This window comes from Papaver somniferum, chromosome 1 (genome assembly GCF_003573695.1).
Source record: "Papaver somniferum cultivar HN1 chromosome 1, ASM357369v1, whole genome shotgun sequence".
Lineage (NCBI taxonomy): Eukaryota > Viridiplantae > Streptophyta > Magnoliopsida > Ranunculales > Papaveraceae > Papaver > Papaver somniferum.
Window position 1 is genome coordinate 224673177 of NC_039358.1, and position 72089 is coordinate 224745265.

Below are 72089 nucleotides of genomic sequence, written 5' to 3' on the forward strand. Positions count from 1 at the left end.
AACGAGGAAACCGCAAATGCATAAAAACCCGGGGACCTAGTCCAGATTGAACACACACTGTATTAAGACGCTACAGACACTAGCCTACTCAAAATTAACTTTGGTCTGGACTGTAGTTGAACCCCAATCAATCTCACACTGATCCAAGGTACAGTGATGATCTTACGCCTCTGATCCCAGCAGGTTACTACGCACTTGATTCCGCTAGCTGATCTCACCCACAACTAAGATTTTCTACGACCCAAAGTCGAAGACTTCAATAAAAAAATTTGTATCACACAGAAAAGTCTACGATAATAGATAAATTCGTCTCCCACGAATATACCTACGAGTTTTGTTCCGTCTTTTGATAAATCAAGGTGAACATGAACCAACCAATAATACGAGACTTATATTCCCGAATAACAACTTACTATTATCAATCACCTCACAATAATCTTAATCGACGCAGCTAAAAAAGATATTGTGGAATCACAAACGATGAGACAAAGTTTGTTTGTGATTACTTTTCTATCTTTCCTATCGGAGATATAAAATCTCAAGCCAATTATTTTAATTGTACTCGTATGATAGAAGATACAAGATCAGATCACACGACTACAAGAAAAGTAGTATCGGTCTGGCTTCACAATCCCAATGAAGTCTTTAAGTCATTAACCTGGTTTAGAAGAAGAAACCAAAGGTTAAAGGAGCATCGACTCTAGATTAGCACAACTAGTATCACACAGAATGTGTGGGGATTACGTTTCCCAGTTGCCAGAGTTCTCTTTTATATACACTTTCAAATCAGGTTTGGAATCAATGTTAGCTTGGTAACAAAGCATTCAATATTCACAATTAGATGAAAATCTTATTATATTTAAGCTAATATTTCTCAACCGTTAGATCGAAAAATTAGCTTGTTACACACAAATGAAATGTCCAATTTTGGGTTTATGAACCGTACCCAAATATTAACATTTGTTGGTTCAACAAGTCAACCAAATGGTTAGCCATATGATTACTCTCATATCAACCTTATTCTTCTTCACCGTAACTAGTTCAAATGACTCAAATGAACTAGTTAAAGAGTTGTTCAATTGCAAGGAAATCTTATGTAACTACACAAGACACAATTGAAGCAAAATCGGTTTGATTCACTCGAATCGGTTCATGAACTTTATAGCCACGGTTTGCAAAAGCATTCCTTAGTTTATTTAAACATTAGTTCAAGAAAAACCGACTTTAGGTATAACCTTCTCAAGTTCGCAGACTGGGTTCGCGGACTTAAGCTCATGGAAGGAGTACACGAACTCCAGCAGAAAATCTCGGGCCGAGAAGTTCCGCAATTTCACGGACTTAGTTCGCGGACTTGGCTCACGCCACTTCCAACTTCTCTTGATCAACAAAGTTAGCAAACTTTGGTTCAAGGAATAGGACTTATGCATATATGTGTTTCCACAACAATGCTTATATCCACCAATGTTTATGTAATCTAAACTCTCATTTCAATCATTGAAACATTCTCAAAGAACGTTATATATCCCTTATTCACAGACCATTTTTCGTCAGAGCAATTTTCAAAATGATTGAAACATAACATGACTTTTGTCACTTGGTAAAGATGAATTCGGCTAAAGCGAAATCTTACCAACACGTATTTCTAGAAATAGATAGGCGAGATAAACTCGGCTCGAAATAGCAAACGTGTATAATGAAAGTCTATATATCAAAACGACTTTTGTCTCAAGAGTAGGAGATAGAGTAAATATACTTTTGAGTGACAGATAAGTTCAAGTCTTCCACATACCTTTTAGTCAATGAAGATCCACCAGTTCCTTCAGTAGTCCTTCGTCTTATATGATGATTTCCATGGAGTCTTGATCTCAACTACACTTTTTATCCTAATCCAAGACCTTAGCTCTAATAGGCTAGTAATCAAGACTTATAGTTTTGATCATTAATATTGACAAACATGCTTGAGATAGCAACGCATGCGAGTTCTACCGAGCAACGCTCTAACACATTTCCATAGGTATGAAATTTTAGGATATCTAAAGATTATAATAATGTGGCCATGCAATATTATATTGTGATTAATGCTATAAAAAGCTATAATGAGGATGCATTTATGATGCAGAGCTATTTTATGAGAAAGATTTAAGTTGTATACGTATACCACAAGGGTGTTGATGTAAGTTAATTTGTCCTTCAAGGTTGCTAGTAGTTATATAGATGTCCAATTGCCTCTGCTCCTCCAATTCCTCATTTCCTTTTGGTTTAAAACCTGAGAGGTAATCCTTTGCTTTTTTTTCTCTGATAAGGAGAGAAATCCATACTTTTTATTGCTTGAATCTTTCTTTTCACAAATTCATAAATTTCTAGCCGTTCATAAATTCCTAGCCGTTAGGTAATTCACAAATTGAAAATTGAATTCTAATGTGATCAAATCTAACCTATCTAATCAAACAAAAACAACAAAAAATATTGGGTTTTTCGATTCTTACCTAATATAGTGGTTGTAAGATTATATTGTTGTTTAGCGACTTATTAGTTTGTCAATTCATCATTTTCTTCTTAAAATTCATCATCTTCATCGTTTGGTGGTGAATTACGGAGGAGCAGACAAAGAAAATAGTAATACATTTAGGTGTATCTATTTATGGATAGTTATTAGATTTTAGGTTTAATTATGGAGGAATGTTAATTATGCCATCTGCTACATATTTGGAAGCCTCCTATCCACATTCTTAACATTAAAATCAATTTGTGTCCCTCAAGGAAAAAAAATTAGCTGAAAAACAACTTTTAAGGCCGCTTCATATGCTTACGGTATATAGCATAGTTTGTTGTACCCACTATATGGGCATAGAAATTTGGCAAACATATCTTAATGTGTGGTACATATATATACGATTTATCCATCTGCGATAGAGACTCCATTCATCGGTGGTATTTATATTGCTCGTTAGTTATTCCAGCGCTATCGATAGTTTCATAAAAAAAATTAATAGGAAAATAAAGATATAAATCATAAGTTTAAGATTCATACGTACCTTTGGTTGGTAACCTAGAAACAAGCTGGGCTCCATCACCTTTTTATTTAATTTAAATCATATTTACTTATTATTTATATATATATATATATATATATATATTCAGAAAACTAGAACTTATTCCAAATTTGTTGAATCCAACCGAAGAGAGTTTACTCGTGATCGATGAACGCTATGGACTCTATAATATTCATGTGCAAGGATTTAATTTTGATTAAGTGTTATGTAATGTGATTGCGTTTTATTGATTAAAGGTTAGTCTAATAAAAACTTAATGATATGTAAAACAAGTTTGGATTTGAATATTAATTTTAAGATAATTTTCATTAATAAAAACAGAATAATTAGATTAGAAAGATTGAAATTACATTACATCCATAAACTATCAATTTACCCGACCATTAAAGATCCAATTGATCAGGTTTTGTAGATCAAGATTGATGTTCAACATAGCAGAGATTTTACTGGTTTGAGACTCATTTGGTGGTTAAATTTCATCAGAATCTTCAAAACCTTGAAAAATAACCTGAGGGGATCATTCTTGCTGAGGGAACACGATATGAATCTGCCAATGGGTGATCTTGAAATGTTGATGTGGTTGAGGAAATTGGGATATATATATATATATAGAAGATTTCCTACTGCTTCAATGTCTAAATCACCACTGGGAGTCATAGGTCAGTTGTCAATTGGTTAAACTAACCTCCAGAAGTTGTTTCCATCTCAATGACTTCAACACCTGCTCGTACTTGATTATATAACACTACATTTAATGAGTATAACCATATACTATTACATTATGCATTAAACGACTTCGAAAACTTCTATGACTTCCACGACTTATAAAATTTCGTTGACTTCCACTACTAGTACTTGAACCTCTTGCACCACCGGGATTTGAATGTACACCACCATGACTGAAATATGTTGGAGTAGTGATGTCAAACAATATCATGCTTTACCTCATTTTTATGCATCTTTTCCAAGTGGAATTTCTGAAATCCATGTATTAGATGGATATAATCATTCAACTTCCTCTGATACTGCTCCGGTGTAGCTTTTATCCCCTAATACGGATAAGTACGTTATGTACCTTCATTACTAATTGAATAGTAATCACATTTGCTTCTGAAGATACAGTTTATATTTCCCAAGTAAATTGTAGCATACTTGACGATGAACCCGATTGACAACTGGTAGGGCGGAGCCAAAGGTTGACTAACCATATATGGCTCCAGCCCCCTAGAATGTTTATAATCATGCAAAAGACCTTTGTTTTATTCACAATTTTGTATTCAATCCACCTAATTTTTAGTATTTAGTCCACTAAAATCCTACATGTCTATAAAACCTATTTTTAGCCCCCCTAGTAACTAATATCTGGTTCCGCCACTAACTACTATGATATGAAGGAATGAAGATATTCACAACCAAGTAGCATCCTATCTAAAGTTGGAAAATCCATCCGACCTATGAAAGGTACTTAATGTCATAAGTAACCTGTTTGACCAAATCCTTTCCTTGTTCCTAATGTGGACCATCCCTTTTCAATTTCTCCCAGTCATCTTGAGAAATCTCTCCACTTGGATAAGGATTGATGGATTTCATCTTCTTCCCTACGACTGAAAAAGGTGTATTTCGTCATAATATCAAACACCCTTTTGAGAAATAGAAATGCATAACCCAATCTACTTAAGGCTTGGCTGTAACATATGCTGAGTTTCCACATCTTCGAACTCAAAGATTGATGAGGCATCGCAACAATGTTATTACTTGTTATAAACGACTGTTCTATCCTCTAAACAACGGAAGCATGTTGACCATCTTCAATATATTCGTTCGTACAATTATCGGTATCGTACTTATGTATGACTGAAAAAATAATGATGTTATTATAAAGATAAAGTTCACAAATACGGAAGCAAATATACCAACAATGCCGAAAATAATAACATTTTTGGGTTAGTATATTTACTGCTTCAAAATTCGTAATAATAACAAAGAAATGATGAGAAAAAAAAAAGAGTTCTTACCTCCAACGCTCCCCAAAAATCATTCAGGATTTCTTTCAAAGATGAGAATTGACCAAGGTCCAATTAAAGTTCAAATAGAATAGGAGACCCCCAGTTATATGTTGGTGCAAGCTATAAATCTTCTAACGACTCAATAAAACCAAGTAATGTCACTGAGCTAGCGTTTGGAAATACACATTCTGTTATCCACAACACAAAATATGTTCGAGATCCCCATAATGTTCATAAAATAAATAGGTTATTTTCTTTATCTTGTTTTCATTCATTTTCCTAGCATAATGTTATAAAAAACTTTTTAACCTACACACCTTTAATATATGTGTAATGACCCGTCCCTCCACCGATACTATCCCCACTAGCCACTCCGGTTATCCGGAAGTGTGGGGTTTTCAACGGGCATCGATGCGGTTATCCAGCAGCAATTCCCTGGGAGGTCACCCATCCGTGGATTATTCCCGCCCGAGCACGCTTAACTGCAGAGTTTCTTGCCAACTCTGGAGCCAATTGTGCTGAAAAGGCCTCGGTGTTAAGGAAGGACAAACCATTACCTATATTACATTCCTTCGGTGAACCACCGCAGAAATCGGGGTATTACAATACCACCACCCTAAATTGGAGACGTCCTCGGCTCCGGAATATATATACAAGCCCAGATCTCTGACGTTCCCCGCCCTTCATGAGAAGCACCTGGACCAACCCCGTCCATCATACCTTCCCGCCCTCGGAAGGTGGCCCATCGTCGTCTTTAATACCATTTGTAATGAACCGCCCCTCCACCGATATTGTCCCCACTTAGCCACTGCGGTAATCCAGCAGTGTGGGATTTTCAACGGGCATCGCTGCGGTTATCCAACAACAATTTCCTGGGAGGTCACCCATCCCTGATTACTCCCTCCCGAGAACTCTTAACTGCAGAGTTTCCTGCCAACTCTGGAGCCAATTGTGCTGATAAGGCCTCGGTATTAGGGAAGGATAAACCATTATCTATATTCCATTCCTTCGGTGAACCACTGCCGAAATCGGGGTATTAAAATACCACCACCTTAAATTGGAGCCATCCTCGGCTCTGAAATATATATACAAGCCCAGATCTCCGACATTCCCCCGCCCCTCATGAGAAGCACATGGACCAGCCCCGTCCAGCGTACCTTCCCACCCTCGGCAGGTGACCCGTTGTCGGCTCTGACACCATTTGTAATGACCAGTCCCTCCACCAATACTGTCCCCACTTAGCCACTACGGTTATCCGGCAGTGTGGGATTTTCAACGGTCATCGCTACGGTTATCCAGCAACAATTTCCTGGGAGGTCACCCATCCATGGATTACTCCCGCCCAAGCACGCTTAACTGCAGAGTTTCCTGCCAACTCTGGAGCCAATTGTGCTGAAAAGGCCTTGGTGTTAGGGAAGGACAACCCATTACATATATTCCATTCCTTCGGTGAACCACTGCCGAAATCGGGGTATTACAACACGGTCTTTTGGTTTTCGATGGATTGGATATCTTTCTGTGTCAGTTGAGTATAATTAAAGTCGGTATTTCCATCCTTCTTCCAACTTCCACTTTAATTTTCAAATGGAAGTACATTTCCCTCACATGTAATTCCCGTCAACATGTACAAATCTAATAGTGTAACTTCTATAAACTACATGTTCATAGTTAACCTCTGTCAAAATTCATAAAATACAAATTAAATTTAAAAATTTCAGATGCAAGAAACAAAAAAGTTACTACATTCGAAATCTTTGGAAATAAAACGTATTTGTAGTTTTTCACCATCGTTCTAATATAACCTAAACAATTTGGGTCCTACAGTTTCTAGGTTACGTAAAATATAACCGCCACCAATGATATCTTCAGATTTTATCTTGAACAACGGGAGGAATGTACTTGGTCATCGTATTGAACTCAGACCACCCACCTCTTAGAGTAACTAAATTAATTCTCTCTGGATGACCAGATTTGTACATGAGGAGTATGCCATTGCCAGCTAGTTGACTAAAATTTTGAAACACATTCTTCCTAGTAATTCGATCCAGTCGCTGGGGTGCTGGTTGATCCTTTTACTTTTTTGTTTTTGTTTGCTTTTGTTTTCAAACTCATATTTGGAGAGAAATAACTAGGGATCAAAGATTTTTGTATACGAAAAATTGGAGGAAAAAAAAGAAGGTGTTAAGGACAAATGGTAGTAGGTAGGTATTTATAGGCGAGGTAGAGTCGAACATTCGCGATATTACGTCGATCATTACATCGAACGAGATAGAAAAAATTGTTAATGGGAAAGACTATCGCAAAACTGGAGTTAAGATCACTCGATAACATCTTCGCTGCTAAACCATTTTCCCATAGTGGCGCGGCTAGTTTTCCAGGCCACCTGATTTAACAAATGGAAAATTATAGGGAAAAATACAGTTTAGTCCAAAACAGTCCAAAAGTACGGTTTAATCTAACCCGAGTCAACTAGGTACAAATCAGTATGGAAAAGTACACTAATAAAACCCTTATCATTTACAATTTAGTCCAAATATTTACAGTTTAGTCCATAATGACTTATGATGATGTCAGCAATTTTAATTAACAAAAAAATAATTAAAAAACAATTTATCTTTTGAACCGTTTGTCCAAAATTCGCAAACGTTATATATTCGGAAAGCTCTTTTCGAGCTCGAAAAAAAGAGTACCCATATGACCATATAATTTTTATATTTTAAATATCTTATTTTACACTGGTGTAAGACATATACATATCTACAAAATTCCAGAAAATCCAAAGACAAGACAAGGTGCACCGATTTGTACACCACATACAACTCCACCTAAGCACCACTAACAAGCATGATATCCAAATCTAACACAAGCCACTTTTTCTGCTAAGCAATATCCTTCCTCTCAATAACCTTGAATGTACCGTACACATGCAATGCAATCCCAACGGAGCCACTGCAAAATCATTACAAAAAGTATCCCCACTCAGATTAAGCACATGGCAGATTGTTTAAGATAAAGATAACTTAGTGAGACTAATGCAAATGTGCATTAAAAAGACCAAAGTAAGGCATGATCAGTTCAACAATCACAACAAGACTAGTAATTTGAGACCACTACATCAAAAATCCACATTGAGACTAATAATTTCCAGAATGTTTATGTATCAGGAAACTGTTTTAAATCAAGATCTTTCACTTTTCATGGGATATTTTTGATGTATGTTCAAATGGTTGTTGTAGTGATAGTGGTAAAAAGATTCGTTTCAGATTTATGAAGGAAATAATTTTTAGATTTAATAAAAATAAAGCAAATTAATTTTCAAAGAGTGATGTCAAGTTTTAAAATGGACGAAGGCTCCGGATTCACTATTACTTCAAGTTGATTGGTTACAAAAATATTTCATAATTATTATCTAGCTCTTTTTCCATTAAATCACTTATTAATCTATAAGGTGTCCAAATATTAAATTGTAATCCTTAAGCATGATTTATCAAAGAATTAATTCTAAGCATAAAACATCAAACTGATTCACAACTAATTAAGAAAACCATTTTTATCTCTTTTTTTATTGATCCAAGTGAATTAAATAAAATAAATAATTAAGAAATTATAAAAAGAATTTACCAATCAAACATGAGTGAATAGCTCCTCCGTCGCCTCAGTCACCAGGTATTTTATCCGCTCATCATGTTGGAAAACCTCTCAAAATATTTCATTGATGCTCACAAGTGTTTTACAAATGATGAAAAGGAAAATAATTGAGTAAATCGGGTGCTTGCAACACTTATAATTGTTGCAGAACACTGTTACAGAAACGATAGAAATAAACTGCTGCTGACGGTAATTCTAAGACCCTCACGTGTTAGTCGTTATCACTGTTGAAGAACGACTGCCCTTGTCTGTCCGTTCGTCGTGTTCTTCAATGGCAGCAGCAGCAGCAGAAAATTTCCTATAACTTGATTTTCTCGCTCTGTTAATGCTCTATACTTCTCCCAAACTCTCCATCCCCTCCATGCTAACCCAAGAGTTATATTTATACACCTTTGGACCAAGAATAACTTCTCATTAATCCAAAAAATCTTCCCAATGAATGAAAATATTCCCAAGATATTTTTTCTTTCCATGCACGCGTCTGCTGGATTGCTTTAACCTCTCCAAAATCTTCATAGGATGTACCCAAATCAAACAGAATATCTTCTTACCCATCTGGTCACGTAACTTCCATAATTGGAACCAAACAGGACCTGTAATAACTCATGGCTATGTTTTGCCGAGAACAAATTATCCAGCCCAATCTGCTTCGTGAAATCACTTGAACTAGCCATGTTTAGCTTAATCAAGTTCAGCCCAGCTGTTTCTAGCGATTGAATCTCTTCAAATCTGCTCCAAAATTCGAGTCCAAAATTATCCAGTGAATATGCATGAAATAACCAGTTTTCCCGCAAAAATTCTGTTTTGAATTTGGTAAGAAAACTGACCTCCCCCTAATCCAGTTACGGTGTCCCTTTAGCACATGCTCCTCATGGGGTGCCCCTTATCCAAAGTGAGAGTCCGAATAACACTTGTCCTCCTGGGAGCTTTTACCAACTTTTCGAGCCGAATTTTCCAAAAAATGTTTATTTTCCAAAGGTGCCTACAAACATATAAAACACCAAAATTAGTACAAACTCGAGTGCCAACAATATACGGTATTGAGATCAAATTAGACACAAAAATGTGTCTATCAAATACCCCCAAACTTATTATTTGCTAGTCCTCGAGCAAATCTAATCTAGAAAGTAAAATGACTACACTTAGCAAGTGCAGCAAGCCGTTAAACCACTAGGTGGCCCTAGTGGCGGAGTGTTGTCTCCGGAGGGTTTACCAGAGGTGTACCCACAAAACCTTTACTCCAGATCCTAGATATCTACAACGAACCTTGGAAGGCACTAAAGAATCTCTTTGGTTGGCGTACAATCATTGACTATAGGAGGAAGTATGATGCGAAATTCCAATTGTTGTACACGAGTTTACACTCAAGCATACTAAAATTCATATAAAGTGACAGAGCTCTACTCAGATAGTTGCACTATGGACATCATATTCGGAGTCAAACTAATCATATGGATAGAAAAAGGAGATGGAAATAGAAAAATGTAGATGGTTTTGATGTTAACCAAATGATCGATGTTTCACATATCTGTCTGAAGGCCACTGCCAGAATGAACCTATCCTAATGGACTGAGATACCGGTCTGACTAATATCAACACAACTTGAATATACAAGGGAACCAGTGGTCAATAACTTAAATCTAGATCAACAAACTGGCAAATACAAGGGAACCAGCAGTTGACTACACAGAACAATAACCATTTTTTTTTAACTTAACGACATGAATAGATCTTTTTGATCCAAGCGCATGCTTCTTGTCAACAGATTACACGATAGTTCCCACGGGTCCTACATTCCACGCTTGCTTAGGCGACGGAAACAGGGAGAACACACGCATATTGCTATCCAAGTGTTAATACTTATTCCGATTGGTCTAACTGGTCCAGTTTATCTTTTTTCTTTTTTTTTTTTTTTAGTAACTCAGTCACTCTAATTCACCCTAGCAGTGTTAACAACTTGAATCGTGTGCCCCACCTAATCACTTAGATAAACATAGTTTAAAATTAAAAAAAAAATTAAAAAAAAAAAGAAATGAAAATGACTCAACGAGATATGGTGCAAATATCATGTTATTTCTAACACATGTTCTCTGTGCTTTTATGAATAGACTCTATAGATGTTTCCATCTAATCAGATTTGTTCCTCAACTCCTACAACCAAGATGCTTCCATCCATTTAGATTAGTTAGTGTCATCCTGAATACGCATAAATCTCTAGGCTCTGGATCGTATTTATTTATTGTAACTAAAAGATTTTCCCATACCCCCAGACTTAAATCTAACATTGTCCTCAATGTTCTAAAGATGAAACTAAAAGCATGAACAAGGAGAAACTGTTACCATTTGAAGCGAAAGAGTTAAGGAAAGATATTACCGTGTTCCATGAGCATGGGATACCTCCCAAGAAGTGCTAAGTTTAAAGTCTTCAGCCAGACTTAGGAAAGGATTAGTCAACTCGAACCATAAAGTAACAGTCGAAATAACTGTGGGTCTTCAAAACTAAATAGAGCTGACCAAAGGAAACTGCAATGAACCAAGAAAGTGAACAAGACTAGCATTCCCTTACTTAGTTTCCTGATTAAGAAATTTATATCTAATTGTGGTTTAGGTTCAGGTTCTATGAAAGGGTCTAAATAGAAAATTTTCATTGGCTGCGTTTCTTCATAGGTGGGATCCGAATCATTAGGTCCTAGAGTCTGGAAAAACTCAAATATGATCTTTGAAGCGCACAATAATAACCTAAATAACTGAGGATACTCTAAGTCAATAATATTTGACTTACATAATTGACCACAATGAGAGTAGTGGTCATTCTTAAGCAAATGTGTCGATTCTAATTTCCTAAAGCATTTAGGTTTAGTCTCACAACTTAATATTCGATACATTTGGAATATAAACGTTCCCACAGTTGGAAGAAAACTATTTGGTGGGAAAACAAAGTCAATATGGGGATCATAACCTGGGCAAACCACATCAACCAGAGGATGGGTTTCTAACGACTGAACTTCTTCCTGGACATCATTAGGTTCGGGAAAACGAGTATGAAGGTAATCTTGTAAAATTGTCGAGGCAGAGATATCAAGTCCTAAGTGAAGGGAATTTCTGAGAGTTAAATGTAAGGCACTAGGAAGGTGATAATCACCCACAAACTTAGAGTTTCCAGTGTCTCTAGATAGACTAGTTACAATCTCCCTAATTTCTGGATCATTAGATTCTTGAAAATGGTCAATTGATTCTTATAATTTATTATCAGGTAGTGCATCTTTACTCATCTCTACGGGTATATGTTCTTCATATAATACTATTGTTTCTAAGTCGCTAGACTTTAAAAAAGCATTTTCGGAATAAACCCGTTCCTCTAAACCACTATCGGCTTCGTAATCAAAAGGAAAAACTACATCGTCTAAAACGGTGGTATCCCTAATCAAATCCTCGTCCTTTTGAATAGGTGAATAATCATAAAAATTATTTGGGTTTGAACTAGAAATAATATAATCATTATAAAGATCAATTGGATTAATAGATTCCTGATCACTATGCCTACATATTTCAGATTCTTCATTACTACTATCCTCATCATCATAATAGTACAAAGATGATTGAACCTTATCTAAATAAGTAGTGTCTTTTATTCTAGCCCGTCCTCTAAATTAGGCAAATATTCACTATTATCAAGGGTAGAATTAGAAACCCTATTTTGGAAATTTAGATTATTTCGAGCAGCATTAGCCAACTGTTCATTTTCTGCCTCTAGACGTGACTGAATTTCACTGAGCATAACACTTATACGTTCACCACTCTCGTTTATCATCTCAGAATATCGTGTACACTCTTCTTTTGAACTATTCATTGCAACTAAACGTTTATACGTCCTTTCAATCCGTTGTTGGGTCTCTTCTAGAGATGTAATAGGTTCAGAAATATCATAATCAGGACTAGTTTCCAAAAATGAGTAACATGTACTACAGTGTTCCTGATTTTCTTGCTCGTAAGACCAATTCGCGTGTGGATAGTAATTGGGATCACCATGGTATGAACCATAACCTTGAAAAGGTTGGCGTTCCCAACTACTATTCCCACCATGGTCATAAAAATGATGATGTACATATTCAAATTCAGATCGATACTCATTGTATTGGCTTCGGTCATACCAGTTTGACATTCTTAATTACAAGGTAATTCTATACAATCACAAACAAGGATGACTCGACCAAATCAAACCTATAGAATCTAGCAAACAAAAAGCATGATGGCTCCACTTAGATTGTTTTCTAGACCATCTTTTATTCCTTCGAAAAGGAATTCGTTACAATTTGAGCACACCCCTCTGGAATCAATCCGAGCTAATGTAAGTTGAATGGAGGCGAGGGAAGCTCAGTGGAGCTTTGATACCCAAAGCCTCACCGGTATTAAAAGGCGGCGCAGTCACGCATTCAACTTACAGAAACCATCAAGAACTTTGAAGTATGCTTAAAAGAGTAACCATTATTTTTCGAAAGATTTTCCTACCAAGATCGTTACCCTATCAGTCTCGTTCTAATCAAATTTTAATCTTGGGTTCGCGTTAGGTTTCGTTTACCTAAGGCGGGCAAGAAGGGAGCGGTGATGAAATCCGAACCCTTATCTTGTATTGGCCAGGCCTTGCCCTTTACTAGGAATTTAAAAACAGTCCAAATTCGTCCTCAATCAATGAATCACCTTAAGGAATACAGTAACTCGCTTACAGGAGATTCGCGAGTGTTTCGATGGACTTACCTTTCGTACCAGACGGGGGATGAACCATTGAAGTCGACTCGGCCACGACTCCTATGTCATGTACGAACCCGAGGGGCCGAGGCGATAATGTAATCGTCTTCCTTCCCTGCAAACAGTTTATATTTAATTTTTCTTTATATAACCCTTCCGTAGGGTTTAAAGTTAAAATAAATTGTCCAAAGTCCAGTCCAAAGAAAAGAAATACAAAAAATAATAATAATAATTACAAAAAAAAAAAATGGAAAGTCTCTTACAAAAAAATAAAAAATAATAATTCTCTCTCTTTTTTTCCTCTCTTTTTTCTTTATTTTTTTGCTTTGTCTTTTTTCTTGTCTTTTAGGTTTAAGCTTTGATTCCAAGGTCTTTAATATCATACTTCAAACCTGTAATAAAAAGACACAACCAAAGAGACGTAAAAAGAACAAATGGAATAATAAAAATAATAAAAACCTAAAAATTCTACCGCGCCAAAAATTTGATGTATTTTCAAATGGTTGTTGTAGTGATAGTGGTAAAAAGATTCGTTTCAGATTTATGAAGGAAATAATTTTTATATTTAATAAAAATAAAGCAAATTAATTTTCAAAGAGTGATGTCAAGATTTAAAATGGACTAAGGCTCCGGAATCACTATTACTTCAAGTTGATTGGTTACAAAAATATTTCGTAATTATTATCTAGCTCTTTTTCCATTAAATCACTTATTAATCTATAAGGTGTCCAAATATTAAATTGTAATCCTTAAGCATGATTTATCAAAGAATTAATTTTAAGCATAAAACATCAAACTGATTCACAACTAATTAAGAAAATCATTTTTATCTCTTTTTTTTATTGATCCAAGTGAATTAAATAAAATAAATAATTAAGAAATTATAAAAAAGAATTTACCAATCAAACATGAGTGAACAGCTCATCCGTCGCCTCAGTCACCAGGTATTTTATCCGCTCATCATGTTGGAAAACCTCTCAAAATATTTCATTGATGCTCACAAGTGTTTTACAAATGATGAAAAGGAAAATAATTGAGTAAATCGGGTGTTTGCAACACTTATAATTGTTGCAGAACACTGTTACAGAAACGATAGAAATAAACTGCTGCTGACGGTAATTCTAAGACCCTCACGTGTTAGTCGTTATCACTGTTGAAGAACGACTTCCCTGGTCTGTCCGTTCTTCGTGTTTTTCAATGGCAGCAGCAGCAGCAGAAACTTTCCTGTAACTTGATTTTCTCGCTCTGTTAATGCTCTATACTTCTCCCAAACTATCCATCCCCTCTATGCTAACCCAAGAGTTATATTTATACACCTTTGGACCAAGAATAACTTCTCATTAATCCAAAAAATCTTCCCATTACTCGGCAGTGAATGAAAATATTCCCAAGAAATTTTCTTTCCATGCACGCGTCTGCTGGCTTGCTTTAACCTCTCCAAAATCTTCATAGGATGTACCTAAATCAAACAGAATATCTTCTTACCCATCTGGTCATGTAACTTCCATAATTGGAACCAAAAAGGACCCGTAATAACTCATGGCTCTGTTTTGCCGAGAACAAATTATCCAGCCCAATCTGCTTCGTGAAATCACTTGCACTAGCCATGTTTAGCTTAATCAAGTTCAGCCCAGCTGTTTCTAGCGATTGAATCTCTTCAAATCTGCTCCAAAATTCGAGTCCAAAATTATCCAGTGAATATGCATGAAATAACCAGTTTTTCCCGCAAAAATTCTGTTTTGAATTTGGTAAGAAAACTGACCTCCCCCTAATCCAGTTATGGTGTCCCTTTAGCACATGCCCCTCGTGGGGTGCCCTTATCCAAAGTGAGAGTCCGAATAACACTTGTCCTCATGGGAGCTTTTACCATCTTTTCGAGCCGAATTTTCCAAAAAATGTTTATTTTCCAAAGGTGCCTACAAACATATAAAACACCAAAATTAGTACAAACTCGAGTGCCAACAATATACAGTATTGAGATCAAATTAGACATAAAAATGTGTCTATCAATTTTCCATCCCAACATTTTGACATTGTGTTTCTTAATTATAACTAGTGTGACTTGTTTTTCGGACGTTATCTTATATTTGACTTTATCATTTTAGAAGATTTGTCATTTGTGCCAGATGCAACCAACAACAACATGAATTCTAAAAGAGCATAGATACAAATAAGAACTCTACTTCATGCTCAGGATAAATGGTAGGTCGTATGCACTGTCTGAAAAAAAACATAATTAATAAAAAAGGCCAGTGCAAGAACTACTCACAGTAGTCACATCCATTTATTTTGTATGTCTCCCACTGAAGCGCACATCTGTCCTGAGTTGGGTTCTTCCTTACTTAGCGCTTGCTTTTCCTTTTCCTAGATAAAAAAAAGTCCTCCCATGTATTTCATGAGACGATTAAGAAATATCAATGCACCGTTTTAGATATATTCAATCACAGCTTAACAAAGTATTTTGAAAACTTCTCAAACATTATTATCGGTGTAGGAAAATTGTACAAACTCCACAGATATCTGCGCGTAAATGTTAAGATCCAGCCGAAGTAGAAAGCAAATATGTACACTGGTACATATTATAGGTACACCAATATGTACAGGTGCACCAATATGTACACTTGCAATACAGGTGCACCAATATGCACACTTATAGAAGGATGGAAACTTAATTTCCAAGAGACACTGTCAAGCTAAATCGGAAACTCTAAAAACCATGCACTGCTAGAATAAAGCATCCTTTACTTCATTTCAAAGATCACTTGGCTTACACGGTATCATTCTTTTAAGCATTATGTAAGACTGAACTAAGATTAGACCAAGGAGACCAGCATATTAGAATTATGAAACATATCTCTTTGTCAGTGAGGATATACATTCAAGTCATGTTAGAATTGGAAGGTCACCAATTCTTTGGCACATTTGCTGTCAAACAAAAGTGGAAACAAATTAGAAAAATTAGAATTGGATACCAAAATAACCTAACAGTATAAATACATATCAAACTATAATTCATATTGTAATTCCTGTAAAGCGGTTAATAACCTTATAGAATGTTTAAAGAAATACGAAATATAAGATATTAGAAGTTCATGTAAACTTATATAAAAATAATGTCAACTGCATTTTCTAAAATCTTAAAAAACTAACAGCTATTCCATGAAAATCAGAAATTAGAAACTGCCAAACTAATTCAAATGAAAGGGCAAGGTGTGAGATCTGTAACTTAAACAAAATCCAAACAAACCAAGATAAGTCACACGAATTCTAAACCAGGAACCACGTGTGTTTAGTACTCCATGCCACACAATATCTTAACGATCAAAAGGTGTACAATTATGTGCACATTAACGAACGGGTATACAACTATGTACACATTAAAAATCAATATGTGTACAAATATGTACACATTAAGAATCACATGTGTACAACTATGCACACATTAACAATCAATAACAAAATGTAATAACATCAGCTTAATATGTCATGCTGCCATTACTGAAATTTGTAAAACAAACTTGTAGACATTACGCATAACATAAAATACTTGAAGAACTCAAATAAGAGCATAACATGAATTACTATCTGACTGGTAATAAAATCTAGAAATACTCAAATACTATGGTAATTAATTGTAACTTTAACTATAACTGGTGTACAAGCATATACTCCTCGTATAACAAACAAACAAACAAAAAAGTGTGCTTTTATGTGCACCGCGTATAACAGGTGTACAAGAAAATACACCTATTATACGGAAAGGAAAATTCTTCAAACGCTTACGCCCCTCGTCCATTCTGGGCGCAGACTGAACGTAATTGTTTAGGGCATTCTCTGAATTCGTAATTGAGGTACATACTTGTACCTCAACATTTGATATGAGATCAACCATAAATGGACAACTATCAAGCAAATGGATGTTGATTCATGGGGGTCATAAAAAATGCACAGATCAACATATATTATTGCTCTGATGTTATACTCTGATGTTGTACTATATTTTCACAACCAGATGCATGAGGTGACAATGAAAAGATTACCATGTGATGCATGCCTAAGACAATATATCAAAGATCATAGCATATGATATCATAAAACAACCTATTACAGATGCAAACAAGAAAGAAAGCACAACTATGATAATCCTTCCCAACTAACAACACTTCTTCAGAGATTTAAATTAATTCTTAACCGCAAGGACTTGCTTCATGCTGACTTTCCTCGTTTCTTTCTTTAAATTATGCAAGGAGAATACATATTATTCCTAATTAGAGACTCATCAATTTCAAGAGATATGTCTGAGTAATATGCAAACACCCTATAGCCGGTTCATCAGGGTATAATACAGTTTCCGCACCATTAATAATCAACGTGTGTACAACTATGTAAACGTTAAAAATTAATAGGTGTACAACCATGTACATGCTAAGAATCTATATGTGTACAACCATGTACATATTAATAATTCAAAAACAAATGTGTTAGAAAAGAAGCTAGGCATGACAGTGACTAGCCTTTCATCTTCATCGACCGCTTGTTCCCCTTTTTCCACGTGATCATAACGGATATTAAGGACCGTACCAACTCAAAATTCACCTTAAATACCCGAGTTCATGTGAAAAATTGGACTTACTTAAATTGATCTTTCGCGCATGTATTAGCAAACAATGTGAACACAAAACATATATGACAGAATATTGTTGCAACCGGTCGTAAAATAGACTTACCTTGAAGATAAAAGCTTGTGGTTTTACATTTCTCGGATCTCCATCCCTATCTATCACGTCAAATGTGATCATTATGAACTTTTGTTGTCGACTGTAGTGAGATCCCACTATCCACTTGAATACCATGCACTAGTTTACTATGAGAAGTGGGTAGCTAGTTAAAGGCCATCTCTATTCATTTTAATTTTTTTTAGTTCCCCATTGTACGTAGCATCAAAATTAAATAGTTAAAATGTTTCCTATGGTACACAACATCAGAATTGATGGTTCATGTGATCTCCTAACAATAAAAAATTGACCTTCTCACTATGCCTACTCCAAGTTGCTACCTGTAAGCATTACCATTACTGTTGCCAGTGGCAAGAATTCAGGACTTAAATCACAGATGCATCTACTACATAACAACGATTTAATTCAAGAAAACAAATCCAAAATGTAAGTAAGGAGGACTTAAATCACTAATGCATAACGAAGATGAAAAACCTTAATAATCTCTTGATACTCTGGATTGAGGAACGGTGAAAGTGACAGAAGGAGAAAATGAATTACCTCTCGCAGTGGAAATCTTGAGAAAACCCTATTTCAACCCTCGTTTTACAGTAGAATTCTCATGAAATTCCTTTTCCAAATCTCGTTTCCACTAAGAATCCTATGGAAGTCCTCCTTCAATTATCGTTTCTAGTAGAAATCTTGTAAAAACCATTCTTCGGTTCTCCTTTTCAGTAGCAATCTTGTGAAATTACTTCTTTAATTATTGTTTTCAGTGGAAATCTTGTAAGAATGCTTCTTCAATTCTTGTTTTCAGTAGAAATCTTATGAAAAATCGTTCATCGAAAGAGAAAAGATGTGATTTTAACCTAGATCCTAAGAAACTGAGGAAGAAAGCATAAAAAATGACACCGAGTACGAATCTCTGTTGAAGAACAACGATGTTAAATCGCCCCTGGCTCTGTCTCTCTCCAAAATAAAAATCTAAGATCTAGAAATTGAAACAGAAACAGAAACATAAAAAGGATAATTAGGGTAATAAGAAAAAATCGCATTTTCTGAATGGGCTGAATTTTTGGACTAACTCGCACAGGTTTGGTCTAAACTGTTGGACACGGAGTTTTTCTGGACTTGAGAGTACCAGGCCTCAGATGGGTGGACTAAAACGTCCTAAGCCCAGTAACTTTGGGACTAAACATAAATTTCTTGTTTTCTACAAAATTATACCATGGAGCATAGGAACCGGCCGATTATAAGGAATTGAACAAGGGAGCCCGGACCCGTCTGACCTATTTTACACCCTAATTCAGACGGACCCACCGGAAATCTTGGGTCGAAATATCAACCTTGTTTTGGGATCGGCCACGAGTCAGTATACAAGCCGTTCTAGTCAGACAATACAGAGACTACCACCATGTTTGTTTACTCCTGACTCATCTGAGTCGTCTGGATCTGAATCATCTGGATCTGAGTTAAATCACCTGACTCATCTGGATCTGAGTCGATATATTTGTTTTGAGTCAGTTCTGACTCATCTGACTCGGAAATAAGTGAGTCAGTGATTTGATCCCATGAGTCAGGGGTATTTTGTTAACTGACTCAAATGAATCCGAGTCAGGGGTTATGTCTGAGTCATAGGTCGAGTCAGATCTGACTCAAAATGGAAAACAAACGGTCTGACTGCTGACTCGGTCCGAGTCAGGGGTTGACTCAGATTCAGACGCCGAGTCAGCTGCAAACAAACAAGTTCTACCAAAGACTTTGCTCCAACATTAAAACAAAACGAAGAAGAAGAAGAAAAAAAACCCTTGAACGAGGCAAGGTCTGGTAATTGAAGAGCGGTGAGCAAAACTACATCACATACAGTCATGGTAACCCTCTCCTTCTCTTAGATCATTGATTACTTTTCATGGGTTTTTGTTGTTTTAGGGTTACAGAATTGGTACTTATGTTGGGGGGGTTCGATCTAGTTTTCTATGACAAAGTTACTTCTTTTGATTCGATTTCTGAATTCTGTACATGTCTTAGCAGTTAATTTGATCTTTTAAGGATGAAATAATTCTGGGTTTTTCCTTACACTGCATCTGATCGTGGGTATTGGGTTTAGTAGCTTCTGTTGGTTCTTTGGGTGTTTTAGGTTCAATTCTGTTTGGTTTTATAGAAAGGTTAAGTTGACAGTGATCTAATTCTTGAGTAATTTTTTCATTTATCAGATACATATGTGTAGAATTGGGTAATTTAGTTGAATTGACTTCAGTTGATCGAAAAATTAAGTTTAATAGTGATCTAATGCTTTCAATTTTGATAGGTTCTTTTACAACCAGACCCGTTTCTCAACGAGCTTACTGCCATGTATGGACGAAGCACGGAAAAGGGATCAGTTTGGGTCACCTTTAAAAGATGTAAACTTATTTACTCACTCTGAAATTGAATTATGTTTGATTGTGGTTTTGATTTTGATTTGGGACATTGTTGTGTTATTGGTCTGTAGCATCGATGAAGTCTAAGGCGCAGAGGAATAAATTGGGTGCTGATGCTCTTGAATTTAGATGCCTTGTTCGAGCCACTGATGATAAAAAGACCATCTCTACTTCGGTATGGTTCATAACTATTTACCTCTTTTCTTATTGAATGATATTAGATGTTGAGTTATGGAAACCCTTGTCTAGTGTTTACTTGTTATTGTTGAGTTAGGAGTTCAAATGAGAAAACTATCATCTAAACCCTGTGCTGTTTCAAACACTTACTCCGGCTCCATGTATCTATTACCTGTATTTGTTATAACGAACTATGATGACCCACATAGTTGGACAATATGCTATGGAAGTCATGGTTTATACTTGTGCACTAAATAGTTGATGTCCTGTACTTGAATCACTCTAGACACCTGCCATCAGTTGCCATCGAATCCACCTTTAACAAAACCAACTACGATGATCTTTCTTCAGTCACTTATTTCCATCTAATAGAAATGCCTCAAAGTGGCTATAGATAAAAGAGAAATTGGAATAAAAAGTAGAGACTAGAGAAGGATATTGAAATTGAGATGATGCAGATTGAGCGGGGTATGTGTTGGGGTGGTTTCTGACTAGGAAGTCCATGACATGTCCTATACAAAATAGAAGTTGGCATATCTGATATCTCCTATATTGCTTAGTTAAGATAATTACGAAAGGAGGTGAGTGTTTATGACGTTCTGTGAAACATAATTACTGATAACTAAGGGACCATGGACCATGTCAACTCATAGCTCCCTGTGCCCCGCGGACATATTGTTACCTCTTTTCTTCTATTAAAACTTGTTATAGGATTGTGGTGAAGAAATCTTAAAAGGGTGCCAACCAACATCTCTCTGTCTATTAGTGCTTGCTTCTGTATTTTTTTTTGTCTTCGTGCAAAACTTAGATTTGAATGATATATCATTGCCTGTGTTTGAATGTTACAAATTTGTTTATGGACATGAACTCCTCCCCAACCTTGTTAGGTATCTGTATTAACTCATCAGATTGTAAGGCTAGCTCGATGTTCTTCGGAATTAAAATATTTCTTTGTGTCTTTTGGATTTTGAAAAGAAATCATATTAGTTTTGATTTCTGGTTGTGGTTACAGATTTCGGCTAAAGATCAGCAAAAGTTTCAATCTTCTTATGCAACAGTTCTGAAAGCGCACATGCATGCGCTAAAAAAGAGGGAGAGAAAAGATAAGAAAAAGGCAGCCGAGGTGAACAAGAAGGAAGAGAAAGCTCCAAAAAAGTCTCGTTCATCTACCAAGGTTACTGCTTGAGTCATATTCCAGTGTTCCATTCAATCTTTTGTGCCCTTTTTCTACTAAATCGTCATGGAAGGATTTTTTGGTTAATCTTCCAACATAGAGAAACAAATGGAATTTTCTTGAATGGCAATTAATTGGATATACAGCTTTTAGTACCAGTTATGTTTTCTTTCTGCGACTAGTAATTTAGATCAGAAATTTTTGAATGTTTGGCCCTTTGGTGGCTGTGCAACTCAACGATAGTTTTTTAATAGACAGCGTCATTACTTCACTTGTCTGTTGTATTAGCATTCTGGCGACTCTTAAGCCCTAACCACTAACTATAACCTCGAATTTGAAGATGTGATTTCAGCTGCTGCTGTCATTTGGCACTGTAACATACAAGGTGGTATTCTGCTGTCAAAAGCGTTAGTAAATAGATGCAGGTTATGGTACTCATGACCATTTAGGCAGCAAGACCTTTCAAGGTTTTCCTTAAGTTGGCCAATCTTGTGGCATTGGTTTATCGACTTCCTTTTTTCGAGTGGTTGCAGTACTTCTATGTTATGTATGAAAGCCAAATGCCAAATTTTGGTCTCTTGGCTCCTGTATTAGATCACTGTACATTATCTGTTTTCGGGATGGAGCTGTGCTCTTGTAATATACAAAGGAAAAATTTGTGATGGGTGGAGGTTTTCTTCGTTTTGAAATAGAATTCCGTTTCTCAAATTTTCCATTTCAGTGAGAAGTAATATCTAAAACTAGGACAACAAAGTTTAAGAGCTTGTCTATGTTCCTGAGATAGGGTTGAATCATCAGAAATTGAACTTCTAATTTCAGAAGGAATCCAAAGAAATTACCAACGAAATACGTCGTTCAAAATTTAAGAATAAATTCTGTAGTACAAATTGCATGCCTGGTATTCAATTTCTGTATGGTGACCAGGTTGAACCTGGGAAACCATGATCTCTCAAAGAACAAATACATTTCCATGAAACAAAATCTCACATCTTTTACAAATTCCGTCTGGGGAAAAATCTTAACAAACACAGCTTCAAACAACAAAGATGAAGTTGCAGGAAAGTTATTCTAAAAGAACATCAGAAAGGTATTAGCCTATGAATAGGATGATCGTTTAAGGCGAGATGCGAGGTAGCGTTTGTACTGTACAGGGTCGTGCCACCATGTTGGAGTATTGAGGATTGCACGTTCCAACCAAAACGGATCTCTCTGTACCTGATCCTTCTTTGCCAGTCTACGGTAGAGTCTTCTCCACTTGTCACCAATACGTTCTAATCGAAGACTCTTCTTTCTTGTAACAATAAACTTTAAAATGTCCTTTCCTACCCGAGCTATTTCGTCACCACGGATTATGTACGCATACTGCAACGAAACAATTGAGTTAGAACAGGAACCATGTCCAACTTTCTCAAGACACAATCATCCCAGTTGAAATTTTGTTGCCTTGTAAGCAAGTTTCAGCGACCAAAAAAATATTGAAGAAAAGGAAAATGAACAAGAAAAAGAAAAAACAAGGGTATCTAAGGTGCATTTAAGAGAAATTCCACTTGGAAATGGGAGGAAATACGTGTTTTGTTTTCTTATAAATTTTTTGATGATACCCCGAAAGTGAAAAGTGATAGGAGGTTTCGTACCAGAAAGAGGAAGCCGGCAGTTGCTAAGATTACTTGTACGAATTCATCCAACATACCATCGACGCCTTCATTCTCGGGACCATCCCCACCCCCACCTCCACCGCTCGGTGGTGGACGACCTCCAAGTCCACCTCCACCTCCAGTATCAGCATATTCCTTATTTTGCATCTGCTCCCTCAAAATATCCTGTATTGACTTCTCTTTTCCTATTCCTCCCATAGCGTTCTCAAGAGATTTCCATGGAGACGACCCCTAAAAGTCATTTCAAAATCAAATCAAATCAAATCAAATGAAAATAAGATCCAAAGTCCAAACTAAGCGGTCCTAGCTTTGTAGCAGTAACTAAAGCAGATCAGAGGTCGTTCTTTACACATGAGATATGTTGCGGCTTACATTATCTAATCTTACCCAGACTCGTCCCTTTGGGATCTTTTGTTCTAGAGTCCTAGACCTACATCTCAAGCCTAATGCCCCCCCTATGCTTCAACATTTGAAGACATGACTCTCACAGGAAATTTTACATGCTTTACATACTTATCAATGAGCATATTTCGAAACTAAGATACTCTTGGAACACGAATAAGTGACAAGAACGTAACTGTCTAAACAGACTGTTATGCAAGGAAATTGAGGCAAAATTAAGAGACGGGAACACAAATTACTCAGTAGCCACTCGTGTCTCCTGATATGATCAGCATGAACATGTGGATCCAGTGAGATTGACCCTAACTATCAAAAATGAATGCTATGCTAGGAAGAAAGGCGATACTAAGACACAGAGGTACTAGTTCCTATGTAGTGACTTGTACCTCGAGAGTTTCTCATCAAACAAACATACTGTTCACTTCATGTTTAGTTTCCCTGACTATACTACCAACAAATAAAAAAGAATTGGAGATGAGTTACTTACATCACCACTATTCTCTGGTTTTCCTTTGTTTCCAAACAAGCAAACGGTAGTGCCCCTCTGGTATCTAGATGTGCAAGAAACTTGTCTCAACGAGGTTCCAAGAAGTTGGACAGAATTATTCCGAGAGACACATGATTGTGAGGAAGATAAACAACGTGAAGGGCATATACTCTTGGTTTTTGCAATCGTCCCACAAGCAGTAATCTGCAAGCAGCTCATCCTTTGTAATATGTTTAGTTCCCCAGACTTCTATTCTCTCCCCATACGAATCTGTAATGTCAAACAACCAGACAAAGTTGAGTTCAATTCACAAACAAGCAAAGCCTACAAAGACAATAAAGTGAAGATGTTCATCGAAAACAGTAGTACAACGCTACTTTCGCGAGCAGTAAAGTAGAATCTCGGGCCGCTATTCAAAGAAATCAAGATGAACATGACTCAACAGCCGAACCCCAAAACAATAACCCGTGCTATATATTGTAAGCCATAAAGCCACGTTTCTTATTTTTTGAAGATACTTGGCCTTTACCCAAATCGACTAACCCTAAATATACCTACTGTTGAACTTCTAACACATTGGTCACAAATTGAGTAAAGGGTTCAAAGAAATTGGAGATGAAATGTGTCAAGGGGGAAAACCATCTGATTAAACCTAGCAATGAGAGTCACAATTAAACCCAACAAAACAAAATTTAGGGGCTTTGCTTTAAACCCCACAGTTCAAATTCTAGCAAATAATCAAATAAAGTTGAAACTTTTATTCAACCACACCCAATTTCAGCCACTACTTTTTCATTCCTAAAAATGGGCTTTCTTATCTACATCTACATATAGAACTAGATAATGCTATTGATAAGTATCATACAGAAATTACAGAAATAAAAAGAAAAAACCTACTATTACCAATCTGAATCTTGAATTAAACTAAAATCAACAAAAAAGATTGAAGATTTCCTACCTTTTTGTCGTTGCTTTGAATATTTATGGAGGTTTTTCCTCTTCTTTTCTTCTTGTATTTCTCTCCTCAGTCTCAGAAGTTCAGTCCTCTCTTGGTGCAGTTGCTGAGTTTATCTGAACTAAAAAACTTGCCCTTTTGTGAATATGGGATATTTTCGCCCAAAGCTACTAAGCCTGTTTATAAGGAAGTGGATTTTTAAGCCCATTTTGGTCCCAACATATTGACTTAGACATGAATCCCATTCAGTTCCTCAGTCAGCAAGACCAAAGTTCCCTTTTCACCCTCTCAGCTGTTAAGTTAGGTTACTAACTCCAGTCTCTCTTCATTCTTAATATTCTTCTTCTTCAGCTCTCTCAGTCTTATTTCTACAAAATAGGCTCAGAAATAGGGTTGTATGTATTGGCAGATACTACATATGGGAGTTGTTGTGATGATGAAGTTGGTGCAGAGCCGATCCTGTGTGTATTAGGGCCCTGTGCGAACTTAATCGCAGGGCCTTCTTACGTTCAATTTTTTTTTTCTCCACGACAATTTCGAATAACAATAAAATGAAACTAAGACGATTAATATACATATATATATATATATATATATATATATATATATATATATATATATATAGCTAGCATTACAATAAACATAACAAGTTCTTTACCGTTATAAGCATTGCTTTCATACATATTGTCTAGTTCAACACAAAAAAAGGGTTCAAAAAGAGATTGTCGACTTGTTTTTCTAGTATTTACCGTCCGTATCTTTGTAAATGACTTCAAGTTCTCCCATCTGTAAGTTAGTTAACCAAAATAAATGTACCTGAAAGACATATAAAGACTAAAGTTGTTAGTAAACCAAAAATACAAATGGAAGACTCCAGAAGATCAATATCAAATTGAAATATGACATGCATATATACCATTCAGAAGATCATCAGCGGAAATTTAGCCGTCTTGACTTCATCGATTAATGAATCAATATCAACGTCGTCAAGAAGACTATGCTCAATCGATATCATTGCCAGCCCATTGAGTCTTTCTTGGGCCATGGTAGTACGCAAAAACGATTTCAGGATGTTTAATTTTGAAAAGCTTCTTTCTGCCGATGCCACTGTAACTGGAATTGTTAAGAGTACTCTATATGCAATAGATGTAATCGGAAAGCTATCTTGACGTTTTATGAAATTAAATATACCAACTGCTGTGGTTATTTCCATTGGTAATAGTTCACGTAAAACTTTCAACTCGCCAAACAAATCATTTGCATCAATATCCGACACTTCCTCGTGTCTTAGAGCAGCTTCAAGATTATCACAACGAGCTTTTAACTGATCATCATCCATTGAGTTTAAAGTATCTGAACTAAACAAAAACCAAATATGTCGTCACATGCTTTATATTGCTCAAACCGTCTTTCAAGTGAACTAATAGCTTGATCAACCATCTGCAAGAAGAACTTAGTTCGAAAAGATTCTTCAGCTGATTGGAATGTTTCCTCACAATTTCCAATCTCATCAAAAAATTGTGTTCTATGAATTATACGACCCACATGAAAATCAGCTTCAACTTCCAATTGATTAGCAATATCTTTGGCAGTGGTTAAGGCCTTCCCAAATTCCTTATCTCTATAGTTTTGAAAATATTTTAGAAGTCCTTTCACTTGACGCATAGCATCGTCGATAAGCATATCCTTAAACTGCAATGATTTACTAACCAAGTTTACAGCATTTAACAAATCATACCAAATCACCATGCTTAATAAAAACTCAAAATTTCCAACACTATGTTTTGCTAAGTTTTTCGCTTTAAACTTAGCTGCAGTATCCTTATCATCACCATTATCTCCTACTTTAAGCAAAGCTTTTCTTATATCAAAAACTTGAAACCTAAATGCCTTCACACTTTCAATGTGACTTTCCCATCTAGTATCCGACAATGGTTTGACGGTATAACCTTTAACATATTCTTTGAAAATATCCCACCGTTTTGTAGATGCAGAAAAAATCTTGTAAATCTGATTTAATGTTTCAAAAAAATCTGTAGCTCCCTTACAAGAACGTGCCATATCAAGAAGTGTTAAATTTAAACAATGAGCCCCACAAGGTGTATACATTTCTCTTGGATTCACAGCCAACAACTTCTTTTGTACACCATTTTTGCACCCACTCATATTAGCCCCGTTATCATATCCTTGACCACGAATGTTGTTAATGTCAAGATCGAGATCTTTCAAAACACTTTTCAGTACATCAAATAGTCCTTGTGCAGTTGTGTCAACTACTTTTAAGAATCCCATGAAGTATTCTTGAATTTTTATTGGACTTTCACTAGTATATACACACCGAAAAATCAAAGACATTTGCTCTTGGTGGCTCGCATCCGGAGTACAATCAAGCAATATAGAAAAATACTTGGCAGCCTTAATTTTCTGAATGATGGCACTTTTGATTTTAGAAGCTAGCAAATCAATCAACTCATTTTGGATCTTAGAACTAAGATAATTGTACTGAATTTCATTATTTTTAATTCTTCTCATATGTTCTTTCATTACCGGATCCCACTCGGCAATCATTTCAATCAAACCTAAAAAATTTTAGAAGCTAGCCGATTAGCCGTAAGCAAAATCAAATAAAAGCAGCAGCAATCATAACTCAAGCCATTAACACCTTAGCTTACTGTAAAAAAACAAAAAAAAAAAGGAAAAACAATTACAAGTTAGAACATTAAGCAATCCTCCAAATTTCAAGTAGCAAAATCCCCCAAATTTCAATTTCAAAATCAACACTAACCCAAATTAAAAATACAACAACAACCCAATTTTCTTAGATCATCTGTGACATATAAGAAGTAAAAATTTAGTTTTATTAGACAAATCAAAACCCTAAATTGAAAAATTAACCTAAAATTGGATAGTTCACTTACATTAAACATGAAGATTTGCTCCCTTTTTTCCATACTAGTAGTCTAGTATAATCACGATTATACCTTAGCTCTTCTATGAGTAAATTTGAGGATTTATGTAAATTCTTGTCAAACAGTATAGATGGGCAATGGAATAGTTAGGACGAAGGGGAAACTGGAAAGAAAGAGAATGTGATAAGGTGATTTTTGCGTCTGTGTTAGAAGAGTAAAGTGTGAGAGTGATATGGGGCTTGGTTATTGGGCTTAAATAAAATCTGAAATAGAGTTAATATGTTTTTGTGCCAGAACATTTGTATTAACTTACGGGGAGGGGGGCATTTGTTTTCTAGATAAAAGGCCCTGGCCAGAGTCGGGCCCTGTGCGGTCGCACACCCTGCACACCCTCGGGCCCGGCTCTGAGTTGGTGCTTCACATGTTGATAAGGTATGTGATTCATAAAGTTCCAATCTTTAGTTTAGTTTAGATTTTTGATTAATAAATCTTGTTAGATTTATGATTATAAGTTAAAACAGATTCTGGGTTTCATCTATATGAGTCAATCTTGTGCAAATAAGAGAGTATTAGAGTTGTAATTACAGTTTGTAGAGAGTATTTGGAATTAGCTGTATATTTGAATGATGGGTTTGTATGTACATTTTGTTTTCTGTTGATAGGCTGGATAGGGATAAGAAATTGGAGACTGAGTGCTTCGAATACCGTCAAAATGTAAATGAAAGATACATGGACATTAATTGGTAACAGCTTTGCATTTAGGAGTTCAAATTAGCAATGACAAGGCAAATTGAGATGCCACATTGAGAGTGTTTGATAGATTGTCTCTGATGGCTTTCCACAAGAATGGAAAAGAAAGCATTGTTGATTGCTTACTGTGAAAGAACAAAACAGAGTTGAAGGTGTCTTTACTCGATAAACAAGTTGTTGTTGAAATTTAATGAATCAAGAGATGAAATTGAGCATATTTGTTGGGAATAGGTTGCGTGGTTATATTACATTGGAACTGCCTCTGCGCATACCTCTTGCTGGTCACTGGGACGCTAGTTGACTACCAAAGCTATGCAGTTGTAAAATCAATTGGGCTAATAAAGAATTAGATTATACTGTTTGTGCCACTTATTGGTCATAGAGTTAGTAAAACAACTTCGTAAGTACCCCACATGCCTACAACGAATATGATAGGTTACGCAGTCCTCCAGCAATACGTAAGACCTAGCAAATCAGTCATCTTTGCAATCACAGTATTGTAGTAATTTGGTTTCTTTATGATGTTTTATTTTCACTTCTTCTCCACTTTGTCGGCTTGCTTTGGTTGTATATGAGAGAGTCATTTTTGATCTTGTTGGTTCTGGTGGGAGATGTATTTCTTCCCATTCCGATCATAATTAGATTAAATGTTCACACATATGTACTGCCATCCAGGATTCACCAATGCACGCACCAGCTCAGTAATTCCTTACTCTGAGGGTTAGTGCTGCGAAATAATACTGTTTGTGATTACGGTGGCCATGTTTTATGGTTCTATTCTTGCTTTGTACTGCAGTTTTCCTCTTTTTCATAAGTTTTGAGTATTCTATCTTTGCTGTAGAGAGTACTCTTGGTTTGTGTTTTACACTTACTAAGATAGAGGTGTAGAACTGTCAGTGATTGACGCATAAAACGACAGAGCGCTTGCAGATATTGTTGCTGAAGTTGTGATATCTGGGAGGTAGAACCATTATGCTGCAGGGGCAGATTACTTGTGTCTTAGCAGTCGTGTTGTTTGAAATAATGTTCCTATGGTGTCAAGTTTATCTTGTTGTGTGGATACAGTTGTGTTGGGGGGTGTATAAGATGCTTTCATGCAACTGTAGCAGCTGTTGATGCTGATTTAAATAGTGAATCACCAGTCCTTTCTAAGGCTGAACTAGTTGTAGGCTGTATGCGGGGTTCCATATCTTTATTTCATCTTTTTATTCTCTTACAGAGTTTTTGTTGTTCAAAGTTTTATTATGGTTTTGTGCAGGGGTGAAAATTCTTTTGCCTGGACTATTGATATAAAAAGCAGTGTTCTACGTGTGAACAAATGGGCTTGGTAGGCTGATCTGACGGTGAAAAAGTTGGTATGTGTGTGCTGCCAAGAGATAGAATCTGGGATTGAAGTGAATGGTGGTGGGTTTGGCGGGAAGGATGCAGGAATTATGATTTTGAAAATTCCCAATGTTATCAAATGTCGCTTGCTTGATCTTTGGTCTGGTTAGTTTGTTTTTTTATATAAAAATTGGATCTTTATTGATTTCTTAATTGGGTTCACTTTAGCTGGATTTTAAAGGTTTTAGCATGTTCATGATTCTGTGTTTACTTGTGTACAGAACAACAACTCTGCTGGCATTATGTGTTTTTGGAAAAGCTGCGGTCGATGTATCTGATTGTGACAAGTATTTATCTGATTTCTTATCAACAAGTGACAAACCCATTCTGGTATCTATAAGATTCTGATTTGAAAACTTTGGACTCCTGATTTTCGTTTTGCCCACTAGTGCTGGAAAAGTTCTATGGTTGTCAAGCATGTGAATTTCATGTTGAGGTTTTGTTAAATGTGGTGTGTAAAATATGTGTTGTTCAGAATGCAGGTTCTTTATGGACTTGAACAAGCTCACGCATTAGATTCATTTACAGCAGAATCATCATTACTTTGTGGAACTGAATCCAGTTTATGGCTCCATTGTGCGGATGGTACTAGTTCGGTAGTTAATCCATCAGAAAGTAAGCATCTAATGTGAAGCTTGAATCTTCCAATAGCTGTACTGCAAATCTAAGGCATGGTGATTGTACACAGACAGATCCTAGAAGAGATGGTTCCAAATACTTCATTGGAGGCTTGACATGGAATTTTCCCCGGCCACAAGACAGAGGACCAAATGGTCTTCTGGATGGGTTCAGAGAACCCCTGCCTTTTCAGATTTTGTGCCCACCTACAAAAGCAGTGATATAGGTATGTTTGTTGTGTAATAAGTTTCTTTGCCATCTTTATCACTAGGAAGATTCATGCTGTTAGGTTATATTTTGTTATCTTCTCATTATTAAATAGATTTTGAATCCTCCGTTTAGTTGGTGTGATTTGTGAGGGATTCTTTTCATGAACTTACAAAGAATGATATGATGATTCCATGTATGAAGGATCTTTTACTTCTATGTTTTTGCTTTTTCTTTGCCGTTTGACATAGATCTTTTCTTAGATCAGGTACTATCTGATTAAAGTTGATTATTCTAATGTAGTATAATTTTTTGTTTACCGACAATGGTTTCAGAAAGAGATGACCCTGTGGCAACTGTATAATGAAGGACGCGTCTCAAAAAAGGTTCTTCAGTGTAGGTATTACTGCTGATACATGGCTCTCATCTTTTGTTTTTGTAGATATATTATATCGTCGAGAAAGCAAAGGATGCTAACATAATCGGGATCTTGGTCGGTACCTTGGTGTAGGTATGTTTCATAATCGTGTTACTATCACACTATACTATGTAGAATTTAGTGCAGAATACTCAATTAGCGCTTCCTTTAGACTGGACACCCTAGTTGTTCGGCTTAATTCAATCTCAATTTCTTCAGATTTTAATATAACTTAGTAGTTCAATATCCGTTGTTGTGCTCACAACCCGTTTATTTGACTATGGAGCCAGACTCAGTTTCTATTTGGCAAATGTGAATGCAGATGGTTATCTTCCGAATATGATTAATCAAATGAAAGTAGTCACTGATGGAGCAGGGAAGAAGACGTATACTTCTTTTGGGAAAGCCAAACCCTGCAAAACTAGCCCCAAGGTAAATATTTTTGTCCAGACATCCAAAACTGTTGCGGTGCTCAACTGCTTGAGATGATTACGGACAGGTTATCTGACAAGATTGCCTCATTGTGGGCAGTTTGTTGTTTCTGTTTATGTCTCTATTTCCCAAACTGCAATTTTGGATAGCAAAGATATCTTTTCCCCAGTGGTTAAACCTTATGAAGCCGTTCTGGCTTTCCACAGTTATGCTTACAAATGGCCAATTTATTTATTTTTGGAGTAGAAGCATCCCTAGGTATTTTCAACGCCTTGTTGTGGATTGTGGAAGCAACCTCTCATGTTCAGAATTTCACTATGTAAACAAAATAGTTCTTTTTTGATGTTGGATTTACTCTTTCTTACAACTGACTCTGTAGGAGTCCGAGGACTGCGTAATATGTGATAGGCTTCCAGGATTTGATGACATTTGGTCAGTTCAATGTTGATGGAAGCCCGGAAGAAGCTCGTTTTTTCCTTCATGAAGGGTTTTTATGTAGAAGATTTTCATCAGTAATGTCTCTTCTACCCAATTAAAGATGCACATAAATATTTCTTGAATTAGTTCCAAGTGCACAACAATGAACGAGTGTGAATTCGTGCACACTCCTTAACGAGTGTATATTTCACATTTCAATCTCTATTCTTGATTTAATTTAAGAAGTTATGTAACGAGGGTCGTGATTCTAAACATGGAAGATAATGGGACCATCAGTTCAATAATCAACCAATCATAAGAATATGTGAAAGCGTGAACAGATTTGGATTCATTTCAGATTCTATGTATGGAATATTTTTATTGCTCAATCACATGAACTTGAAAAAGAAAATTCCCCAAAACATTAATAAATAAATCAAATCTTATTCTATCCAACATTACAAATGTTGTCGCATTGAGAGCTAAGATCTGGACCACTCACCTAACACAACTCTTAACCACAAGTGAAGTTTGGTTTGCATTTGGTGTTGCACAACCAAAACAATTAAAGACTGCAACCAGAATTGGTGGGAATCACTGCACGTCATATAATTATTGTTCCCATGTGGCTCCAATAAATCATCCAGCTAACACCATACCATTTGAAGAATGATAATCCGCACAAAGCTTCACAGATGATATTCCAAGTAATGCATCATCTAGCGTTTGTTTTTCATCCCAACAATCTCGGATACCTTGATTCAATCGTCTGATGAACCCAGTCTTAATACCTTCACAATATCTCAAGAAGCGAGCAACATTTACAGGATTCTTATCCTTCCAACATGTGTTCTCAGAATCCGCCGGCAACCTCTTCTTGCCGGAATTTGACAATGATGGCTGGTAATCAAACCCAACTGAGTTCCCAACAACATATTCTTCGATACCTTGTATTAGCGATTCTGGCACACCATGATAATCCCCATAACTCCATATCCAAACACGAGCCATACCTCGTTGCACTGCCATGACTACTTCCTTATCCACATTTCTCTTCTCCTCCAGCAACAACAACGAAGGACTAATGATAATTTCAAATTCTCCTGTGTTCTGATGATTGACGACTACTGGATTCGTCAGATTTTGATCAGCAAGCCGAACCGTTATGCGGGTTATCGTCTTTTTCACGTGAGATTCATTAGGTGGATACAGAATATTTTCTACGAATTCACTTGTATTAAGAACAACTCGACTTATTTTGTCGTTTGAGACGTATAAGAGATTAAACCGCCGCGAAGCGGTGGAGGACTCGTGGTTTTCGCTGATGATGTTGATTTCGAAACCTTTGGAGGCTTCATAGTTTGCCCACAGAGAGATTATTGCAACAAAGAAGATGGATAAGAAACGGATGCTAATGCTTTTGAAAGAGTGAGAATCATCACTAGGGCCGAAACCGACGTCTTCTTCGTTTCCGCCGGAGGTGTTGGTGGTGGTGGTGTTTGTGATGAGAGGTTGAAGAAGGAAATGATCTTCGATCAATGACATTTTTAGGTATGCTGTTCTTTGATTGGAAGAAAGAAATGCCGAGTAGTGTAGTACCACACTTGTCGGGAAATATATTCAATTATTGTGGTGCCAACCGAATAAAGTGTTGTTGCCAAATAATTCGGGGCCACCAATTTCAATTCCATGTCATTGTAACTCCTTATCATTTTATCTGATAGAAAATTACACTGAGATCAGACTTTTATGGACTGTTTTGATGATTTCTTCTTATTAATGAAATCAAATCAAATCATAATCTAGAGGATAAGGTTTTGCACGATACAGAGAGCTACAAGCCTACAACATTAACATCCAAGTACAAGTCTTTATAAGCTGGGACAAATCGATTTAATAGAACTACGTGGTCCTGAAGTCCTGGCTAATTTTTGGCCATTTGATCCGCTATTTTGTTGCATTCCTGTTTGATGCAGAGGCTATGAGAGCTTTCCAACTGCCTAGTTACCCAAAGAGCATGGGGATGTAATAAACATTTTAATTTGTACCAGACACCGAGTATGAACCCATTTTACTGTGTACCCTCCTAAATAATAAGAAAGAAGGGTGAATCCACTCCCGCTGTTATTATTATTATTATTATTTTTTATTCTTTTTTTGGCTACAAAGGACAAAGACCACAAAAACTAAATAACAACTCGCACTTCCCTCATAAAGGTTCTTCTAGCAAGGTCATCATGAATCAATGGACGAATAGCATCCGGAGGTTGGTTAATCCAAACACCTTCTAACTCCTTTGTTGCTCCACCTTTAGCTAACCAGTCAGCCACCGAATTCGCCTCTCTATATCTCTGTTGAAAGAAATAGATTCGAAACTCCCTTTTAGAATACTAATACCTTCCACAAGAGCATGTAAACTCCATGGAACTAGTACTTCCTTATTACACAATTGGATAGCGTAAGTCGAATCACTTTCAACCTCTAACTTCTTTATTCCCATTTCCTTAGCAAGAAGCAAACCATTCCTAATAGCCCAAACCTCTGCCACATTATTATCATTCTTGAAGATGTGCTTCGCATAACAAGCAAGAAATCCACCCTGATCACCACGCAAAACCCCTTCTATACCAGCAAGGCCTTGCTGATTTGAAGCTCCATCACTATTCAGTTTATCATGATCTTGTTTGGGGTAGATCCAAGGAACTGGTACTTCAACAGTTCTATGTTGCATCCGTCTCATCTGGTGTGTAACACCAATGAACTTTCTAGCTTCCTTCAAAGCTTTGGCAAGCACCCTATTTGGCAAAAAGGCGGTCCTCCTAAAAAGTTGGTCATTTCTTCCTCTCCAGATGGACCACAGAACAAAAGGCATTATGTGTTTCCACTCAATACCCCCTATCTTTCCATCAAAGTTGCACCAATTCTTTAGAGCAGTAGGTGAGATGTGATCAGCAACCGGTCGAAACCCAATCCAACACTGCACCTTTCTCCATAAGGGTTCAACCATCCTGCAACAAAAGAATAGATGATGAGGTGTTTCAAAATCTTGATCACAAAGTATACAACCCGGATGACTCCCAATATGTTTACGATACAAAGATTCATTTAGGCTAAGTCTATTATGACAGAATAGCCACAAGAAATATTTAATTTTATGTGGACATTTCAACTTCCACAAAAACCTCCAATCTAAATTGGGTTCAGAACTTCCCGATAGTCGTCTGGAAATAAGATAATTGTAAGCCTCCTTAACCGTGACAGCACCGCTTTTGCTTTCAGCCCACACCAATTGGTCTGCGATCCCCTCGCCACCTGCAATAGGTCTAGCCTTAATATCCTCAGCAACCTATTCAGAGATAAACGCATCAATTTCCTCTAAATTCCAAGCTCTTTCCTGCATATTCATTATATCTCTCACCCTAAGATTGGGAAGATTCATGTTATTTCCATTTGCAATAGCAGAAATAGGCAAATTATATAACCATGGGTCATTCCACAAATCTACAGAATTACCATCTCCTGTGTTCCACCTAATGCAATCTGTAACAGCATCTCTCCCACTAAGAATACTTCTCCAACTTGAATAACACTTACTCTTAGTGCCGCAAGACCAAAAGTCAGTTTCTGGGAAATACTTAGCCTTGATAGCTAGTTGTGCTTGGATTATCAAGTGTCTGACTCGTCTTCTCTGTTTCCATTTTAAACAACAAATAATGCTAAAACAATTAAAAAAACCGTAATTAAGAAATAATAAGCATCAGGAATTCCAATGTTGTATCTTTGTCCTTTATCCGGGGCTTCTCATCTACTCGTATCACTTGAGTATGCGAAATAATGAGGTACCACGGCATGTAACCTGGAATTGCCTCATCATCAGTTTTCAATCGACCATCCGTACCATATCCGTTGAACCTTCTGTTATCCCAATATTTACATAATGGTAAAGGGTCGTGAACAATATCAATATCATTATCATATGACTTGGTTTACTTCTCATCGATTTGAAACTTCTTGTGTTCCTCTGGGATTTTTTTTATGTATCCGCATTGTCTTGCGACTCTCGTCGAGTTGTACATTACATATCCTCTTGGGTGAAAGAACGACCCAAAAATGAGCTTCCTCTTCGCACCTAAGCATCTTTCCTTTTCCTTTGGCCAAACCCCATTGTAAGGGTCCAAGACAACATATTTTGTCGTCAAGTTGTCCAACTGGCATCTTAACTTCAGATAAACCGCATCTTGGTCCTTTTCCTTACTCCTGTAGATGTACATGTCTCCATAACAGTTACCGACCCATTCCTTGTTCTCAAAAGCCCTTGTATTGAATATTTGGAAGTGCAAATATATCCACGCCTGCAGAAAAGCCATATTCCTTCTGTTTTGGTTCATGTCAGCCCTGGAACCCTTCTCAACTCGTTCAACGAGTGTGCAAGGATGGCGGTTCCCCAAGAGTATTTGTGGATCTCGTCAAATGGTTGCAACAGCTGAATAAAGTTGGCGTTCACACGGGCACCGGAACGTCGGGAAAGATAATAGATCCCAGGACGTAGAGGATATACGCATTGGCCGTGGCAAAGATACGTTCCTCGGTCACCTATTTTCCCTCAGCACGAAGTTTCTTTGTTCCACTGAAGAGTGCCCTCAACTTCGAGAGATGGAATATCCTCTGCTTGTATTTTGTTAGAGCATATCTCGGTCGAACTCGCATGCGTTGCTATATCAAGCATGTTTGTCAATGTTAGTGATCAAAACTATAAGTATTGATTTCTAGCCTATTAGCTAAGTCTCGGACTAGGATAGGAAAAGTGTAGTTGAGCTCAAGGGCTTCATGGCGATTCAACGAAAACGACGAAGATCTACACCAAGAAACCGTGGAACTTCATCAACAAAAAGGTATGTGAAGACTTAAACTTATCTATCACTCGAAATTCTATCTATTTTATCTCCTACTTCTTATGAGACAAAAGTCGTATGCTATATAGACTAGCTCAAACACATTTGATATTTCGAGCTGTGTATTCAATGCTTATCTTTTTCTCGAAATTCGTGTGTTGGTAAAGCATCTCGCTTTGATCAGGTTTATCTTCATCTTTCAATCATATTTTAGAATTGCTCTGACGTGAATACGATCTGTGAATAACGGTTGGGGTAGCGTCCTCTGAGAATCTCTCAATGATTGAAATGAGAGTTTAGATTACATAACCATGTATTCCTTGATCCGAAGTTTTCGAACTTTGTTGAGCAAGAAGAATCAGGTGGATTGTGGAATTGGCTTGCCAAGTCCGCGAACCCAGTCCGCAGACTCATTCCGCGAACTGAAGAAAGTTTTCGAATCGAAAATTTCTGCTGGGTTTTTCCACTAACTCGTTTGCGTGCTCAGTCCGCGAACCTAGTCCGCGAACTGGCGGAAGTTCTCGACCGAGAATTTCTGTTGAGTTTGAAAAACTTAACCGATTAAACTTAAGTCCGCGAACTTGTGTACTTAAGGGGTTATGATCTAAAGATGTGCTCTAAACATAGATATCAAATTACTTAGGAATGCGTTATGCAAACCGTGGCTATAATGTTCATTGAGCCGATTCTAATCGAATGGAATCATCTTGAATTCAATTGTGTCTTGTGTAGTTACATAAGATCTCATAGCAATTGAATGACTCTATAACTAGTTCGTTTGAGTCAAGTGAACTAGTTATGATGAATGAGGAACCAAGTCAATATGAGAAGATCATATGGTTGCCTTTTGGTTACTATGTTGAACCAACATAAGCGTACACGTTTGCGCCGATTTTCACGAACTTGTTGGCGTTTACCACAAGTGTGTTTGACAACCTTTGACTTTCGATCTAACGGTTGAGAGATATTGGCTTGAATCAATATCAGGTTTCATCTAACGGTGGATACGGATTGCTATGTAGCTAAGGAAAAACCCTTATTTGAAAGGCTATGTATAGGAGACATCTAGCTAGAGAAAAACTCAATCCCCACACGTCTGTGTGATGCTAGTGTGCTCGCTAGAGTCGATTTCCATTAACCCTTGAGTTTCTTCTATAAATTTGGGTTAACGACTTAAAGACTTCATTGGGATTGTGAAGCTAGACCGATACTACTTTTATCGTAGTTGTGTGATCTGATCTTAATTTTATATCGTACGAGTACAATCGATTGATTGGCTTGAGAACGTTCGATTTCTCCGATAGGTAAGATAAAGAAGTCACGAACATCTTCGTCTCACTGTTCGTGATTCCTCGATAATCGGCTTGTGTATCAGGAAATATTATTGAGAGGTGATTGATTAATCTACGCTGTTCTTCGGGAATATAAGACCAGATTGTCAATTGGTTCACGTTACCTTGATTTCATATCTAAAGACGGAACAAAACCTAGGGTTTATCTGTGGGAGACAGATTTATCCTTTGATATACTTTTCTGTGTGAGACAGATTTGTTTATTTATCAAAGCCTGCGATTTTGGGTCGTAACAACTCTTTGTTGTGGGTGAGATCAGCAAAGGGAATCAAGTACGTAGCATCCTGCTGGGATCAGAGGCGTAGAGGTGCAACTGTACCTTGTATCAGTGGGAGACTGATAGGGGTTCAAATATAGTCCAATCCGAAGTTAGTTTGCAGTAGGCTAGTGTCTGTAGAGGATTAATACAGTGTGTATCTAATATGTACTAGGTCCCGGGGTTTTTCTTCATTTGAGGTTTCCTCGTTAACAAAATATCTGGTGTCTGTGTTATTTCTTTTCCACATTATATTTGTTTATATAATTGAAATAATACAGGTTGTGCGTTAAGATCATCAATTACAAATGCAACCTTTGGTTGTTGATTGATCCTTGGACATTGGTCTTTGGTACCGTCCAAGTTATCTCTCTTTGATAAAGACTCGCAGATTTTTATTTGCTTGAGTAAAGATCAAATCGAGAGATTGAGATATAAACTCTTTGATATATCTTTTTATTGATTGAGTCTGACTGTCTAGTTGATTCTCATAAAAAGCATATTGGAGTTTTTCCATACAGATTGTTAAGCAAAATATTGGGTGGTGTTTTTAGACCCCCGTTTTTTCATATTTGCCTACTAACATCCGTGACTTGGTCATATCCTCATCCCATTGGAACACTTCCTAGGTGAACGCGTAAATCTTGTCCCACTCAAGCTCTTGCGCGTACTCTTTGTGTTTCACGGCTTTACCATCTATTCTTAGCCCGGTAATGAACTTCGCATCATCAGGAGTTATCGTCATTTCTCCAAACGGAAGATGCAAAGTATTTGTTTCCCCGTAATATCTCTCAGCAAAGGCGGAACAAAGAGGTTTGTCATAACCAAGATCCAAATTCTCGACCGCAGGCAACATCCCCGTATATTTGACTAGTTGGACTACTTCATCAACTTCTCCAATGGTTGATTCCATTCCTTCCAGTGGATAATCCTTCATCATACTCCCTGACGTTCCTGGATTCATAAGAAGAACGACATCACTGTGATCGTATAAAAAAAATGAGATGGACAATAATCAAAACACTACACGGATAATAAGTTTTATATTACACAACATAAGGTTTAGGTAATTACTATGATATGGTAGACGACCGTAGCCCAACTCTCTTTGTACCCACATAAAAGCCGTCCTCCATCACCGGGTAACCCTTTCACAAGATCATTAGGGCCGCGAGGAAACATCTTCTCCGGCTCGGGCATGTGGTCCCCTTTCTTCTTCTTTGGACTATCTTTCTTACCATCCGTCTTACCTTGTTATTGAGTGTGTCCTCCTTGGACTTGTTCTTGAGATTCTCCTCAATGGACTTGTTGTTGAACTTCTCCTCCTTGGACTTGTTCTTGAACTTCTCCTATCTCTCTATCACCTTCATCCTCAATTTCCTCTCCATCATCCTCATCCTCACTTTCTTCTTCATCACCTTTCTCACTTTCTTCTTCATCACCTTCATTGCCACCAGTTTCTTTTTCATCACCTTTCTTCCCACCAGTTTCTTCTTCATTGATCTCCTCCTCGTCACTTTCTTCAGCAACTTCTCTATTACCACCTCCTTCAGTAGGTATATCAGAATCATATTCTTCTTGTGCTGGTTGCTTCTCTTGAGGTGGTGGGTCATTGATGTGGATCGCTTTGGATTTACTCCCCGAGCCCCTTCGGTGGGAAGCATTTAAATTATGACCACCCTCTCGACGAGGTCTCAAACTCTGAGGAGAATCCAAATTATTTTTCCTTTTCGGCTTGACGTTGTTGCTTGCCCTTGTTTGGCCTATAAAATACGGAGATAAGAGACAAACAACAATGGAATTCAATGCATATTTTTGAATTCAAGGTATACAATCGGTTTACTCGATATACATATAAAGATTCATTCCTAACATAACACATATACAATCAGTTTATATAAGTGTTAATGTAATCCGGTTCTAACAAGAAAAAGTTACTGAAACATTGAGCATTCTTTCTTACAACAATCGGTTTCTCAATGCTGTTATATAACCCGATTGTAACATTACACATCAAAAATCAGATTTTATATATGCCAATGAAATCCTATTATGGCTAAGCAGTGGCTACACAATCGGGCTATGTGAACACATATGTAATCCGATTCTAACGAAAAAAATTACAGAAAAACGTTTATCCCTACGGTTACATAATCGAGCTATGTTGGTATTAACATTGAACGATTATGGTTCAAATTTCTCGAACCAGAAAACACATGCAGCACAATTGGGGTATATGGGCATGAACAACAACCGATTCCTAACACAATTGGTTCACATGTACACTAACTTCGTCCGATTCTGGTAAACCCGGATAAATTTGAAATCAAAATTATCGATTTTTGAGTGATTGCATGTTACTAAAACCTAGTTTAGAGGATTTGGTTGATAAAAAAGTATCTGATTCGACCCATTTCCTCCTCTTGTGCGATAAAAGATCCTTCGTCTTCCTCAACCGTTTTCTTCGTATTATTTCGAATTTCTTCAACAATTCCGGGATTATCCACACTAGGAAATTTCCTGTTAGTAGGATGCTTTGCTCTTGCTTGTTTTGGCGACATTTTATAGAAGAAGAAAACGATTAATCGTATTTTGATCGTCGATAATCGACGATGTTTTGGTTTCAAAAAAAAAATGAAAAAAGAAGGAGAAGAAGAGAAGAAGAATCGGTTTATAAGTTAGGAATTGAAACTGATTTTCAGCTTTAGGTTTTATTATTAAGAGTTAACGGGGTTATATTTGCTAAATTAATATTTTTTGAGTTGTAAATTAATAGCTTCAGCAAATTTAGACACCCCATATCCTTCTTCATTGGGTGCATGTGAAATCTATAGGTCCCAATTTAGCCAGGTTTTGTAAGAGGAACATATCCCTAAAATATTAGCTTCACTTCAAATCATTTACCATTTAAAATTTATGCATGAAAAAAAAATCTAAAATGTGAAATCGTGTAAAAATAACAGTGTAAATGGATTCACCTTGCTAACCCACCCAATTAAGTAATACATTTTCTTTGTTTCAAAAAGAAAAAAAAAAGATCCACCTTCCGTAAAGAAATACTCCCTCCGTTCCATTTTAGATGATGTTTTAGGGTTATTTTTTTTGTTCCACAATACTTGAAAGTTTTCATATATTCCCACAAAACTACCAATGATACCCTAACACCTTGGCTTGGAACTATAAGTTTATTTTAAAATGCACTAATAACAATTAATGTTTGAAGACTTTTCTCATTGGTATAGTTGGAAAATCTTCGTATCTCTCTCCATTTCTTAATGTACGTGAAAATCCTGAAATGTCATCTAAAGTGGAACGGAGGGAATAATTTCATATCTTTAAAGTGTACTTGCAGTAGTTTCATTTTCCTAGGTCATTCTTTCTTCTCTCTCCTCTTTAGCTCCTTCTTAGAAATAAAAAAACCTAACAGTTATGTGGGTTATCGTCTTCTTAACGTGAAATTCATTAGGCGGATAAAAATTATTTTCTACGAATTCACTTGTGTTAAAAAAACTCGACTTACTTTGTTGTTCGATAGTATAAGAGATTAAACCTCCACTACACAGCCGTCGTATCATGGTTTTGGCTGATGATGTTGATTTCAAAACCTTTAGAGGCTTCATAGTTTTTCCATAGAATGAGAATCACTAGGGCCGAAACCGACGTCTTCTTCGTTTTTGGCGGAGGAGGTGGTGGTGGTGATGAGAGGTACTCGAAGACAGGGCCGGTTTTGAAGGGTGGCAGGATCTGCTCCAGCACAAGGCGTACCAGTTGGTTAAGGCGTACAATTTGATTAAGTTACACTTGGAAGTTTTATGCAGTATTAGGCCAACTGATTCATTATTTTTTTTGTTTGGAATAGAACTAAAAAAGCCCATTTTGGATGAATGAACTTCTCTTAAAATTAACGAAAACCCTAGAAAGAAATCAGGCATCTCAAAATAAATTTGAAACAAAAAAGGAGAGAAATTCAATTGTTCGTCGCTTCTCTTCGTTAACAAATTAACGGGTTAATCTTCAGTTTTATTGAATCATATGTTTTTCTTAAGTTGTGCGGCATATCTTATTTCGTTTCAATGCTTTAAAGTAAATTTTATTTTTGCGTGAATTTTTTTTGGATAAGAAAGCGTTTTGATATCTTTCGCATGAGGTCATCGAAACTTTAGAGACGGCCCTGCTAGTAGTGATCTTCCATGAATGACATTTTTAGGTATGTCGTTCTTTGATTAGAAGAAACGAAAGCAGTGTAGTAGCACAGTTGATCTTCCATGTATATAGCAGTGTAGTTCCACAGTTGTCGGGCAAAATCCAATTATTGTGGTGCCAACTGTTATAGGGTTCATGGTCCATGGATGTGCGGTCCATTAGTATATTAGGATTTAATCCTTTACTCTTGTATAAATAGAATACTTACCTATGTAATGGGGTTCCTTTCCCTTTTCTGGTTAATGAAAATTTCTTATCTCTCTTTATCTTTTTATTCTTACTCCAATACGTCATCAGCAATGAGCTCTAACCCTGCTGCTAAGATTATTTTTTTTTAGATTGGTCTTATACTTCTCAATCAAAGCCGCTGAAAAAAACCGAAAAAAACAAAACACTACTGTCGTCTAGATCTGGCACTTCTCCTTGTTTTTGTTTCCACACTACGCTCAGGAGTACGATCTCGGGATATTGGAAAAAAATTTTTGGTTTCCTTATTATTTCAACTGCACTACGATCGAGGTATATCTAAATCTTTCCTATATTTTTTTCTAATCCCCTTAAATTGGGTTTTTCCTTGGTTGATTGCTTGCTAATGTTTAGATCTTTAATATGATATGATGCCTATCTTTTAACCTATGAGTGTTGTGTGTGAACGACGATTGATTGGTCTCTTGTTTTTACACGCTATTTGTAGTTTTGATGATTGGTAATATATAGGAATGAATCAAAATATATAGATGATAATAATAAAATACGTAAAAGCTTGCTCTCTAGTGCTTGTCTGTTTAATCTTTGCATCGGTGGCGATTTTCTCAGATCTATTTTTTTTTACAAGAAATAAAAATATCAACCATCCCGTCATTATTATTTTTTATGTCTATTTATCATACGTTTTCCACGTATTAAAAGATGGTTTCCCCTATTATATTTAATACCTTGATTTTAAATTGTCTGCTATGGGTGTCTGACATGTTTGATTGAGTAGATTTTTGATCTATTCAAAAAGGTGTTGGAGCCCAGCTTGTTGCTAGGTTACCAACCAAAAGCTTTGTATAATGATTATAAAAAAAAAGTTATGAATATATGTATTATATATTTGAAGTGACATGATTATGTGTTGTAGTGATTGAATTATCTTTTATATAAGATTATTTTAATAGTGTACTATTTATTTTCTTTAAAATATACTATATACATATGTTTTTCGTACGGTATGATGAGTGCTATATGTTTGATCTTGTACTGTTTAACGGCATATTTGGTTTGCATCCTGATTAATTATTTTTTATTATTATTTATACCATTAAAAAAAAGAAAAAAGAAAAAAGAAACTGATTTTTTTTAAAGTTGTTTGTAACGTATGTATGTGTATTTATTGCGTCATTATTTACGTTAACTCCATAAATTTCGCTTAATTAAGTTATAACACGTGATTAAATCTTAATAAGCTAAAGATTATTATTTCTTTCCTAATCTTAACATATATTTTCCTAGTTTATTTATGTAAATTGTAGAGATAACTCTCCTAATTATCTTCCAAAAATCAAACAACTAATTCCTAATTTCCTAATTTAGCAATTAAAAAAATTTAAGTAGCTAATTTCATAATTGACAAAAGAGAATAATTATATCTAGATAAATTTCCTAACCGTAACCCGTGAGGACAAATATATTACTTCTTTTCAATTTTAACCAACAGGTTTTCATCCATGCAAGGACACGTAAATCATGAAAGACCACAATTAAAGGAAAACAATTTCAGTTAATAACAAATCAATCAACAAGCAATAATAAAAATACATGCAAAAGAGTTATTAAAAAAATGGATAAAAATTCGTTGCTATATTTACCACTCCCTAACACTAATTCACGTTACTACTATCAATGTCATTTTTGTCTTCTTAAACATGAAAAGAAAAAAAAATACTCCCTCTGTCCTAAAATTTCTGTCCTCTATTCTATTTTCCTCTGTCCTAAAATACTGTCCAGTTTCTGTTTATAGTCATATCTTTTAGTCAAACTTTCATATTTACCCTTCAACTTTTATTAATTATAAAATTATTTGTAATATAATCAATCTAAAATCTTAAATGATATCTTCCCCAATAGGAAACCAATCTACTAAATCAATCCATACAGATTTTTATTTTTATCTTCTATTTAAACATTTCTATAAATAATAAAATTACCAAGTATTTATTTATCTTACACACTCCATAATTCGTATACTCCTTTTAATTTTGGTAATAACATAACATTTAATAGGGATAGTTTTGTACAATTCTCCGGTCTCCTTAATATCTTGACTTAGTCAAAACGGACTAATAATTTAGGACCGAGGGAGTAATAATAATAAAAAAAACTCATAATTAGGTAATTAATAATAAAAAAATTACACCCAATAATAGCTATGAGGCTTAACCTCTCTAGTCTTATGCCTTTGTTAATTCCTTAATTAATGCTAAAGCATGCCTAATTAGGCCAAGTATCCTCATTAATTAATATCTAATTAATATTATTTTACGAAGTCGAACCAATAACAATTGTCACAAATATTAAATAAATACATAATGAGGTTTTCTAAGAGAAGATCTAAACCAAAATAGTGAATTACTTAAAAAATACTCATTTAAGTATAATTATGAAATTATCCTAGATGTTAAAAGATAGAAATATCCTTAAGAACAACTTCACACACTTCAAGAAGTTAATTCCCTAAATTTAAGGTAACACCGTGAAAAAAAAACAACAACCAAATTGAATCAAAACACAACTAACATTTATTATTTTTCTGCGCAACGACTAGCTCCGAAAGGATCTAATTGCTGCTCTGATACCAAATTAATAAAGATATGATTCAAAAGACATTGTCTACTTTCCTTTTGTCATCTGTTATTCTAGCCAACCAATACCGCATAGAGGTTGATAACAAGAGATTAACAATTTTTAGCAAGTTGATCATCAACTTATTGTGGGTGACCGAAAGGCACAATGAAGTTCTAGCAAACAACAATGCTAGAGCCCCATGGAGGAAGAAAATTCCAGAGGCTAACTATGGCAAGGATAACAAGGGAAAACACCCCAAAGAAAAGATGGTTAAAAATGTTGATTCATATTCTCATGCTCCATACTCACATGGGGATAACAACCCACGTGGAAGAGGACAAAAGGGTCATCGTGGAAGGGGCCATTGGCGTGGAGGCCATTCAAATACCTGGTCTAGAGATGTTACTTCTGGACCTAGTGGTAGGGCAACACTGTTGAAAAAACACATAAGAACCCTACACCTAAGAAGGTAGAGAATGGCAATGCACCTTGTTCCAGGTGTGGAATCTCCGGATATTGGTACCAGCAATGCAAGGCTAGTGCCAAGGTAGCATCCAGCTACAAAAAGTACCGGGAATCTAATCTATAGATCAAGAAGATCATTGTGTGGAAGAACATGCTCATGCCCCAGATGTCAACTTCACCATTTCAGACTTCCAGGGCAACAAGAACCATGCCCTTATGGAAACACCTGAATTTAATTGATTGTTTTTGTTTTTTTCCAGTTATCCTTTGATCCTGAAAACCTGTTTATTTTCTTGCTTTGTGTTTTAGAAGAATTTGGTTTAAATATTTGTTTTGATTACTTAAACTATGTTAGGTAGTCTTAAAGTATCGTTTTCTTTTGTTGATGGATCAATGGTTTTTAATTTTTATGGGTACTTATTATGCTTTCGATTTAATTTTTTATTGTGATAATCTATTGCATGATTGAATAATGTGACTGAATTTTATGGAGTACCATTTACTTGTAGGAATGTCATCCTCAGAAGATATTGAGTGCCTAGATGATAGTGGCACCACACACATTATTTTAAGAAATAGGCAATTATTTGTTGACTTAATTCCTTATAAATCCTTTGTGACTACGATGATTGGATCATCACAAGTGATCATTGGGCGAGGTAATTCTCAATTTTGTTTGCCAAATGACACAATGATTAAAGTCATAGAAGCTCTATATGCACCAAGAGCTATTCGTACCTTGTTGAGATTCAAAGGTATCCATGCAAATGGTTATCACTTGGAAACTCACTGTGAAAATGGAATTGAGTATATAAATATTATCTCTAATACATGTGGAATAAAACGCATTTTATAGAAATTAATGAGTCACTCTAGTGGTTTATACACTACTACTATTTGGATTACCGAATCACATGTTGTTACAAACGATGAACTGTTGAACGGTGACTTATACAAGCTTTGGCATGACCGCTTGGGGCACCCTGACATCCTTTATTTCGAGTGAAAAGTAAAATGAGACAAAAAACAGTTACAATGCAAAGTAACAACGTCTTCCATCCACTGTCATCTAAAGAAACTGATGTGCAACCTCTCTCTAATTCTACTTCGTGGACTTTGTCAAAAGCACACCACTCATTTTGCAAAGCTTGTTCTTTAGTAAAGATAGGAGCGAGACCATCCTATGTTAAAGATACAAAACAAAACATTTCATTTTTACAAAGAATACAAGGTGATATTTGTGGACCTTTACATCCAGAGTGCGTACCATTCAGGTATTTTATGGTTCTGGTAGATTCTTCGACCCGTTGGTCACACGTTGCATTAATGTCCACAAGAAATGCTGCCTTTGCCAAGCTCCTAGAAAAAATTATACGTTTGAGGGTTCACCAAACCGATTATCCAATCAAGTCTATCAGACTTGATAATGCTGGAGAATTTACATCTAAAGGATTTGATGATTTTTGTATGTCTATCGGAATTGATGTGGAGCACCCTGCACCCCACGTACACACTCAAAATGTATGTGGTCTTGCATAAGATACCATCAAAAGGTTACAGATGATAGCTAGGGAATTGGTTATGCTTTCCAACCTGCCTATTACTGCCTGTGGGTACGCCATATTGCATGCAACATTACTTATTTTCTTTAGACCCATTATTAGCCAACCATTTTCTGCGTACCAGTTGGTAACTGGATATGAGCCTGATATTTGACATTTACGCATTTTTGGTTGTGTTGTATACGTGCCTATTACGCCCCCACAGCGTACTAAGATGGGTCCCCAAAGACGATTAAGTATTTATGTTGGATATGAATCCCCAAATATTATCCGCTATTTGGAACCTTTGACAGGCGATCTCTTTAACGCTAGATTTGAGGACTGTCACTTTGATGAGACAACCTTCCCGTCGTTAGGGGGAGGTATGGAAAATGATTTCCTACAGAAACGACATGAATTGTCGTGGTGTGTCCCCACTTTGTCTCATCTTGATCCTCGCACTTCACAATGTGAAAGTGAAGTGAAAAGAATTATTGATCTTCAGAATGTGGCAAACTCAATGCCTGACGCATTCACTGATATTGCTAAAGTGATGAGATCATACATACTAGCTGCAAACGTGCCTGCAGGGTTAGAAATCCCTAATACGGGAAAAGGCACCCTATATAAAGGTGTCAAACCTACACTTGGTGGAAGTGTAGCTGAGGCCGTGGCCTCCCAAAGGAAAAGGGGAAGACCACCTGGTTCGATGAATACTCACCCAAGGAAGAAAAGAGTGAGTAAGGCACAACCTGATCCATTTATCATCAATACAGATAATCCCTCTCATGAAATTGTCTCTGATTATAGTTATGTCCATGAATCAATACTGGAGGACGCTCCGACGTTTGAAATGATTCCAGAGGACAAAGAAATCTATATGGATTATGAGAGTGCATACGTGTTGATGCAAAGATCCTCCATGCAGATTGATGATGCATTTGCATACACTGTTGCTCAAGAGATCATTGAGCACGATGACATCGAACCACGCTCTATTGCAGAATGCCAAAAAAGAGCAGACTGGCCTAAATGGGAAGTAGCAATCCAGGAAGAATTAAATTCACTTGCAAAGAGACGGGTATTTGGTGCGTTAGTGCTAACCCCACTAGGAGTAAAGCCCGTAGGACATAAATGAGTATTTTTCAGAAAGCGTAATGAGAAAAATGAAGTCTTGAGGTATAAGGCTCGCCTTGTGGCGCAAGGTTTCTCACATACTCTCCTGTAATGGACGTCATAACGTTCCGCTACTTAGTTAGCTTGGTAGTTTCAGAAGGACTTGAAATGCAGCTTATGGATGTGGTTACAGCATATCTCTATGGGGATCTAGATTCAGAAATATACATGAAAGTCCCCGATGGCCTTCCATTACCCGAATCAAGTAACTCTAAACCACGGAGTGCGTTTTCGATTAAGTTGAAACGCTCACTTTACGGATTAAAGAAATCCGGGCGGATGTGGTATACCCGTCTAAGTGATTATTTGATTGGGAAGGGATATACAAATAATGAGTTATGCCCTGCGTATTTATAAAGAAAACGAGTTCCGGATTTGCAATTGTATATGTTTATGTTGATGATATGAACATAATAGGTACTCTTGATGAAATAAGAGAAACCGCAAGCTACCTGAAATCTGAATTTGAGATGAAAGATCTTGGGAAAACTCGGTTTTGTCTAGGACTTGAGCTAGAACACCGAGCATGTGGAATACTACTTTCACCAGTCTGCATATGTCCATAAGATACTCAGGCAATTCAATATGGACAAGGTGCATCCTGCTAGCACTCCCATGATTGGTCGAAGTTTAGATATACAAAAGGATCCATTTCGTCCAAAGGAAGATGGCGAAGAGGTATTGGGAGCTGAATTTCCCTACCTAAGTGCAATAGGCGCATTATTGTACTTAGAGCAATGTACTCGACCTAATATATCATTCTCAGTGTACTTGTTAGCTAGATATAGCTCAGTGCCAACGCAGCGCCATTGGAATGGTATAAAGAATGTATTCAGATACTTTAGAGGAACCATTGACATGGGTTTATTTTTTCCCTATGAGGACAAAAGTAGGATTGCTAAAGCAACCCCCTATACTGAAACCCCAAGTAATGTTTTGGTTGGTTTTGCTGATGCTGGGTACCTTTCTGACCCACATAAATCTCGATCCCAAACTGGTTATGCATTCACCATAGGGAACACAGCGATATCCCGTCGATCGACCAAGCAAACTCTTGTAGATACCTCCACGAACCACTCAGAGATCATTGCCCTACATGAAGCGGTTCGTGAGTGTATATGGTTAAGGTCTATCATTACACATATTCGAGGGACTAGTGGTTTGAATTCTACCACTGAAGAGCCAACATGCATTTATGAAGATAATGAAGCTTGTATCGAACAGATGAAGCAAGGATATATCAAGGGTGATAATACGAAACATATTTCACCAAAGTTCTTTTACAATCAGCAACAACAGTGTCTCTTAAATATTCAAGTCAACAAAGTACCGTCTTATGAGAATGTGACAGACTTATTTACCAAGTCACTTCCTAAGTCCTTATTTGAAAAGCACGTAAAGAGTATCAGACTAAGGAAATTGTCTGAACTCTCTTGATTGCAATCAGGGGGAGACGGCGACATCATAGAGGGTATCTAATGATATGGTGTCGACATCAGCGGGAGTGTTTGTTGAACTCTTTTTTCCTTTACCGAGTTTATTTTGTCCCAATGGGTTTTGTTACTCGGCAAGGTTTTTAATGAGACAACAACAACACCATGGTTATGACTCCCCGATTGAGATTATCTTTTTCCCACAGGGTTTTTATATTTTAGGTTTTTCTGAAGAGAGGTGGCCAGCTTTATCAACACGTTGTACTCTTTTCCCTTCATCAAAATTTTGTCCCACCGGGTTTTCTTTGTCAAGGTTTTAATGAGGCAACACATCTAAAGTTCCGCTTTTGAACCGCCCAAGGGGGAGTGTTATAGGGCGCATGGCTCATAAATGTGCGGTCCATTAGTATACTAGTGTTTAATCCTTTACTCTTGTATAAATGAATACTTACCTATGTAATGGAATTTCTTTCCCTTCTCTGATTAATGAAAAGTTCTTATCTCTTTATCTTTTTATTCTTACTCCAATCCCAACCGAATTAAGTGGCATGTATATAGACAAGAAAGTGGTGTTGTTGCCAAATAATTCGGGGCCACCAATTTTCATTGCAGTCATTATAACTCCTTATATCTTTTTACCTGCGAGAAAAAGCAACATTCGATTTGACTTCGATGGATGATGCGCTGCTTTGATGATTTTGTTTATTTTTTTTTTCTAATCAACTCATACATCAGAAACTAGAGGATAAGATTTTGTCCAATACGGTGAGCTATGTTCAATATAGTTGGCTACAACTTTTGTTCTTTTTCTTATACAGTGGCTTAACGAAGGCTAAGAATCTGCCTCACACAAACCAGATAGGAGGTCTAGACTAAAATTTAGCACAATCTAGCAGGGAGAAACAGACATACTAGGACTCAAACTTCTTGGAGCCTACCAGACAATGGACATCAGAATATTAATTTTGACGCATCTTTTCTTAAAGATAACAATACAATGGGTGTTGGACTAATTTCTTTTTCTCATACAGGAGCATGTAGGGGTGCAGTCTCAAAAGTTGGAGTAGCATAACATGTGGAGCAGGATGAAGCTTTAGCAGCGTTGGAGACGATCAAAATGGCAAGGAGTACAGCAATTCAAAGCCTGCACATAGAAGGAGACTGCCAAAATGTAGTGGATGCAATAAACGGGAGAAAAGGCTCTGTCAGATGCACAAATAACAATATTATAAAAGACTGTAGAGACCTGTTATCTAATTTTCAGTCATGGATTTGCATTTTTGTTCACATAGAGTCTAATGAGGTTGCTAACTGTTTAGCAAAAAGAGCTAGAACAACAAGCTTAAGTGAGTCTTGGTCATCAGATCTCCCAATCTGGTTAAAATCTCTCATTAGAGAGAAATATGGTGTCTTGATTTAAGCTTTTCTAATAAAAATATACTCGCTCCATCCCACTATTAAATGACCTAGTTGAAGTTTGCACAATTTTTAAGGAAAGGAAGGGAAAAGAACATTTATTTTTTACAATTATACCCTTATGGATAATAACTTGTGAAATTTAGAAATGACTTCTCTCTCAAAATATACCACGGATTCTCGTAAACTTTGTACCATTGAAAATCATTTTAAAACACCTACGTAACGAATATAAACATGGATATCAAATTATACATATTTTTTATATTAACAATAATCAATCAAATGGATAGTTTTAGAAATATTCCCTTGTTTAGTGAGATAAGTTAACTAATAGTGGGACAAAATTTTCAACTAAGTAGGTCATTTAATAGTGGGACGTCGGAAGGAGTATTTCTTAAAAAAAAAAGAAAAAAATCTTGGCCCACTGAGCCAAAATATTAGTAACTAAAATGTAGAAGTAAAGTTTATCTTGGCCCACTTAGCCCAAGTATTAATAACATCATTGGAAATTTTAGGCTGAAAAAAGAAAATACAATCCACTAGTCTAAAACTAAAAAGGGAAATAAAGAGAGTATGTTTGTTGATTGCCTTCAAAAAGTCCTCCTGAAAGTTGGTCACCAACTCCTTAGCATCATTTTCCATATTGTTTTCTTCGGAACATCCCAAATTGCTTTTGTTTCTGTTTCGTCCAGAGATCCGAGATTCCAAACCTAAATGGCGGTACCAAAGGAAGATTTATTTATGGAGTCATCACACAGCCTACACTATTAGGCAAAGAGACAGAATCAAAGACTCCACCGGTGTTTAATTCATCCAGGAAGGGGAGGCATCCGTTTTATAGCATTAGTGACATTAATGAGGGGTTTAGGAATAATGTATACTGGGGACTCTAAGGATTATCATAGCTATGATTTTAGCCAGGGACGAAGCCAGCCTAGTGCGCAAGGGTGTGCAATTGCACCCCTGCCAAGTTGGCTCCAAAATATAATTTGAGGAAATCATTTAATTTAGGCCTATTTTCAAGCTCCTTTTTTCTTCTTTGTGCACTCTAGGCAAGTTGACTTTATGGGTAAGTAAATGTTTGCACCCCCAACCTAGAAATTTTGACTCCGCACTTGGTTCTAGCGATAGCAACTCTAGGAAACCAATGACAAAGCCAGTCCTAGAAACTAAGGTTGTTTTTACTATTCCAAATAGACCACACAATAACGGCAAAAAAATAAATTAGATTCATCGGACAAAAAAATGATGGTATCAATCAACCAACGACAAAGATAATCTACAAAAAAAAAGAATTAGGGAAACTTGGCAGGCAAACAAAGACAAGAGGAGTGCCAAACAACAAAGAACCAAAGAATACATAAAAAATTCATTAGAAAATAGGTTACTCGAAGACCATAGAATCAATAAGAATTCTAATACGAGGCAGAGCTGAATTTGGTGGGAGGTACTCTGATTTTCCATATACACTTTCGAAGATGGGGATTTGAGGAAGGTCTAGGATCTCTGAGACACTAAGCAGGTTAATTTAGAGTTATATTCCCATTATTTGAAAGCTCTCAGTTCCTCCTATCATGAGTGCACAACTGGCTTAAATAGTGAAAATCTACTCAACATAAGCATTATCAAAGTGGGTATTTAATCCAGACAAGTTCCAGCATCTAATATCCGAATCAATAAAGTAAGATACTTTCAAACTAGGATTCTGGGGAGGGATCAAGAGAATAGGTTTAGCAAATCCCAAAATAGGGATATGGTTATCGCACCAATGGTCAATAAATTGGAAATCACCCGCAATCCAGGAGCCTTAAGGATAGTGCTTATGAAATGACGAGGCTATCCAAATACACCTCGCCTTTTCATTTCAACCTATAATTCCGATACCAAGTGTGATCTTCTATGGACAAATTCGATACGATACAACAACAAGGTATTTACTTGATAATAATCACGATACAAGATCGATTGACTATATGATCAATGCCAAGTGATTAGGAATTAACGCACCAGTGTATTTACTTTTACTTATAATACACAATTATAATTGCGGAAAGTAAAAGTAAATGACACAATAACATTTCGTTAACGAGGAAATCGAAAATGCAGAAAACCCCCGGGACCTAGTCCAGTTTTGAATACTCTCAGAATTAAGCCGCTATACAAAGAACAAAGCCAAATTCGTATAATTGAGACCAAATAATCTACCGCTAGTTAGTTAGTTATGTCAGTATTCCTGTGTCTAAGACCGTCTAGTCAAGCACGTGAATCCCAAGACAAAAACCGTTATCTTGAGTTGCTTTACTGATGTAAAGTCTTAAGCACTCAACTCCTTTTGATCGTATTCCAAACAGTAAAAGAACAAAGATGTTTGGTATCCACTTTATTCAATCTTTAAGATAAATATTTGTTGAGTTCGACAAAGGATCTTCCGTTTAAACTAGTAAATTCTTTGTCATGTAAGATCAATCTAAATCCGAAAAATCAGATCTAGATTCACAACTATCATATTGTAGAAAACCACCAAATGATAGTTGCCGATCAATAGGAATGTATGATCAAATATATCAAAGATAATCAAATATAAGTAGGATCCCAGCCAATCAAGATGTGTGCACAGATTACTAGATGCGAAAACCAATAATAAAAATCTTCTTTGTCTTCAAATCTTCAATTGTCTTCTTATGTACCTTCACACCACAAGCTTGAATCTACTTATGATCTATCACACACAGAACATAGTTTGTTAACAATGGATGATCATAAGTTGTCTTTAGATATCCTGTCAATACTTGATCTAGTCTGTGTGACTCTTATGTCAGAAGAGAAGCTATGTTCACTAAATATAATAAAGAGAAACTTACAAACTTAAAGAATAAAAGCAAAAAAAAAAAAAAACTTAAAGAATTTTGTGATTTGTTTTGATTTCATGTCTTAAATTCAATTTTATGAATAGTTCTTTACTGGTAGTTGGTAATGTTCTTCATGCTGATGCTTGTGCCGCCATTTTTAAATACTTGAGGATGAATTTCCCTCTTAATTACTTGGGCATTCTTATGGGATGCAAATCCAAATCTGCCGGAGTATGGGAGGTTATTCTTTAAAAGATCTAGATAAGACTCGACATTTGGAAAATGAAGTACCTATCTAAAGGTGACGAAATGTTAGTTAAGCATGTGCTCGCTTCCTTACCCATTTATTACTTGTTTCTATTTAACTACCGGTTTCAATTGAGAAACAGATAAATAAAATAATGATGCACTTTCTCTGAGGATCCACTAACTCAGTTATATAATAAAAATATTTAGGTTAGATGGAGGAAGGTATGTCTATCTGAAAAGAGAGGCGGTGTTGAAATCAGAAAACTGAAATTGATGAATAAGGCTTTACACGTAAAATTGAGTTGCGGTATGGTAAAGTTGAGAATAGTTATAAACCTGAAGTTTGGTGGAAATTAGCTGGCTCTTCTTCTAATTACTAAAATTGTACTGTTGGTAAAAGCTTATGGGAAGGCATCGAAAAATCAAAGGACGTTGTACAACAACTTTCAAACTCACAATTTTTCAGTGGAAACAAAATTAGTTTCTCTCAAGACACAAACATGTATCTCTACGAGAAATGTTGGCAGTTAAACTTCTTCTGGAAATACTTTCTCTATTGCTTCTTGTTACTCAAGTCTGGTTGATGATGAACTTATAAGCTTCCGACACAAATGCATTTGTAACTATAAGATACTTCAAAAAGTTATCTTTTCACTTGGACACTCTGCTAAAATGCTACTCCAACTTTAGACTAATTAAGGAATTCCATCGTGATAAACGATTTCATTTTGTGCTGATCAAACTCTCATTTATTCTTAGGCTTTTAGATCAATAAATATATTGAATTTTTCTTATATGGCTTCAAATTTTGTTTGATTTTTCCATAAGGATGTGAAATCTAATATACACGGATGAAACGTACGAAATCTAAACTAGAAAGAGAAAATCAAGAGGCTCATTCATGGTAAATACAAGAACTCCTATCTACTTATCGATGATGTCAAGTGCATGCTTTACAACTGGTCTTACGGCACATACACTTTTGAAAAATATTTCTTTTTTTCATCCTTTTGCAATGTTTTCTAATAAATTGCCCTTTTCCAAGTTAAAGAAAAGAAAAGAAGATAAAATCGATCATTAGTATTGGAGAAAGTAAACACCGAGAAACAATGTAAAAGATGTTTTTTTTATGGGTCAATAGGAAATATAATAAATAGGACACAAGCCGTGTGAAGGCAATTACAACTGAAGATGAGCAAAAAACTCACAGACCAAAGAAAACACTTACATAGATAGAAGTTCGTAGTTATAAATACGCAAGATGATCAATAAGAGATGATGCAACTAGACGTACCTAAATACAATGATTTTCTTGCAACTAGTAGTACCTAAACAAAATGTAAAAGATGTTATAATCGACTACAAAAAGATCTCTTTTCCTAAGTGCATGGCTCAAATTGTAGAGTGGTAAAGTTGTTAACATTCAAACACTTACCCTCGCAAACCCAAACTAGTACGTATTTTCAACCTCCCCTACGAAGTGGTAGATATGAATTTACCTTCTTATTTTTTTTATCGATGGTGGTTCCTCATTTTTATATGTGGAAATTTTGAAATAAAAGCCCAATTTTTTCTTCTTCTAAATAACAACTCAAAAAAATATGTATATTTCCTTTTGTAAAATGCCTTTGAATTTGGACTCGTAATAATATGCACCTACTATTGCACGAATTGGGTTTTAGGTTCGAAAATCACCATCCAAAAACACGTGGTCTCGCAACAAATTAAAATCAAGATAAGTCATGATAATTACAAATATTTATTAAAATCACAAGGTAAAAAATAAAAAATTGATTTTATATATCAAATATTTATAACATAACATTAGTTGTATAAGTAATATTTATAGTATAACATTAGTTATAAGATACTGTGACATTTCTATGCGGGAAAAAAATATTCGATAATAATTTTTGTGGAGGTGTCTAAAGATCTGAGATTAGAAAGTATTGTGATGAAGATTGAAATAAATCTCAGGGTATCACTGAAAGAAGAAAATTTTGATTTGAAGCAAAGTGTTGGTGATTTATACAAGAAGTTAAAAGATAAGAAAGTGTTGTTGTTGTTGGATGATATTTGGCAAGGAATTGACATTACAAAAATTGGAGTTTCAAAGAGTGACACAAGACGAACTGGGTCTAAAATCTTCTTCACGACAGAGATAAGAAAGTTTGTGGTTCCATGGATGCCGATAAAAGCATCAGAATAGAGTGTCTAACTGAGGATGAAGCTTGGATCCTATTTGAAAAAAAGGTGAAGCAAGAAGCGCTAGGTCGTCAAGCTGATGTACCTGAGATTGCTAAGAAAGTGGCGAAAGAATGTTGTAATTTACCTTTATGCCTCACCGCTGTTGGTAAAGCCATGTCCACAAAAAATGAACTCCAACAGTGGAAAGATGAATTACATACTCTTGGGGAATCGGCATCAAATAATCGAGGTATGGTTCTTCAAGTGTTTTTGTATATGGTATGATCTGTGGATCATACTAACAATATCACAGTTAAATTAGTTTAATACTCCTTATTTAGTTTATATTTAGTTCAATTTCTTTGCTAAATATGACCTTTTATTTTGCAGCTGCTGTTTTGGATTGGAGTTCCGAAATGGATTGAAGAACTGAAGGAAAACAATATCATACTGGTGATAATTCTTTTATCCATTTTTCACTACATACCCAAGATATACCATCTTGTGGTAGTCCATAGCACCAGAAGACTCGTTTTCTTCTCAACACTCGCATGACACATATCAATGAATTCAGATGCACTTGTGATAGTAGCCCTCATACGGGGGACTACAAGGTATGTGATTACAATACAGCAGGTTAGCTTATGCTTGTTATAAATATATTTGTATCTTTAAGTAACATAATTTTTATTTTTCAAAATCAGATATTAATTCCCATGACATTGCGTAAATCCCTTGACAAATATTATTAGTTGTGTAAATATATTTTATAGTGTAACATTGCATAAGATACTATTGCTAAAGATTTTTATGAAAGCACTTTGATTTATTTATTTACGTGAACACTTTTGAATCCTTTATTTATTTATATAGATTAAATATTATTGTCACAAATATCATAAAAGTTATGAAAAAATAAATAAAAAAATACTCATAGATCAAGGTAAAGGGTTTTAGGTTCGAATGAAGCTTATTTTAAAAACCGAAGAAGGTCAACTTTTTTATTTTGTTTGTCTGGATCAATTAAGTTATATTTTAGAGAAGAAGAAACTACACCCTCATCCTAAAGAAAGGAAAGGTATGATAAGAACCATAAGATTATAAGCAAATAACAAAATAAAACACGTATTCAGTAGTAAATGTGTAATAAACATAATTAAGCCTGCTTTAGTTTATATTATTAAAAGCAGATGACAACTAATGAATCTCTTACTTTGAATAAATTTTCATCTTGCTTGAACATCAACCTATGAAACTTTATTCTTCAGATGATGAAAGCCTAGCATTATTATATTTTACCTACTAAATGAACGAAATGTCGATCATGTAACGGATGAAGCCCATAATAACGTATAATTCAACTAAGAAGAGAACCCAGTAAACATTACAAATTCAATAATATGCACCTTTATAGGGTATGTACAACCATTGATAAGCGCATTTGGAAAAATGCACAAATTAATTGTGAAGCAACTAAATTGAATAAAGTAGTTACAACAAGCGCGACCCTTCAAGACAATCAGAAAAAAGAAGTCATGCTCGTTAAACTAACAATATGGATGGAGAGAAATAAACCCAAAGATAAAAGATAAAAAAACAAGGATACACTTGTCTAATGAAGAATTAATTCAAAATCTTAGTTCTTAAGTAAGACTAGACGACTCGACCTGAAATCGAATCCTTCCAGTGCAGCAACGACGGATGCAAACGCCACCGATCCTATAAGAGTTCATATCAACATTTAATTGCTTGATCTTTCTTTTAACCATCTCTCACCCTTTTCTCTAAGATTTCTACGAGTTTCAAAGAATACTTGGTAAGCATATTTGTTATTGTACGCAATTATACATTGTTAGCCTACGTAGTAGAAAAATACGTTTTACTTGCTGCATGATACCTAAAAATAATATTAACTTCACATATATTCGTGTGTGCGTATTTGTATATGTATCAATATATTTTAACATACGTGAAAGAAAACTTATTTCTGAACATCCATTGAAATGCTCTGCGAATGTTCCATGGTTTATATTTTCCAAATTTAGTATGTAGCGGGATGTTACTATCTCTATCAATCCTGAAGACCAAATGCCCAAGTTCCTCTTCCAAACAGGGACTTGTGTCTATATTCTGCCGCTAAGTGCAATGAATTTCTTCCGGCTTCTTCAACACTAACTTCAATTGATTCTGGATATGCTTTAAAAATTTATTTAAACATCTCTAGAATACCCAACTTAGTTGCCAAGATAATTGACCTCTATCTAACTTCTGCAAGCAAGTTCTTTTGTGCTTTGACATGTTCAACCTAGAAAACAACAACTTATCAAATAACCACACGATGCAAAATTGTAAACTATATAAAAAATGAAATACCTTGAATATACGTGTCAAGAATCACATGACTGGAATCAGAATTTCTCGTCTCGTCTCGCCGAGATTCAGAGATTTGTATCGACTGTGTATCGAAAGTAGGAATTTTCCGACTCCAGTAATTTTTGTGAGATCTTGGCCGACATCGACTATAGAGAGATGGTTGACATTGACTATATTGGCCTTAGCTCAAAAACTATACCCTCGAGAATTTCCTAACTTGTGCTGAGCTAGTATTTGTAGTAATTTTAGACTAGTGTCCTAAGAACCCAGGAGCGCCAAATTCTATATTTTTAGCTTTTTCTAATTGCAACAACTAAATGGTACCTCTGGCTAACCCTAAACTCTGTTAGGAGTGTGGCCAGGTGCTAATCTCGCTCTAGTTTTGACTCGGATTTTATAACATCATCTTGACTCAGACCTGAGCCTGCCTCAATCCTGAGTCAGCCAAAAATCAAACTTCCCTTTTCAGCTGGTAAAGTTAGGTTTAAAATTCAGTATTCTTTCTTCATCTTCAGCTTGCTCAGTTCTTCAATCCATGGATTTCTCATCAAATTACGACATAACCCAAACCGCCAATTTTATACACAATGGAAATTTCACTAGAGTTGCATTACAGGTAAAACAATTCATCTATTAAACCCCAGAAAACTCTTTCTTTTTTGCCCCACATTTTGAATTTGATTTGTTCTTCTGTTTTTGTGTAGTTTCCAGATGATTTATTGAAGGATTCGATTAAAGTTGTAAGTGAACTTAGAAAGGAGCTTAATTTGCTTGCCACTAGACAAGAATCATCATCATCAGATGATAAAAAGGAAATTGGGTTGTATGTATTGGCAGATACTACATACGGGAGTTGTTGTGTTGATGAAGTTGGTGCTTCACATGTTGATGCTGATAGCGTTGTTCATTACGGTCATACTTGCTTAAGCCCGTCAGTATTTCTTCTCTTCTCTAATTTTGATATAAAAATTGAATTTTTATTGGATTTATTGAGTTCAATTTGGGGTTTTTAGGGTTTTTAGCATGTTATTCATTCTGGGTTTATCACTTGTTTGCAGAACTACAACTTTGCCGGCATTCTGCGTTTTCGGAAAAGCTGCAATTGATGTATCTGATTGTGCTAAGTGTTTATCAGATTGCTTATTGTCAAGTGACAAACCTATTCTGGTATGTATTAGATTCTCATTTGCAAAATTCGGCTTCCCAATTTTTTTTTCGCTATTAATGTTGTTGGAGTTGAAGTCAAGATGTTCCAAGTAGTTGTGATTGCCAACTAGTGTTGGGTTGTCAATTTTTTTTTGTTTTTCTGATATGCAGGTTCTTTACGGACTTGAATATGCACATGCATTAGAATCATTGAGAACAGAATCATCATTACTTTGTGGGACCAAAGGCAGTTCGCGGCTTCGTTTTGCGGATGTTACTAGTTCTGTAATTAGTCCGTTAGAGAGTAAGGAAACACCTAGTGTGAAGCTTGAATCTCCAAATGGGTGTACTGCAAATGGGAGTCATGATGATTGCAAAGAAACAGATTCGACAGTAGATGGTTTTAAACATTCCATTGGAGGCTTGACATGGAATTTGCCACAGGGCCACAAGATGGAGGAGTACATGCTCTTTTGGATAGGTTTAGAGAACCCTGCCTTTTCAAATCTTGTGCTCACCTACAATAGCAGTGATATAGGTATGTTTTCAGTTTTAATTTGATATCTTCACATACTTAAATGGCTTTTGAACCCTACATTCTTTTGTTGTCCTGGATTCATTTACTAAACCTGTAAAGAATGGTATGATGATCCTATTCACGAAGGATCTTTTGCTTTTATGTTTTGGGTCTTTGTTTGCCGTTTTACATAAATGTTTCAGTTAGATTGGGTAATGAACTGATTGTAGTTGATTAATAATGTATAATCTATATATTTACCTTTGAATTTTGTCGAAAATGGTTTCAGTCAGATATGACCCTGTGGAAAATTGTACAATGGAAGACATATCTCAAACGAAAAAGATTCTTCAGCGTAGGTATTACTACTAAACGGTCTCATTTTTTATTTCAGATGGAATTTGTACATATATTGCTTAGAAGTTATATCTAAAATATGAGATATGTGTTTGTGTAGGTATTATATTGTCGAGAAAGCAAAGGATGCTAATATTATCGGGATTTTGGTCGGTACTCTTGGTGTAGGTATGCTCCGTAATCGAGTTATTATCACACTATGCTTCTAGATATTTGTACAGATTGATTAACACTTCGTCTGGACTGGAAAGCTTAGTTGTTTATCTAAATTCAATCTCAGCTTCTTCAGATTTTAATAGAACTTACTACTTTGTAGTTCAAGATTCGTTGTTGTGTCACAAGTCACAACACGTTGATTTAACTACGGAACCAGACTAAGTTTTCTATTTGGCAAATGTGAATGCAGCTGGTTATCTTAATATGATTAATCAAATGAAAGCTCTCATTGCCAGAGCAGGGAAAAAGGCTTATACTCTTCTTATGGGAAAGCCAAATCCTGCAAAACTAGCCAACTTCCCCGAGGTAAACATTTGTATCCAGGCATCCAAAAAGTTGCCATGTTCAACTGCTTGAGATGATTACGGATAGATTAACTGACAAAATTTGCTTCATTGTGGGCAGTGCGATGTTTTTATTTATGTGTCTTGTGCCCAAACTGCACTTTTGGACAGCAAAGATTTCTTATCTCCAGTGATTACACCTTATGAAGCTGTTCTGGCTTTCAACAGGTATGCTTATAAACGACTTTATTTACACTTCACTAGATATTCCAATTTACTTAGCTGCTTGCGTACTTCGTCACACGGAGTTACATTATCTGTTCGTTTCAATTATTTTTGGAGGTGTAGCATCCATAGGTATTTGCAATGTCTTAGAGTTCAATCTGGTTGTGAGAGCAGCCTCTCATGTTCAAAATTTCATTATGTTAATAAAATAGCTGACATTTAGTTTCCTTGATATTGAATTTGCTCATTCTTACTATTGACTCTGTAGAGGGAGTCAGTGGACTGGGGAATATGTGATAGGCTTCCAGGATCTGTTGACATCTGCTCAGTATAATGTTGATGGAGGGCCCGAAGAAGCTCGTTTCTCCTTCATGAAGGGTTGTTATGTAGAAGATTTCAATCAGCAAGGTCTGTCTAATCTTCCTCTCTCTATATATATGTGTGTGTGTTTGTGTGCGTGTGTGTGTTTCTCTGTGTCTGTGTATGTTCGAACCCTGCTTTCTGTGTTTAAGTATGATACTTGACCTGCAACTGAAACCTATGATCCACATCATCAAGTTGTGATGATGGGCAGTATCAGAATTGGTTAAGTTCCATCCGTGGACAGATATCCATCATCAATTATCTGATCATTGGCGTGCTAGGCTCCAATCAACTAATGGCCGTATTGACATGTATTCATCTAGAATATTTTATTAGTATCTTCTTTCAATTCCCTTGCAACGAAACCTGCAAACTCTTATATTTGCGCTGAATTCTGAGTTCATGTGTTGTGTAAATGCTTAGTTCATTAATTTTTGATACATTTTATTAATATTTGAAGAATTAGCAGAATCAATGAACGGTGATGAAGATAAGGAAAGAGCAACGACAGATCTTGCTGAGGCAACTCACAAGGCATTACAACTGCACGACAAGTACCCCAAGTCCATAATCAAAGGAGCGGCTAATTCTGGAGCAGAGTTCTTCAGTTCACGCTCATATCAGGGTCTCGAAATGCAAACTGATGATTCAGTACCTCTTGCAGTTGTCACAGGAAGAACAGGAAGGGCAGCAGGTTACACGGGTGAGCCAAGTAAAGATCAAAATTCATGATCAGCACACAACCAACACTGCCAAGTAACTTTATATCCGCAGATCTCGTTCCCACTTTCAGTACAAGCAAACAAGCCAATTTGTAGCAACAGAAGAGTGAGGTGATGTTGAAGGACGGAGACAGATCCGGAGGCTGGTACGTCTTTCTTTGCTAGGCATTCCAAAGGAATCCCCCATAAGCTAAGCCTCATCTTGTTGTAAAACCAGGAAGCGCTTTGTTCCCCATTGTAACAAATCTTTTTTCAGACCCTGTTCGCTTTTTTCTTTCTTTTTTCTTACATGTAGAGTCAGACCCAACCAATTAGCATCCCTCGATAAGGGAAAGAGGGTAGTAGGTTTTCTTAGCAGCAAATTATCACTGTTAAAGTCCCATTTTTGCTCAGCTAGCATTTTTTTTTACTGTTTTCCAACAACATTAGGCCAGAGTAAGCCAGCCGGGACCTTATAAGCTAATGCAACTTTCCGCGTTGATTCTTCCAGTGAACCTTTCTGGTTCACACATAACTCACATTAAAGAAAATAACCATAATATTACTTCTGTTTTAGGAAAAATGATATATGTATAAATGGAAAAGTGAAAATATACATCCGAGTCAGAACTCGAACCAGACAAAAAGAAAAAGAAAAAGAAAAACCAAACGTCAAACGAGGTGATATCTGACTCGATCTGAGTCAAATTCAGATCCGAGTCAGCCGAAAACAAACAAGATACAATCTAACATTTTTATATTTTTTCTCTTAACAACAAAACCTAGACCCCCTTGTGCGTCTTTGTGATTCAAGAAAGCAAGTGAAGAACGGACTACGATCCCTGCATCCGTGTGTATTCAATTCCATTTTCTCCTTAGGTGTAAGAATACTTGTTTCTTTTTCATCTATAAATGGGTTCAGGGGGAGGAGGATCGGTATCTGATAATGAAGACATGATACGTGATATATTCAGTAGACTTCCAGTGAAATCACTCATGAGATTCAAATGTGTATGCAAACATTTCCAGTATTTAATTGAAGAAGATGAATATTTGATTAATTTACATTACAAACGATCGAAAACACGTCCAGGTCTCATCATCATAGTTCCTAGGTTTTTCCTTGACGTGTCCGGGCAATTTTTGGGCTGTTCTTCCTCACGTGTAGCCGGACATGCGTTAACGAAAGAGATTTCTTTCTTGTCAGCTGACATTGTTTTCGGAGAAAATGGGAATAACGCAACAACAGCAATTGTACACACTGTCAGGAATGCAAAGGATGATAAATTCAAGTGTATTATGACAGTAGATCAAGGGAAACAAAAGTACCAGTACAATCACATTCTGAAACCTGTGAACGGTTTGATATGTTTCGTTTATTGGAACCTCAGGTATACGGTTACGTTTTGCATTTACAATGTTAGCACTAGAGATGCAATTATTGCCAGAAATTCGGCATTCTACAGGGAAACAAGAAAGGAGCTATATGATTCGTGTGATATTGAGTGCGCATCTTTTCAACTTGGGTTTGATCCTGTCATGAAGGAACATAAATTGATTGCTGTGTTTACCGTGCGTAAATATAAATGGAGGTCCAATAGTGCTGCTTATACAGTTTGTGAGGCATTGACTTTAGGGAATAATACTTGGAGAAGAATCGATGGTGTTCCATTGTGCAATTTCCCAAGGAGTTCTGTTAGTGTGAATGGTTCAATATATTGGCATTGTACAACCAAGCTCTCTCTTAGAAGGAGTTGTTATGGTACTGATTGGTACGATGATGAAGAATGTCCAACTATAGTGGCATTTGACGTTGGAAGTGAAAAATTCAGTGTTATTCCAATCCCTGGGTTCATGATAAGTCAGTCTTATGCTGAAAGAGAAATATGTTCGTTGGCAGTGGATGAGCAGTTAGCTTTTTTCTGTAAAGAATTCGTTTCAGGAAGCTCCAGCATTGCTAAGCTGTGGATTTTTAATACTACTGCGAGTAGTTACATGAATTGGACCGAAGAGATTATCTCATTACCTTCAGATTGGGGATCTTTTTTTGTAGAATGTCATGATATTGCAGGGTCAGACCAACTTATCTTAACGTGCTACAAATACAGCGAGTTTGTATCTGTTCATTCGTATAATCGAAGAAGGAAGATATTTAGCAAGATTGAAATCAATGGGATCGGTTACGTTCCAGACATTCTCTACACATACTTATTTACAACATTTGTGGAGAACCTAATTTTCCATGTCAAGAAGAAGAAGCAGCAGCAAGACATGTCGCCCCATGTACACCTTGATGGAAAATCAAAGAAATGGTAGCTATTTTTCATCTCTTAATACACTCCGCACTCCCAAATGGATGTTTCCTCCCAAATGCATGTACAGTCCATGTAGTTTCTGCATTATTATTTCTTTTTACGTTAAGTGATAGGATGTGCATGCGCAATATAGAAAGAAACAGACTATTTGGACAACAACAACCACCTCTAGTCCCAAACAAGTTGTGGTACACTAGCTAGGAATGAAACTATGTAAGTCACAAAAATTTGAGGTCTTCTTAATTACACTGAGCATTGACTTCATGTGTTAGTGTAAATGCTTGACGCTTTAATTTCTGTTATAGTTCACTAACATTTGGAGGATTAGCAGGATCAGGAGATGACGATGAAGATATGGAAAGAGAACCAACTGATCTATCTGAGGCAACTTGCAAGGCATTTCAACTGCATGGCACGTATCCAAGTGATGATGCAGTTTGCTTTCAAAGGAGCGGCTAATTATGGAGCAGAGTTCTTCAGTCCGCACTCATATTAGGGCTTGGAACTGCAAACAGAGGATTCAGTACCTCGTACATTTGTCGCAGGCGGACCAATTGAAGTACCAAGTTCTTGATCAGCACATAACCTACACTGCCGATTAAGTTTATCTCAGCAGACCTTTTTCCCAGTTTCAGTGCTAGAAAATTAACAAGCCAATATGGAGCAACAGAAGAGTGAGATGATATGCATGGAAGCGGAGCTATTAGGCTATTACCGATTCTTTCAAGTTCAATACTTGCACTTGTTTGCCAAATAAAAAGACTTTCTTTTTAACTGAAACTATTTCTATTTGACATGTAATAAGTAATAATCTTTATACAACTTCAGAAACCAATCAAGTAATCGCCTTAATTGCATATTACCATATCTTTAACAACGTACTTCTTTATTACGTTAAAAAAATAGTGTACTTCTTAATAATAGCTCCATAACAATTACTAGTACATTATTATCTTCACGATCAGTACATCCTTATGGATTAAAAGTTAAAACTGGTCTAATCCCAGTAGAATTCAAAGGTATCACCAGCATCTTCCACCACCAAGCCTCCTAATAATAGCTCCATAACAATTACTGTCATCGATGATGCTCTTGCTGTTGAACTCTGCCATCACATCGCAGCTGGTGTCGCCAGATAGATAGTTATTTAGTGGCGTTGCTTCTGTAGATGAAACTATTTTTGTTGATGGTGCTTCAAATAATGACCCTGTATCAGCCATGAAGGCTGTTGGTGCACTGCACATTACTTGTGTCTCCATTACCATTGATGGTGGGTATGTCGATGACTGCAAGTTAATGTATGAGGGTTGTGGTGTTATTGCTGCAGGTGACACGATTGCTGGTTTGGTCGGTGGTGGTGCACATGACATGTATGGCCCATTAACATAAAATGGTTGTTGTGCTGGTACGGGTACACATGTGTCCATGGCTTCAGCAGTAGAGGTATCCTCTCCAAGCTTTGAAATCATCAGACCTTCATCATTCCTTTCTGTAAATCTATAATCCAAGTAATTGTCATGTTGGACTTCAGCATTACTTGAGAGTAAGTCTGTGAAGCTTCTGAAGATGGGAAATCCATCCTGCTGACAATCATCAGTTGATAAGAAGTCATCTTGGAGTGCCAATGAAGAAGCATCTTTAATAGCAGCCACTGGTTCTTTAACTGGTTGATCATGAATCATGCGTTGTCGTTTTAATGGTACTTCTGCTTCCATTACGGGCGGTTGTTGCGGTATTACTTGGTGGTCAGCATGTGCACCTCCTTTCCTTTTAATCGAACAAAGCACATACTTTTCCTGCAATTCCAAACAAACAAAAATTTGATAACATGCATAAATTTAGTATTCATATAAACACTTGAATTGTATCTGCATGTTTCAAGATATTGCAAAAATAAAACTAAAAACAGTTTCATCATATATTTATGGGGTTCCAATATCGAGTCGAGTTTGGGTTTGGTGACTCTCAAAAGTAAAACACTTTATAAGAAAGGTCGATCGAATTAAAAGAAAACTTTAAAGTTGTGAAAAACAAAGAACATACCTTCATCCCGCGAGAATCATAAAGATCCTGGGGCAACGAAAACTGGTGCATAATCCATGATGATTGTTTTCCTCTCTCGCATACTCCGAATCAAGACCTCTGGTCCACTTGAAGTTAAGCGTTTTCTTCCATCCAATAAGAGTATTGGTTCCAGGTAGCTTAATCTCTTCATTACCGTCTCCATCCCACTTTCCATCTTTCGTAGTTCGTCGTACGTTTTTGCCGGTTTCACACACCTTGTTTAATGGTGTGAAGAAGTAACGAATTTGGTTACCTTTCACCCGGTCATCACAAAAGTATTTAGTATCATACTTTCGATTAATCTCATCAAACAATACCAGAGGATTGCTGTAGCCATCGTAGAGATCTTTTTCGAACACGAACCAAGAACAAAAATCCATGTTTTGTCCAAGAACTTTTGGAGTTAGGTAGTACTCAATGAGTAGATGCTTAGTTGGATTAAATTTATAACCTATGGGAATTTCGGAAAAATCCATATTTGATGGTGTCGATGCTCTAGAATTAATTACTGCTGATTGCTGTACGCACTTCTGCTCTCTGATCTCTGCAAACCCTATCTCTTCTTTGTGTTTCTGCCTATCTTTCTCTGATCTGGTAGCTTTATTTGTATGAGTAGTTTCATCTCAAAATTAAGCGCATGCAGATATATAAAGGAGTTCATAAAATAGTGTTCTAGTTGGAATTTGGTAACCAAATAAGGAAATATATACATAAACCTAACGTGGCAGAATCTTAAAGAACCCGCGTTTAATCAACTCCTCCGATTTGTGTGCAGGACCTAAAGGTGGTTGGCAAATCCTTATTGTTTTCTGAAGCCTTTTGAAGATCCCCTTCAGATTTCAAAAACTTTTGATGGATCATCCCGACTTCTTTTGACTACTTGTTTCTGATATTAGTGAGAATCATGCATTTATTCTGAATGCCATGCTTAATTAGCTGAAGGACATACCTAAAATTTGGAGTTGCAATACGTTTGGAGATTGCCACGAAAAACTCGGATGATCATCCTAATATCCTCGGTGAATGATTTTTTGTGACAATATATATAGTGTGCTTTACTTAAACCAAAATCTAGAGTGTCTTGGTTCAAAGATGGTGCTAGTATCATACTAGTATCAAAGTTACAGAAGCTCAGAATTTGAATGCTGAAATTAGAAGTTGGTAGTTGGTTTGTTCAACAATTTGAAGATAAATTCAAAAGAAGAGATGTTCAACTGGAACCTCAGTTTATGGATCAAATTCCTCATTTCCTTGACTTATCTCTAGAAGCTGTTTTTGAGCTATTTGTGGGAGGTAGTACAGAGAGAAGGATAAATATTGACGATCTCCTCCGGATGGACGTGGCTGACTTTCCTGATGATAATAAAGTGTTCGGGATAATTCCGGCAGATTGAATAAAATTCACATTTTGAAGCCAGAATAATTAAACAACTAGAAAAGGAGGGATTCCTTCCTTGTTGAGTACAAACAATGAGGTGGCAATGAAATAAGGCCTTGCCCTAAACCGTTTAGTTTTAAGAAAATGAATAACGATTGAACATGGTGGACAACATCATCATAGTATCGTCACAAACATGAAATAACCAACAGTTCTTTAACCAATTTAGATTAATATAAACCTTAGAACCCATAGCAGTCAACGTACTCCAATCAGGATCACTGATCTCCACCCATGAGATCCTCCCTAATTTACACTCTTACACCCGCGAATATGAAAATATTTAGTTTGTTCAGTGGAGGCGCGCAGTCTAGCGGCGTACTGGTATAAAGACATAATCGAACATCTTGATTTTGAGATGTTTCAGAATTTTAGATGCCTTCGCTGTCACGTGTTTTCCCTCTTCACAAACAACATAGATAACGTTCAATAACTTTCACTCAGCTTAATCCTCCGGTCATTATCAAGCAGTTCAATGGCATTTTTAAGTCCTGTAAAATGGAACAATCTCCTTGCACTTGAGCGGCCGAGAAAGTGTTGGATTAACTTCAACATAGAAGTCACTAACAAGTTGGTTAGGACAGGATTAGGAAATTGATGTAATCCTAAGAGAATTAGAAGTCATCTAGTTCTAAGAAAAGGAAAGACATGTAATAAAGTAATAGGACTAGGAAAAGGAATTCATAGTTCTATATATATATGATCATCAAAGTTATGGTTGATCATACGAGCAAGATTAGAGCTTGTGCTTAGTTTTGAGAGATTTTCTAAACATCAATAAAGAGAGTTGTCTTTATATAAGCTAAGTTTCATCTTGCTGTTGCCATTAATTGGTATCAGAGCTTGTTTCTGAGCCATGAAAAACGAAACTACCATTGTGGGTGCAAAGCAGTTCACACTACCATCAATACAAGTTCCAATCCTCAACGCCACAAACTACACAGTATGGGCCATGAGAATGAAGGTACTGATGAAAATCTACAAGGTGTGGGATACAATTGAACCAGGAACAGATGATGCAGATAAGAACAACATCGCTATTGGATTACTCTTTCAAGCAATACCAGAATGTCTTGTTCTACAAGTTGGTGAACAAGAAACTTCAAAGAAAATTTGGGATGCAATAAAGGCACTTAATCTCGGAGCTGATCGAGTTAAAGAAGCCCGCCTGCAAACCTTAATGTCTGAATTTGAAAGAGTGAAGATGAAAGACACTGATACTGTTGTTAGCTTTGCAGGAAAGCTATCAGAGATAGCCTCAAAAGATGCGTCACTTGGACAATCCATTGATGAAGATAAACTGGTAAAGAAGTTTCTCAATAGGTTACCAAGATCCAAGTATATTCATATCATAGCTTCTCTCGAACAAGTCTTAGATTTAAAGAAGACTAGCTATGAAGATATAATTGGAAGACTGAAAGCATATGAAGAGAGAATCCTTGATGAAGAAAACAATGGAGAAACTCAAGGAAAACTCTTGTACACAAACTCTTACCAACAAAACTCTGCGACAAGAGGAAGAGGTCGTGGAAGAGGTGGTAGAGTAAACAGAGGCCGAGGAAGGGGAGGAAGGTTTAACTCACAAGATAGAACAACAAGTCAGAATGATCAAAACCAAGGGAAAGAAAAGAAGGATAGATCAAACATTATTTGTTACAGATGTGATAAACCAGGACATTTCTCCTCTGTATGCCCTGAAAGAATACAAAAGATGGAAGAAGCAAACAAGAATGAAACAAGGGAAGCAGATACATCTCTCTTCATGCACGAAGTTGTATTCTTAAACAAAGGGAAACTAATACCAAAGAACTACGAATCAAAGGATGGAGAAGAAGGAATCTGGTATTTGGATAATGGAGCCAGCAATCACATGACTGGTAAGAGACACTACTTTTCTGAACTCAATGAGAAAATCAAAGGACAAGTGAAGTTTGGGGATGGATCTTCTGTAGAAATTGAAGGGAAAGGATCAATTCTATTTCAGAGCAAGACCGGAGAACATAAGCTTGTCACAAACATCTACTTCATCCCAAACTTACAAAGCAACATTCTAAGTTTAGGACAAGCTACAGAAGTTGGATGTGATGTTAGAATGCGACAAGATTATCTAACAGTTCATGACCCCAGTGGAAGACTTTTAGTTAGAGTCTCACGCTCACAGAATAGACTCTACAAGATAATTCTCATGATTGGAAGGCCATTGTGTCTGAATATGAGACTGGAAGATCAAACATGGAAGTGTCACGCAAGGTTAGGACACATAAGCCTTAGAAATTTAAAGGCAATGTCTCAGAACAAGATGGTTCGAGGAATACCACATATAAATGATGACGCAAAAATCTGTGAATCATGTTTAGTTGGGAAACAAAGTCGTCAAGGTTTCCCAAAAGCAACAACATTCAGAGCCTCAAAGCCATTAGAGCTTCTTCATGATGATTTATGTGGTCCTATTACACGACAAACCCTTGCAAATAACAAATACATATTTGTTATTATATATGACTTCTAATTCCCTTAGGATTACATCAATTTCCTAATCTTGTCCTAACCAACTTGTTGGTGACTTCTATGTTGAAGTTAATCAAACATTCTCCCCCTTAAGCTTCAACTGTGCTTGTGAAAAATCTTGTACGTATGATGGTGCTCTTGTCTACACCGAGCCATGGGAGA

At 36.3% G+C, this 72089-nt stretch overlaps 5 protein-coding genes and 1 long non-coding RNA gene across 7 annotated transcripts; 3 read left to right on the forward strand and 3 right to left on the reverse strand.

Annotated features, from left to right (window-relative positions):
• Positions 1 to 19940: 19940 nt before the first annotated feature.
• LOC113317229 (signal recognition particle 14 kDa protein-like) lies at positions 19941 to 22210 on the forward strand. Its single transcript, XM_026565371.1, has 4 exons — positions 19941 to 20039; positions 20477 to 20570; positions 20660 to 20763; positions 21778 to 22210. The coding sequence occupies exons 1-4, from the start codon at positions 20037 to 20039 to the stop codon at positions 21949 to 21951; spliced, it is 375 nt and encodes a 124-aa protein (XP_026421156.1). The 5' UTR covers positions 19941 to 20036; the 3' UTR covers positions 21952 to 22210.
• A 564-nt stretch (positions 22211 to 22774) lies between these two features.
• On the reverse strand, positions 22775 to 25578 carry LOC113317238. Its single transcript, XM_026565380.1, has 4 exons — positions 25442 to 25578; positions 24484 to 24753; positions 23574 to 23825; positions 22775 to 23301 (listed from the first exon to the last, which is right to left on the reverse strand). The coding sequence occupies exons 2-4, from the start codon at positions 24700 to 24702 to the stop codon at positions 23035 to 23037; spliced, it is 738 nt and encodes a 245-aa protein (XP_026421165.1). The 5' UTR covers positions 24703 to 24753; positions 25442 to 25578; the 3' UTR covers positions 22775 to 23034.
• A 1204-nt stretch (positions 25579 to 26782) lies between these two features.
• Positions 26783 to 28006, reverse strand: LOC113361621 (zinc finger MYM-type protein 1-like). Its single transcript, XM_026604812.1, has one exon. It carries the CDS (start codon positions 28004 to 28006, stop codon positions 26783 to 26785), a length of 1224 nt encoding a protein of 407 aa, XP_026460597.1.
• A 1862-nt stretch (positions 28007 to 29868) lies between these two features.
• Positions 29869 to 32347, forward strand: LOC113317252. Its single transcript, XR_003343365.1, has 6 exons — positions 29869 to 30585; positions 30702 to 30810; positions 30956 to 31095; positions 31169 to 31324; positions 31748 to 31816; positions 32046 to 32347. It is a non-coding gene; the product is annotated as an uncharacterized LOC113317252 (long non-coding RNA).
• Positions 32348 to 32898: 551 nt separating this feature from the next.
• Positions 32899 to 34228, reverse strand: LOC113317246. Its single transcript, XM_026565392.1, has 2 exons — positions 33140 to 34228; positions 32899 to 33107 (listed from the first exon to the last, which is right to left on the reverse strand). Exon 1 carries the CDS (start codon positions 34115 to 34117, stop codon positions 33212 to 33214), a length of 906 nt encoding a protein of 301 aa, XP_026421177.1. The 5' UTR covers positions 34118 to 34228; the 3' UTR covers positions 32899 to 33107; positions 33140 to 33211.
• A 26041-nt stretch (positions 34229 to 60269) lies between these two features.
• LOC113317256 (2-(3-amino-3-carboxypropyl)histidine synthase subunit 2-like) lies at positions 60270 to 63878 on the forward strand. 2 transcript variants are annotated; one of them, XM_026565404.1, is made up of 10 exons: positions 60270 to 60409; positions 60498 to 60724; positions 60852 to 60960; positions 61111 to 61477; positions 61746 to 61815; positions 61914 to 61981; positions 62220 to 62335; positions 62435 to 62541; positions 62807 to 62946; positions 63362 to 63878. In XM_026565404.1, the coding sequence occupies exons 1-10, from the start codon at positions 60329 to 60331 to the stop codon at positions 63631 to 63633; spliced, it is 1557 nt and encodes a 518-aa protein (XP_026421189.1). In that variant the 5' UTR covers positions 60270 to 60328; the 3' UTR covers positions 63634 to 63878. The 2 variants fall into 2 exon arrangements, with proteins under 2 accessions (XP_026421189.1, XP_026421194.1); XM_026565409.1 differs by having other exon boundaries at positions 63371 to 63878.
• Positions 63879 to 72089: the final 8211 nt, after the last annotated feature.

Excerpts from the sequence above, each read along its gene's own strand:
- LOC113317229 (XM_026565371.1), top strand. Across the intron at positions 20,571-20,659 it reads TTGGGTCACCTTTAAAAGAT|CATCGATGAAGTCTAAGGCG; the intron begins GTAAACTTATTT and ends ATTGGTCTGTAG. Across the intron at positions 20,764-21,777 it reads AAAAGACCATCTCTACTTCG|ATTTCGGCTAAAGATCAGCA; the intron begins GTATGGTTCATA and ends TTGTGGTTACAG.
- LOC113317238 (XM_026565380.1), bottom strand. The coding sequence starts at position 24,702 with ATGAGCTGCTTGCAGATTACTGCTTGTGGGACGATTGCAAAAACCAAG. Across the intron at positions 23,826-24,483 it reads AACCAGAGAATAGTGGTGAT|GGGTCGTCTCCATGGAAATC; the intron begins GTAAGTAACTCA and ends AATGACTTTTAG. Across the intron at positions 23,302-23,573 it reads CTGCCGGCTTCCTCTTTCTG|TATGCGTACATAATCCGTGG; the intron begins GTACGAAACCTC and ends GTTTCGTTGCAG.
- LOC113361621 (XM_026604812.1), bottom strand. The coding sequence starts at position 28,006 with ATGATTGCCGAGTGGGATCCGGTAATGAAAGAACATATGAGAAGAATT.
- LOC113317246 (XM_026565392.1), bottom strand. The coding sequence starts at position 34,117 with ATGTCATTGATCGAAGATCATTTCCTTCTTCAACCTCTCATCACAAAC.
- LOC113317256 (XM_026565404.1), top strand. The coding sequence starts at position 60,329 with ATGGATTTCTCATCAAATTACGACATAACCCAAACCGCCAATTTTATA. Across the intron at positions 60,725-60,851 it reads GGTCATACTTGCTTAAGCCC|AACTACAACTTTGCCGGCAT; the intron begins GTCAGTATTTCT and ends ACTTGTTTGCAG. Across the intron at positions 62,947-63,361 it reads AGAAGATTTCAATCAGCAAG|AATTAGCAGAATCAATGAAC; the intron begins GTCTGTCTAATC and ends TAATATTTGAAG.